At 41.8% G+C, this 72,089-nt stretch overlaps 3 protein-coding genes and 2 long non-coding RNA genes across 5 annotated transcripts in view; 2 read left to right on the forward strand and 3 right to left on the reverse strand.

Annotated features, from left to right (window-relative positions):
- LOC311289234 (uncharacterized protein) overlaps positions 1 to 1,103 on the forward strand; it is a 2,297-nt gene extending 1,194 nt beyond the window's left edge. Inside the window, exons 2-3 of the mRNA XM_084407071.1 lie at positions 1 to 13; positions 646 to 1,103. The exon at positions 1 to 13 is cut by the window's left edge and continues 119 nt beyond it. Coding sequence (XP_084263197.1) covers positions 1 to 13; positions 646 to 926 — 294 coding nt within the window. The 3' untranslated portion in view covers positions 927 to 1,103. The remainder of the gene's footprint in view (positions 14 to 645) is intronic.
- Positions 1,104 to 11,126: 10,023 nt separating this feature from the next.
- LOC311289072 (G2/M phase-specific E3 ubiquitin-protein ligase-like) lies at positions 11,127 to 15,160 on the reverse strand (the record flags this gene model as incomplete). The annotated part of the gene is made up of 6 exons (XM_084406831.1): positions 14,866 to 15,160; positions 14,538 to 14,716; positions 14,138 to 14,310; positions 13,394 to 13,608; positions 13,190 to 13,314; positions 11,127 to 11,219 (listed from the first exon to the last, which is right to left on the reverse strand). The coding sequence occupies exons 1-6, from the start codon at positions 15,023 to 15,025 to the stop codon at positions 11,127 to 11,129; spliced, it is 945 nt and encodes a 314-aa protein (XP_084262957.1). The 5' UTR covers positions 15,026 to 15,160.
- Positions 15,161 to 15,317: 157 nt separating this feature from the next.
- LOC311289886 lies at positions 15,318 to 23,335 on the reverse strand. The gene is made up of 6 exons (XR_014627234.1): positions 23,234 to 23,335; positions 23,061 to 23,146; positions 22,732 to 22,784; positions 15,655 to 15,694; positions 15,510 to 15,577; positions 15,318 to 15,394 (listed from the first exon to the last, which is right to left on the reverse strand). It is a non-coding gene; the product is annotated as an uncharacterized lncRNA (long non-coding RNA).
- LOC311289073 (uncharacterized protein) lies at positions 16,375 to 18,388 on the forward strand (the record flags this gene model as incomplete). The annotated part of the gene is made up of 2 exons (XM_084406832.1): positions 16,375 to 16,438; positions 17,130 to 18,388. The coding sequence occupies exon 2, from the start codon at positions 17,249 to 17,251 to the stop codon at positions 18,386 to 18,388; it is 1,140 nt and encodes a 379-aa protein (XP_084262958.1). The 5' UTR covers positions 16,375 to 16,438; positions 17,130 to 17,248.
- A 172-nt stretch (positions 23,336 to 23,507) lies between the features above and the next one.
- Positions 23,508 to 24,023, reverse strand: LOC311288725. Its single transcript, XR_014626983.1, has 3 exons — positions 23,952 to 24,023; positions 23,713 to 23,838; positions 23,508 to 23,549 (listed from the first exon to the last, which is right to left on the reverse strand). It is a non-coding gene; the product is annotated as an uncharacterized lncRNA (long non-coding RNA).
- Between the last annotated feature and the right edge of the window lie 48,066 nt (positions 24,024 to 72,089).

The following is a 72,089-nucleotide window of genomic DNA, read 5'->3' on the forward strand; positions in this document are numbered from 1 at the left end:
AACCCAATTACAGGTAATTATCAATGAAATGAGTCATAAAACTCAGTTTATAGTAATGAAAACCCTTCTGCTCCATTCAGACCTCTCTGCAGTTGTGTAATGTGTATTAGTGAATTAGGGGCTGTTTACACGACACCGGTTTCAATTAAACACGTAAAAATTTGTATGTGATTCAGGTTTATGCGCTTTGGCCGTTCATTCACACGTTCATTCATTGGGGGACTGAAAACGCAAACGTTTGAAATTGGGCTTCAAAGTGCAAGTTTTTGGAAACAATACCATTATCGTCTCTGTGTAAACAACAAAAACATGAATTTGTGTAAACAGTGATGTCATGCGTAATACGTGATCAGTCTAAAGGTGCGTGGTGTTTCTTTACAAAGTGACGTTGCCACCTACTGGCCAGGCAGCAGAATACAGCGTTTAAAGTAGTTTCCACGAACCCGTGTTAATGGGGATTGTTTTGACAACGTCTGTCCGCGACAAATGTAAAGAAAAAACTTGTCCATTTTTAGTACATTGTTGTCATGTAAACAGCCTGAAATGATCTGCCATCTTTTGAAAATATTACACAGTGTGTTTGATAATTAAAGTAACAATCATACAGGAAACATCTGATTCTGTATCTCTTGTTATTTGATTTAGGTGTTTTCACAGCCCCACTGAAAGGAGCGTACATGTTCAGAATCTCTATACATGGTTATGGCCCAACTACATCAGGTGCATCCATTTATAAGAATGGAGAGCGTATGGTTATAGCATATGCTCATCAGCCTCAGAATGTGTTACACTCCTCGAATGGAGTTGTGTTGATCCTGGAGGTTGGAGATGTTGTCTATGTGAGACTTTGGCCTAACGCGAGGATATTTGATGACCAGTATAACCACAACACTTTCAGTGGTTTCCTACTGTTTCCCTTAAGATAACAGGAGCTTTGCAGAATGTGATTCTGAACCTTCAGCGTATGATTTAAGATGGAAATCATGAAGAATCATTAACATATGAACCTGTATTAATGAGGTATAATGTGTGTGTTTGAAATTTGCAATAGATTACTGTACATTCAAAAAAATGCTGGGTTAAATATATATATATATATATATATATATATATATATATATATCAGTGGGGATTTCTTTAAGACTGTTAGGGAAGCTCGGCTTCCCCTATAATGTCAAAAAATGAATGGTCAAATATGTACTATTGTGTTCAAATTTTGCTAAAAATTGACAAAAAATGCGTTAGAAAATGTTCATCTCAAAGACGAGTTCATTCAGAATCAGCTACATATAGCAGGTCGGCTGACTCGATTTCCTTCTCATACAGTCCCCTAGAGTCACAGTGCATTTCCCTGTTGAAGCCCAGCGTCCATTGACTTCAGTGGGGCTGCTTTGAACAGTTTTTTCAGTGCTTCGAAACTAGACGGTCATTGGATAAATGCTGCGATTATGTCCCGCCCACGGACGCTCAGCGTCTCTGGGGTTAATGAGGAGTGGGCTGGGCTGGACTCTGGGCTTCTGCGTGATGATTGGAGGGTCTGTCGAAAGACTGCGTCTCCTCTTGATTGACAGCGATTTCATACAATAAAAAGTCGCTGACACTGAAGCTATTCGAGCTCAGTCCCATCACGGATTTTTCAAGTGTAGTCGAAAGACAAACTACTGCAAACTATTTCTTGGTATTTGCTTGTTGAAATTGCTAGCCAATTTTCATAATACATTTCAAACAATTATACATTTATACCTTTATTATATTATTACTTATTATATCTTTTTATTATTAGTAGTAATAATTAAAAAAATAATTATAAAAATAATAAAGAATATATATTATTAGTAGTAGTAGTATTATACTATATTATATTATATTATTATTTATACCTTTATTATATTATTACATTTATACAATTATATTTAACTCTGCTGGCCATTGAGAGGACACTGGTCAAGTCACTGGAAAAGACGCCTAGTTGGTACGACAGGGTCACAGAGCATTTTCTTGAAAAGGAACGTAGAATTTACGTTTAAATAAATAGACAATTTTTATGATGTAGGCCGAAAATTAGCTTCCCCTCTTTGAAAGACCAGCAGCCGCCACTGATATATATATATATATATATACATACATACAGTATATACTGTATATATATACAATAATAATAACAATAATAATAGTACTGTTTTTAGATTAAATTAAAGTGTTTAATGCAGGAAATTAATAATCATAAATACATTCATCATGTTTAATCAACAATTAGTCCTCTGGAGGGCCACAAAAATCATATGTAAAATGTTGGTATGGTACGTTAAAAGATTATAAAATGGCAGGTGTAAACGTGTAAATTGTGTTTCACGCTAACGACATAAACATACATTTAAATTTAATTTACAATCTTACATACACTTCCACAAATTTTACCCTGCACATGCAAATCTTTTTGGCATCATCATCAACTTTTCCATCAACAAGAGGAAGAGGAGTCTGAGCGCTATAAAATATGACTACTTTGCCCATTTACCCCCCGCAGAAATGTAGGCTATTCAGAGACTGATTTAATAAACATTTTTAAGTAAAAATATATTTGAAAGAGTATTTTTTTTATTTGGATTTATTATATGGAATAGGCTAAAAATGGCTGGGTCGTCTCGGAGAGAAAGGCGGATTCTTCCACGTTTTGACCACAAGATGTCATGACTCGTTAGTATCTAATGTGTTGATTACATTAGTAATGATACTTATGATACAGCTGAGGGGAAAGTCGTTTCTTCGTAAAGCTTTAATTCACTATCATTACCATAATCCAATTTTAATTAAAATACAGGTAAAATATTTGTCAAATATAAATACCGAAAATTATTTTAAATTAATATGGTATATTTAAGTTTTTTTTTCTTAAGGTGTGACTGTAGCCCATTGTACATTAAAATAGTATATGTCTAGAAAAAATAAGTAGTCTATAATGTGTTAATAAAAAGTCAGCACGAGATAAGAGTTGTATAAAGAACAGTTTATTAAAAAATAAGTAACAATACAAAGAGAGTAACATAATGCACAGTAATTACATTGAAACATAAAGAACAAAAACTACTGAGAATTATGCTATTTTAAATACAACAACAGAAAAGAACTTGAAGTAGCCTATTTATAGGCAATGTAGATATTTTAGTTGTCAACTTTATTTTTAATGTGAACGTTATTTGGGCCAATTTGAAATTGTTAAAGGGGTCATATAATGCCATTTTTGTACAAGCTAATATGATTCTTTAGGGTCTAAATTAAAAGTTCGTAATATACTTTAATTAAAAATTCTCATTAGTATTGTAAGAAAACACTCATTTTACCTGGTCAAAAACAGCTCTGTTTTGTCGCTGAGGATGAAGAGGTGGCCGTTGATTGAAGCTGCTAGGAAGGAAGGAAAGCGTGCGTTCTTTGTCGGTGTGCGCGTATTCATCGATGGGAAAGAGGTGCAGTCACCCACGTGAAATCAAGTGGTTTTCATTGTGCGTCATATGAACACTTTCCTACGGTGGCCGGGAAGTGCAAAGCAACATTACAAAGAATTAAACACTTTTACGAAGAATGAAACACTTTTACAAAGCTCGAGACAAATTTACATTTTGGAAAACATTTTTACCTACCATAAAACACAATTACATGGGCTAAACACTTTTACCAAGGACAAAACAAATTAACATTTTAGAAAACAAATTAACAAGACGCAAAACACTTTTACCAGTCCCGAAACAAATTTACAAATGATAGATTCTTCACGGAAAGGGAATGTACCACATACCGGAAGTGACACGGAACGGAAGTGATGAGGTGAAAGCGGGTGATAGTCTATGAGTATATGGCGTGAATGAAGTTTATGGTGACCGAACATGGACTGCGGCCGAGGGATGTTTTGCCCATTTTGTGGCAAACACATGAACAGCTTAACGCGGTTTTGCTTTACGTGTGGTCGGTGTTTGGAGTTTTTAAAGGATGCGGACCAGACGGAAACACCAGACATACTGCATCATTGCGTTCAATATTTTAACGAGGGCCACTCGTACGCTGTTATCGTGGACATGATGTCAAGTCTACACGGTGTAAACATCAGCTTGAGGACTCTTAAAAGTAAACTGAACGAAGCCGGGTTGTACCGCAGAAAGGAATATTCCTCTCCAAACGCCGTGAGTAACGCCATCAGATCTGAACTTCGTGGACCTGGACAACTATTTGGCTACCGCACGATGTGGCAGGTACTTAAACAAAAGTACAATCTTCGAGTGAAGAGAGATGATGTGATGAATTTCCTCCGGGAGCTTAATCCTCGAGGGTGTGAGAGCAGAGCACGCAGAAGGTTTACAAGAAGAACCTATCACTCAATGGGACCTAACTATATGTGGCATGCAGATGGTTATGACAAACTTAAGCCATTCGGTTTGGCCATTTCGGGATGCATAGATGGATTTTCACGTAAAGTATTGTGGCTTGAATGTGGACCAACAAATAATAACTCAACAGTGATTGCTCACTATTTCATGTCATGTGTGCGAAACCTCGGTGTCATCCCCATGAGACTGAGGACTGATTGTGGCACTGAGAACGGCATAATGGCTGCAATTCAATGTACCCTACGCCACCATCACAGAGACAACTACTCTGGAGCGTCCAGCCACATGTACGGCTCATCTATAAATAACCAGCGTATTGAGTCCTGGTGGTCTATATTTAGAAAGGGAAGGTGAGTTGTCTTCATAAAGGGTCATTGCATCTTTAGTCATTCGATTTTCTTCTCGGGAACGAGCATTGAAAAACGATCAATAAAAAATGTAAAACAAATCCTGCCCGTCAGGAAAAGTAGTTGTTCCTGAAAAGAAATTCGAATGACCAAAAGATGCACAGACCATAAATTTCATTACAGCTAACCTTTGATTTTATTATTCAAACATATGTGTTTATACTTGAAAGTATAACTAAACATTTTTATCCATTCCTATAGGTCTCAGTTCTGGATGGAGTTATTTGCAGACCTTAGAGATGCTGGATACTTCAACGGGAGTCATGAGCATCAGTGCCTATTGAGATATTGCTTTGGTGATGTTATTCAGAAGGACTTGGATGAGTGTGTGAGACTGTGGAACAGTCACAGGATTCGCCCTTCCAGGACAGCAGCATGTCCAGGAGGGGTGCCCAATGAACTCAACTACTTACCACACAGGTGATACATTGGTGATAAACAGATCAGAGTATTAATATAACGTTTTAACTTAAATGAAAAGAAATGCAATTATGTTTTCTATTTAACATAGGTTTGGCTCCAGAGACTGCGGATTTCAAATTGAACAGGCTGAACTGGATGCCCTTCCTGAGGCTAGCCTGTCAATGACTCCTTGTGGGGACCCAAACATGCAGGAGTACTTGAACTTTGCCATGGAACACAATCAGTTACAGAAGCCAGAGAACTGGGAGTCTGCATCAGGACTGTACATGAAACTAAAAGAAATGGCTCAGCTATGAAATTATCAAAAAGGGAGTTTTTTTTGTAGTGGTGAAACACTGCTGCCTGTCTGAACACAATATTTATGAATCTGTCACCCAAAGCTTAATTGTGTTTAAGTAAATGAATCAAAAATAGTACTGAGTATTTATTGTTTCTTTATCTAAAACAGTGAATCACAAAGGGATCCCAGTTTGAGAGTCATGGGTCTAAAACATTTTCAAAATGTTAACTGAGAAAAGAACATGCTCACATACTGTAACATTATAACTTTGGCAACGGCACTTTAAAGGGATACTCAACCGTTTTTTCATATTAAACTATGTTATTCCCTTAAAGGGATAGTTCACCCAAAAATGAAAATTCTATCATTGTTTACTCACCCTCAAGTTGTCCCAAACCTGTATGAGTTTCTTTGTTCTGCTGAACACAAAGGAAGATATTTGGAAGAATGTTTGTAACCAAACAGATCTCGGTCCCCATTGACTACCATAGTATATTTTTTTCCTACTATGGAAGTCAATGGGGACCGAGATCTATTGATTACAAACATTCTTCCAAATATCATCTTTTGTGTTAAGCAGAACAAAGAAACTCATACAGGTTTGGAACAACTTGAGGGTGAGTAAATGATGACAGAATTTTCATTTTTGGGTGAACTATCCCTAAGACGAGTTGATACATACCATTCTCTCATCTCAGTGCATGCACTCAATCGTTCTGGCGCGTGGTGACACTTTGATAGCACTTAGCTTAGCCCAGTTCATTCATTAGGGACCAAACAGAGATGAAGTTAGAAGCGACCAAACACCTCCACGTTTTCCCTATTTAAATACAGTTACACGAGTAGTTACACGACCAAGTATGGTGACACAAAATAAAACGTGGCGCTTTTCTAAGCGGGTTAAAATGGATAACTATAATGTATGGCGGAATAGCACTTTTGGGAGTACTTCGACTCGGTGCAGTAAAAAGACACGTTTGTTCTATTGACAGAAGTGAGAGGAACAGGATCAGGCGTGACTTTTTACTGCGCCGAGTCGAAGTACTCCCAAAAGTGCTATTCCGCCATACATTATAGTTATCCTTTTTAACCCGCTTAGAAAAGCGCCACGTTTCATTTTGTCACCATACTTGGTCGTGTAACTACTCGTGTAACTGTATTTAAATAGGGAAAACGTCTCGGTTACGGATGTAACCCTCGTTCCCTGAGTGGGAACGGAGACGTTACGTCGGATGACGACGATTGGGGTTTCGCTTAGAAGCCTATCACCTTCGAGTATATAAAACGAGCCAATGGCAATGAAATGCCATGGGTCTGCGGAATTTGCATAGCGTAACTCCGCCCGCCGCAGGGGGTATATAAGGAAGTACGCTGCACAATGCAGACATGCCTTCGCTGAGGAGCCGAGACTGGCCCCAGGCGTTTTTCAGCGGTACAGCGGAAGTGGCAGGAAGACGTAACGTCTCCGTTCCCACTCAGGGAACGAGGGTTACATCCGTAACCGAGACGTTCCCTTTCGTGGTCACTCCGAGTTACGTCGGATGACGACGATTGGGGTTCCAGTCTAATCACGCCACCTCGGCTGTCTTCCAGTGCCCTGCGTAAGTCTGAGCTCCCTGTTGTGAGACTAGCACGAACGAAGGAGTCCTACTTAACACAGGGATACCAAGGTACACTGGGAAGCATATCTCCAGAGAGAAATATGCAATCATGCCCAGCCATTGAGGGGGGGACTTAGAATACACATATGACCCAGAGGGATGCATATGGAGAATCACTGGGGTGTCCAGCCGCAGGTGGAATTTTAAACCCCAGGGGTGGCAAGGTGGCTTGCCAAGGGAAAGACACACGCTCACAAGGAGACTTACAGTGGAATACACATGTGGGGGTCGCCCAGAGGGGGAACCATGCACATGGAGGCACCTAGTCAAGCGCAAAAGCTGCGTTATGGCAGATTGGCATAACTCAGGCGTTGACGTCACCAGTGCTGGAGGAACTCAGAGCTTATCAGACTCACCTGAGAAGAAAATCGCACGTATCCCGTCCGTGGAGAGGAATGGCGAGCAAGCGAAGACACCTGAGCAGAATCTAGCACCGGCTGGTTGAAGCGAGTACATGAGAAGAAACTGGCTCTACGCGGAGATTATAGAATCTCGCGAATGTGTTGGGTGTCGCCCAGCCTGCAGCTCTACAAATGTCTGTTAGCGAGGCGCCATGCGCTAGAGCCCAAGAGGAAGCCACACTACGTGTGGAGTGGGCTTTCACACCAAGGGGGCACGGACGACCTTGCTGCTGGTATGCCAAAGCAATGGTATCCACTATCCAGTGAGATAACCTTTGCTTTGAGAGAGCCTTTCCCTTCAGCTTCCCACCATGACAGACAAAGAGCTGGTCTGAGGTCCTGAAACACCGCGTTCTGTCTACGTAAGCACGGAGGGCGCGTACTGGACAGAGCAGTGCCAAGGCTGGGTCTGCCTCCTCCAAGGGCAGCGCTTGCAGGTTCACTACCTGGTCTCGAAAGGGTGTGGTAGGAACCTTGGGCACATATCCAAGCCGGGGTCTCAGGATCACGTGAGAGTCAGCCGGCCCGAATTCCAGGCACGCTTCGTCAACCGAAAATGCCTGCAGGTCCCCTACCCTCTTGATGGAGGCCAATGCAACCAGGAGCGCTGTCTTCATTGACAGGAACTTAAGCTCCACTGATTGCAAAGGCTCAAAGGGAGCACTCTGCAGGGCAGTTAGAACCACTGAGAGGTCCCAAGAGGGAACGAGGGGAGGACGAGGAGGATTTAGTCTCCTCGCTCCCCTCAGGAACCTGACGATCAGGTCGTGCTTTCCCAGAGACTTACCATCAACTGCTTCGTGATGTGCGGCAATGGCGGCAACATACACTTTCAGGGTGGAGGGAGACAGCCTTCGCTCCAACCCTTCTTGCAGGAAGGAAAGCACGACACTGATCGAGCATTTCGTGGGTTCTTGATGTTTAGAAGAACACCAGTTGACAAAGAGGTTCCACTTCAACGCATAGGCATGTCTCGTGGACGATGCTCTAGCGGAAGTGATGGTAGCCACCACCGCAGGTGGTAGGGTACTCAAACCTGCCTCGTCCCGTCCAGGAGCCACACGTGGAGGCTCCAAAGATCGGGACGAGGGTGCCATAAGGTGCCCCGTCCCTGAGAAAGGAGGTCCTTCCTCAGAGGAATTGGCCAGGGAGGTGCTGTCGCGAGGAGTACTAGTTCGGAGAACCAGGTCCGGTTGGGCCAATACGGGGCAACCAAAATGACCTGCTCCTCGTCCTCCCTGATCTTGCGCAAGGTCTGCGCAAGAAGGCTCACTGGGGGAAACGCATACTTGCGTAGGCCCCGCGGCCAGCTGTGCGCCAGTGCATCCGTGCCGAGCGTGCCCTCGGTCAGGGAATAAAACAGGTCGCAATGGGACGAGTCGTGGGAGGCAAACAGGTCTACCTGTGCGTCGCCGAACTGATCCCAAATCAGCTGAACCGTCCGGGGATGGAGTCGCCATTCTCCAGCGAGAGGCCGAACTCGAGACAGCTCGTCGGCCGCCTGGTTCAGGTGTCCCGGGATATAAATGGCTCGAAGCGACCTCAGATGCTTCTGACTCCATATGAGGAGGTGGCGAGCGAGTTGCGACATACGGCGGGAGCGTAGACCACCTTGATGGTTGATGTACGCTACTGTTGCGGTATTGTCTGATCGGACTAGTACGTGCTGACCCCTGAGCAGCGCATGGAAGCGGTGCAGGGCGAGACGTACAGCCAGCAACTCGAGGCAATTGACATGCCAAAGGCGCTGGGGTCCTGTCCAGGAGCCCGCGGCAGCATGACCATTGCACATGGCGCCCCAGCCCGTGTTGGAGGCATCTGTTGATACAACAACATGCCGGGAAACTCGTTCTAAGGGCACTCCGGCCCGTAGAAAACTGAGGTTCGCCCACGGGGTGAAGGTCCGACGGCAGGCTGGAGTCACTGGGACTTGGAGCGTGCCGTGTTGCCATGCCCACCTCGGGACTCGATCGTGAAGCCAAAGCTGAAGCGGTCTCATATGAAGCAATCCCAGCGGCGTTACTGCGGCTGCGGATGCCATATGCCCCAGGAGCCTCTGAAAAAGTTTCAGTGGAACCGCACTCTTGCCCTCGAACTGACGAAGACAAGTCAGCAGTGACTGCGCGCGCTCGCTCGTAAGCTGCGCGCACATGGCGACCGAGTCGATCTCCATACCGAGAAAAGAGATCCTCTGCACGGGGCAGAGTTTGCTCTTCTCCCAGTTGACCCGAAGGCCCAGACGAGCTAGGTGCCGGAGCACTAGGTCCCTGTGTTCGCAAACCTGGTCTCGAGAGTGAGCTAGGATCAGCCAGTCGTCGAGATAGTTCAGGATGCGAACCCCGTGTTCCCGGAGGGGAACAAGGGCTGCCTCGACGACCTTCGTAAAGACGCGAGGAGACAGGGCTAGCCCGAAAGGGAGAACCGCATACTGGTATGCCTGCCCCTCGAAAGCAAACCGTAGAAACGGTCTGTGTCGAGGTAAAATGGAGACATGGAAGTAGGCGTCCTTCAGGTCGATCGCTGCAAACCAATCCTGCGGCCGTACACACTGGAGGATGTGTTTGGCCGTTAGCATCTTGAACGGCAGCCTGTGAAGGGAGCGGTTCAAGACGCGCAGGTCGAGGATTGGTCGTAACCCACCGGACTTCTTGGGTACAATGAAGTAAGGGCTGTAGAAGCCGGACTTCATTTCGGCTGGACGGACAATCTCGATCGCACCCTTCGCCAGTAGGGTGGCGACCTCCGCTCTCATGACAGGGGCATTGCCACCGATCATAGTGAAGCGGACTCCCCTGAAGCGAGGAGGAGATCTCGCGAACTGAATCGCGTAGCCGAGCCTGATGGTTCTCGCGACCCAGCGGGACAGTCTGGGAAGCTCTAGCCAGGCCTCCAGAAAGTGCACCAGCGGGGTCATACGAACCACAGACGTACCGTCGGTGGGGCAGCGAGGCGGAATGACCGGCACCGGCGAGGGTGGCATAGCGGCCCTGTGCGGGGGCACGGTCATTAACCGCGTCCTGCCAGAGGAGGCCAGGGGAGGGCGCGCGTCCCACGGGGGCGTGCTCTGGCAGGGGTCTGGCGACAGAGGGGGATGAGAGGAGCGTGGCCCGTGGGCGGCGCGTGCTGTCATCCCCCTCTGGGACAGAGGAGGGCGGCAGTGGCGGGACCCGAGGGTGGCGCGCACTGCGGCCCTCGGACTCTGTCGGCTCAGGATTGGGGAATTCAATTCTGTCTTCAACCACATCAAAGTACTGCTCGTCGTTGGACGAGCAGCGGGGAGTGGAGAACAAAAGATTCTCCCCCGGCCCTCCACCGGGGGAAGGAGTGGCCCTGCTACCAGCTCCTGGGACAGAATTGAAGCCAACCCTGAGCAGCCCGTCTCAGGAGCGCCGCTCGGCCTGGCGTTTAGCGGGCGGCGGGGCTGGAGAGGGCTGTGGCGCCTGCCTGCGGCTCCCTCCACAACGCGGCCCGGGTGAAGGTTGCTGCTGGGGCCGTGCGGGAGGGGCGGCCGCGGGAGGGCGCCCTCGGCGGCGAGCAGGCTGAGGATTCTGTGCCGACGGCAGAGCAGCGGAGCGTCAGGGCAGAATGTGCTTGATAGCCTCAGTCTGCTTCTGGGCGGTCGAGAACTCTTGGGCAAAATCCTCGACCGCACCGCCGAAAAGGCCGGCCTGGGAAATGGGAGCATCAAGCAGACGAGTCCGCTCGGGCTCACACATATCAGCCAGGTTCAGCCAGAGATGTCTCTCCTGGACCACAGCTGTGGACATCACCAAACCCAGGGAGCGCGCGGTCACCTTCGTCGCTCGGAGAGCGAGGTCGGTGGCGGCGCGCAGCTCATCAACGAGCCCTGGGTCTGTCCTGCCCTCGTGCATGTCACGAAGCATCTGGGCCTGGTAGACCTGCAGAATGGCCATGGCATGCAAAGAGGCAGCTGCCTGTCCCGCCGCACTGTAAGACTTCGCCACGAGAGTGGACGAGAATCCACAGGCTTTGGACGGGTGCTTAGGATCACCACGTGATGAAGCGCCTGCCGGACACAGCTGCATCGCGACAGAACGTTCAACCGTGGGAATCCCAGTGTACCCACAAGCATCAGCTCTATCGAGGGGAGGAAAGGCGGAGAAAGCCGACGAACGATCGCGGGAAGACATGGGAGCCTTCCAGGACCGCGTGACTTCCTCATGCACTTCCGGGAAGAATGGTATTGGGGTTGGGCGGCGACGAATGTCAGCGGCCGCTCCCAAAAACCAATCATCCAGCCGCGAGCGCACTGGATCGGGCGGCGGGGACCACTCGAGCCCAATGGCCGCGGCTGCCCGGGAAAGCATGGCAGTCAGCTCGGGATCAGACTCGGGCAATGCTGGCACGCCCGAGGGCGGCAACACAGCCGAATCCTCACTTCCCGAGGACTCATGCCCACCTTGTGATGCAGTGATCGACATTGCATCCTCCTGTGGAACGCCAAACGAAACGCGCGGGGCCTCCGTAGAGGGACCGGCGGTTTCGGTTTGCACGCTCGCGGGAACCAATGCTGAAGAGGGGTGTGTGGACCGTGGACGTATCGGCGGTTTGTCCCACACAGATACCCTCAGGTCACCCTGGCCACCAGCCGAAGTACAGCCTCTCGGGGAGACCGTAGATCGGGTGTGGATGAGGGGACTCTCGCTCTGATGAGCTCATTGAGTCTCGACCGCAGCATGGAGATGGTCATGTTCCCGCAATGAGAACATGAATCATCCACAAACGCTGCTTCAGCGTGATCAACGCCCAAACACGCTAAGCAGAGATTGTGCCCATCAGGAGAAAATACATCGCGACCACAACCAGAAGTGCACGGGCGAGACATCTTTAAAAAGACGTGCCACATGCAATGCTCTTTTTGTGAGAGGAAAACTCCGCGGATGTTGAAGCGAACAGGGAGAAATCACACTAACTGTCAGATCACTGACAAGATCAGCAGGGAAGTGTGCACTCGCTGAAATCGCCGTCACACCAACACCGGAGAGCTCGCTCGTCTCGAAGGTAAGAGAAGACTAACTCAGAATCTTTGGCTTGCAGGAGTGGAGAAGTTCTCGGCTCCGAAGCGAAAGCATGTCTGCATTGTGCAGCGTACTTCCTTATATACCCCCTGCGGCGGGCGGAGTTACGCTATGCAAATTCCGCAGACCCATGGCATTTCATTGCCATTGGCTCGTTTTATATACTCGAAGGTGATAGGCTTCTAAGCGAAACCCCAATCGTCGTCATCCGACGTAACTCGGAGTGACCACGAAAGGGAACGTGGAGGTGTTTGGTCGCTTCTAACTTCATCTCTGTTTGGTCCCTAATGAATGAACTGGGCTAAGCTAAGTGCTATCAAAGTGTCGCCGCGCGTCTGAGCGATTAAGTGCACGCACTGAGATGAGAGAGGTATGTATCAACTCGTCTTAGTTAAGGGAATAACATAGTTTAATATGAAAAAACGGTGGAGTATCCCTTTAACAACAACTTTTTCAGTCTTAACTCTAGGGGTCATCCATCATATAGCTTAGAAACAGCCAAAACCTGGACTATTTTGAATTCCAAAGTCCATTTGTGACTTAAACAAAGGGTATGAGTCTAGGAGTGGTAATCTCAAGGAGTTTGAACATGTATTTGCCATTGGGAACGCAGAGTCATCCAGGAACTCTATTTGTGACAGTGGTTCCAAGCCAGATGGGGGAAGTGAAGACAGCCCAGTAGCAAACATCAAAACATCTTCCACAGACACAGCAGCCTGGCCTTCTGCAAAGAAAAACAATTCAGATACATCATTGCCATGTGTTTTCTTAACTAGTTATAAAAAACAAATGAACTAACAAACCTTCACAATCAAGGAGATAGTCTGCCCAGTAGGCCATGGTTTGACTTTCTTTAAGTCTTCGATTACTCCCCGAAGGACTGAGGTCAGGTTTGAAGAGACTCTCAAGTTCAAAAGCAGTGAGTCGCCTTTCAGAGTGGCACAGGACAGGGGCCAGCAAAGTAGGGTGTTGCTGTAGTGCATTCAAAAACTCAAGGGTTGAAAGACCGTCTCTGAATCTACATTGAACACAAACATTGTTTCACTGCTGTGTAGTGCCAATTGAATTTAAATTATCTAAAGAAAACTATTAAATATTCTCTTCTCTACAATTTCTATCCACCTTAACAAACATACATTTTGGGGGAAAAATGGTTGTGTTGAAAATTGATCTAAGAAACCCTATTTTTGCGTTGCACATTAAATGTTAATTGTTACAGACTGTAAGAATAACACAGAAACAAAAGACAGGAATGACACAGACGACTGGGTGGCTTGAGCACTCAAACAATGCCTTCAGAAAGTCTACACACCCCATGTACTTTGTGTGAAAACTTAATTAAGGCACTGTAGTTTGACAAAGAATGAAGCAACATCACATATCAGTTGAAATGCACTAAGGTACAAATTCTGTCACAGTGACAAATTGATAACAGATATACATGCTTGCATAAACCAAAGATGGGGACCATGAGGCATTTCAAACTAAAAATTCATGCTTAAATACATAAAAAAAGAAGAAAATCATCACCACAAATATCATCTTACCTGTCAATAACAGATGAGTTGCGGTCAATAATATACCATTGGAGGTAGTCTGACACGATTTCTTTCTTTTCTTCCACAGTAGCCACATGTCTCAGACAACCTGCTGTCTGTAACATTGTGCTGTGTCTCATCATACATTCTTGCAGAGCATCCAATGAAGCAGCATTCTCAATCTGAAAGACATGAAAATGGGCATAAACACCCGTCAATAACTGTGTGCACTGTATCTCCTTGCCTATTTATTAATGACATACATAGCATGGTGTAATCTTACACTATCGAAAACTAATAAATTAATTAAATAAATTCTGCACGTAATATAAGTAAACATTGTCTCAAAACACTGCAGGAACTATGTAAACTTCTGCCCTACCATACCGTAGCCTAATGCTATTCTCACCTCTTGCAAAGCTTTCCCTATTTCTTCATCAGTTATTAAATTATTTGTTGCTTTGAATGAAGGCTGGCCTGCAAGATAATGTACAAGATCTTCCGACAGGAAATGGGGTCCTGGACCTCCATGCACAACTGACACAGCAATCATCTTTCCTGCCAGGTAGTATTCATCCTCCCTAACAGCTGTGAATTAATTCACATTGCAAAATAAAACAAACAATGCATTACTGTATAAACTGTAATATACAAGCATATGTCATGTGATATATGTGGTCAATGAGCATTAACCAACCATTAGTAGCCTATAGTACACATCTAACCAATATGCATACCATTTGCATTGTAGACCAAGAACCGATGTCCTTCTGGTCCATCAAAAATGGGCCGGTCTTTTAGGTGTTTCATTAGTAGAGTTAAAAACTCTCGTCTTGGACCACCAGTGTCAATTCCCTCTTCCAGAACACCAGTATCATCAGTAAATTTCACCAGCATGTCACAGGTTTCAGAATATGTTGTACGCTTGAAACCTCTGACTGCCCCATCCCAAACATTAGCCCTTGAGATGTTGAACCGGCTGACTTTTTTATGATCAATAGGAAGTGACAGGTTTGCTACGATGTCAGGTAATGTAATGTCCATCTCCTCTCTGTAATGACAAAAAGTGACTTCATTTGTGGATATTCCAGATATACCAGAACTATTGTACAGTGAAAAAACTACTAGCTACTACGAGTAACTACGAGTGCTAATAGTCAAAAGCTGTCATATTACATTGCTGTGTGTTGGAAATTCTTCACATTGACAGCAACCGGCTCTTCATCCTCTTGCTCAACATTTGGTGAATACAGGTCTGTGTATTTACTGTTGGGAAATTACCATTTCCATGTAAAAACATCTTACAAACAAATGTCTTCCCCATGTAATCAGTTAAATAAATCAAAATTATGTCAGTCTTTATCCTTTTTTTTTTACTTACCTGTAGCAAGAAGTTTTTTCTGGATTTGTTTCAGGTGGATCCAGATCCTCAGCATCAGATATTACTATCTGAAAACAGATTAAAATGTCTGAAACGACAACACTGAAAGCAAGAAATGTCATGCTGCCACAGTCTGCCTTATTACCTGTCCTGGCTGAATTGTTGATGATTGTCCTGGTGCATCTCTGAAACATGATACAACATATTAAAATGATTAGCTCCATGATAAAAGCTATAAGGTAGTTTTGAGTAACATGTAGTAGTAAAAACATTATTTTGTTATAAATCACACTATACATATGGTATTTTCTGTTTCAAGTTCATCCGAGCAAATTCTCTGATCACATCAACAACTTAAAGATAAATTATTTCTTAAGAACATGTGGATAGGAGCGCATCCTGGACTCAAATCTGAGTTTGTTTGAGTTTCTTTTTGAATGGAAAAGGTATAAAATAAGAGAAAGCTCAAACTACTAATTTGTAACTATTAAAATGCTTGTATTGCAAGTGGCCAAGTCATACAGAACCAATTTAAAAGAACTCTGATGCGTTTTGGCATCTAGCCTTCGTCAGCGAGTCAAATGGATGAAATGAGACAATGGGTCTTTTCTAGTGTCCAAAGCTTTCTGGGCTAGAGTGGGTGTTGTAAACATCTTAAAACCAGCAGGTGTCCTTCAGGCCTGCAATTCATTCGATTCACATGACGTCACTGTAGCTTTGCGCCGCCATCTTTGCGACCGACGGTCTGAATATGCCTGCAATATGTTGTGCGGTTGGCTGCAACAACAGCCGAAAGAGGAACCCCGAATTGTTATTCTATTATATACCTAAAGAAAAGGATAGAAGAAAGAAGTGGTTAGCTGCCATTCGAAGAGATCACTGGACACCCACATCTCACTCCTTACTATGCAATGAACACTTCGTGTCAGGTAAGTTAAGCCTTCAGCCCATGTGATCCGTTTGTGTTGTATTATTTGCTATTTGTATTTAGGTATGTATGTCCCTACATGCACACCGAAGCATTGAGAACTTTGTAAGTGTACAGAAAGTTTATTAAAAAGATAGCTAGATTATAAAGACTGCGTCCGATTGAGTCTGCATGTAAACATGTAACTTAACGTTACGCTACAGTCTTTATAATCTTTTTAATAAACTGTCGGTACACTTATAAAGTTCTCAATGCTTCGGTTTGCATGTAGGAACCCCCATTATGCTACCGATGAAGTGTTGTGCTATTTTGAGCCTTTTTAGTGGTATAAAATAGTGATTTACCAAATGCCCCGAAAGCTAGCGTTAGCAGCTAATCTCCGGTTTGCATGAAAACAAACATGTCCCAGAGAATGGTCGACTCGGTACACATTATTAACTCCTAGGTTCATTTGGCGTCAGAATTGTCCTTTAAATCTATATTTCACATTTAACACAAATCCTGGAAGTAGGACAAAGTTATTTTTTTCAGTCTACCTATGCAAGTCCCTTTGTTTAGCCTATGTAGTAACTTCATGAAAAGATTAAAATGAACTAATTATCTACATAGGTTCTAAGAGAGAGAGAGACTTAGGTTGGACAATATCTCACACATGTAATCTTTTTTTTTTTTACTATGCTCTGAATTTCTAGGAGCAAAACAGGACAATCCTTTGAGCCCCGATTTTGTGCCCAGTCTTTTTGCACACACCTCGGCGAGGGAGAGGGATAAGCAACATTATGCCTGCAAAAAGTTTCAAAAGACTCAGCTGATGAAGCGCAAGATACGTGAGACCTGCAGCAGTCGTGCTGACCCTTCAACCTCCGATGTGGCTGACGTGGAGGAGCATGAGGTCACTACTTCCACTGACCACAACTACACAAACAACACAGGCCCTGGCATCGTAGAACAATGCGTGAATCCATCCTGCCAGGCTAAGATGTCAGCACTGGGAAGTGAGTGTGCACGGCTCCGAGACGAGATCCGTGAGTTAAGGGCCAGGGCAGAGGAGCGGTCCTTGAATGAGGAGGCATTCAGGGATAATGACACCATGGTGCTGGAACTCACAGGTCTTCCGTCCTTTGCCAAATTATTTGTTTTGTTTAATTTTCTATCAGAATTTCTTAGAGTTGGACAATTAATCACCCCATTCCAATGTTTGATCCTAACATTAATGAGACTGAGGCTTAATGTGCCGCTTTACTTTTTTGCTTACTTTTTTGGAATATCTAAGTCAACTGTCGTCAGAGTGTTCAATAGCACATTAGATTTAATGTATTTCAGATTATCAGATCTAATCTTATGGCCACCAAAAGAGCAAATTCAAAATAGTCTCCCAATGTGTTTCAAAAATAACTTTAAGAACTGCACCTCCATCATTGATTGTTTTGAAATATTTATAGAAAAGCCAAGTAACCTGAGATGCCGTGCACAGACATACTCACAGTACAAGCACCACAACACTGCAAAATACCTGATCTCAATAACACCACAAGGTGTTATATCTTATGTGTCAAAAGGATGGGGTGGTCGCACAAGTGACAAGCACATTGTGGAAAATTGTGGCTTTCTTGATAAATTGTCACCAGGAGATGTCATTCTAGCTGATAGAGGTTTCAATGTGAAAGAGACAGTGGGTCTGTATTGTGCTCAATTGAAAATACCAGCGTTTACCAAAGGCAAGCAACAGATGCATCCACTGGAGCTAGAGGCAACAAGGGGACTCGCAGCCGTCAGGATCCACGTGGAGCGAGTCATTGGCCTGGTGAGGAATAAATACACTATTCTTCAGACCACCATCCCTCTGTCCCTCTGCCAAGCTGACGCGCAAGGACAGCTCTCCATTGACAAAATGGTAACAGTTTGCTGTGCTCTTTGCAACATTTGCCCATCTGTCGTCCCTAAAGATTAGAGAGGTAATACAATTGCTTTCCTTGTAAATTTTACTGTATATAGTATCTCTTTAGTATTTGCGTGGACTCTGAACTACAATGAATATTCATGCATTTATTAATCATTTGTTTATTGTCCATTTGTGGATGTATGGATCAAATGTATTTGATACATGCCTACAAACACATATGCACACAATACAACATACAATATATACAATTTCAAAACAAACAAGTAATATATCAATTAATTCATTTATAAATTCATTCACTGTAACTAATCGTATTTTATCTGTTTTAACCACTCTTTAATGTTGCTGATATGTGCTATACAAATAAAACTACCTTGCTTTGCCAACTTCATTTCTTGATTGTTTGCTTTTTGCATTCTACACACTTCCAACTCTTTGGCACCCTGCTCAGCTTCAGACATGACTTGTGGAAGCACTTTCGTTTGCATTGCTCGGATGTGCAAGAGAGGATGTCTGTGTCATCAACAGGGTTTCCACAGTAACATCCCTCAGGTGCCTTCTCAAGGTTAGCACTTGAGGAGAGGTGTGGCACAGTAAACCATTTACCCAACAGCTCAGGTAATACCCCTGTTCTAATGAATTCTTCCACCCTAGTGTAGGCCTCATCAAAAAAGTATTGATCAAATTGTACTCGTTGCTTAAAAACTTCTTGTGGTGTCCACACAACAAAATCTCCGTACATTACCTCAGCTACACGCATTTGGGCCTGCAGTTGATACATGTAACTATGATCTTGCTTGAGGTTCATACCTTCTGCAGACACAGTAAGGCAGAAATGTGGGTCGCTGACACATTCCTTGAGAGCACGGCCATTAGCATTAAAAGGACATTTTATTTCAAGCACACCACTTCCATGGCAATCACAGGTCACCACACCATCTGGCGATGCTCCTAGCCATGGTAGGTCCGGGTTGATAATGAGCCCTGATGCTGTAATGCTGAAGTTCACATGGAGATCTTGCATGGCCTTCAGGTACGACTCCCTGGCAGTGTCTTCATTTTGCAGACCCCATCTGATGAAAACATGTAAGTCTGTCAGCAATATTTTAAACTTTATGTAAAACCAACTAACCTTCCTTTGGAGCACAGTCTCTGTCTCGCATGCGCACTCGCTCTAGATTCCGGGAGATTTTAATTCATTTGCGGCATAACTAGTTGATCATGAGTGGCTCAACAGGTAGATCTATAGATAAACTAATCTTTCAGGCATTTGACCGACACGGTTACATAAAATATAATTCCTGGAGTGTATTCATGATGGAATTGCAAGAAAAAAGCCATGGTTAATATGTCTTACTTTCTAAACCGTATACCTGGTTGCTGCTGTTGAAAAGCGGGAAGACTGGGGATAGCAAACTCTCTTTATCAGCGATGAAGAATTCTTTGTCCTGGCTGCCTCATGAAATGCTGATGCGGTAACTCTCCCTGCTCTCTGATCAAACCATACCCTGGACTTTCTCTGCTCTCTTGTCTTCTCCTCAACTAACAAACACTCCAAAAATAACCTAATCATCAAAATGGTGTAATGGTAATTATTACAAAAAGCATGATGTGGTACAAGTGGAGCTTGACAATTACCACCCTTCATGGTGGGGAATGACAAGAAAAAGTTTGAGAACCACTGTTAAAGAAGTCTTTTTCATATCTTACCTGCTCAGGAGTGAGATGCAGCTCCTCAAAAATCCTAGCAGCCTCCTCCAGCAGTGCGGGCAAATCCAATTCAAGCCTGGTGCTTGAGTACAGAGTAGGAAGAGGTGGTGGCATGTCCAACTGTACAGTCTTGGGCATGTATCTGATAGAATGGCCTTCAACAACTGACAAAATGGCACTTTTCTTAGGGATGGCCTCCTGTTTTTCACTGTGGTGGAGCTGTTCAAAAAATAGCTTGAGCTCATCAGTGGATGCTTTCAAGTGATGGTGCTTGTCTTGTTTTTTATCTTTCTCCTTATTTTGAAAGATGTTTGATAGTTCATCATATTTCACAAGTTTTTGCCTTGGCTCTTCCCATGCACATGCTTTATCTGTGCATGCCTGTCCCTCTTTGCGCTCAACAGCAGCTAGAAGTGAGAACATTAGTGCTGCGGCGTGGGAGCACACCTCTCCCAGTCCTGCCATACAAGTGCAGTGTGCTGTGATGACAGTCCCTGCCTCCTGCACCACTACCCATGGCCATGTTGGCTTAGTATTAAGAGCCTGTGAATGATGGACCTGTTAAGTGAAGAACAAACTGTTAAATAATAAATATTATTATTTCATACTTCCTGTACTATCATAAAGGGATGATGTTGTATGTTTCTGAATGAATGGATGAATTGTATACTTTTGGTATGTTCTCTTTGGAGGCTTTATGCGGCTGTGCGTTAATGAGCTCAAGTGTTTGAGTGAGATTATCTGATGTTGTTTCAATTAATCAAACATGGTTCAGGAAAAGTAAGGGATATGTTAATGGGAATGAATTTCAGTGTTCATGTTTTGCCTAAATGACTGCAATCATATTACTGTTAGAATGGCCATTGACACTCCACAAAAATCTGCAATTTACAATGCAGCACTGCACATTGCTTCTATGTTTATTGGCATTTAAATGTCAGCTGTGACACTTTAGGACTTTGTTAAATTTCATACCCAAGCACAAATAAGGACATTAGAGCTTTCTGCGGTCTTTCAGATTAGCTACATTAATGGTTGCTGTGCCTAATTTTCATTTTAGTCACATATACACACTACACATGCAGTTATCTTTACAATATCTAATCATTAATCATGCCTTTGTACAGTAAACTGATTTTGAAATATAATCATATTTATTCTGATAAATAGCATGTTTATTAATGATATTCGTGATATTTAGCTCAAGCTGTTAAAATTCTGTGAACGTAAAGTCCGCCTACTTTGATTTGATTGGTCATTTAAAATATTCTGACATATAGACCAATGAGGCTGAGATGAACACACACACATACTCTCTGTTTGCCGCTGCGGATGGAACGCGCTGATTATAAGCCGAAGCCGGTTTCATATGTTTTGTGTGCAAAGGCAAGCGTGTATTTAAAATAATGAAAACCAGGACATTTTCATCACTTTTTTAAAAAACAGCCAGGACGGCCAGGACAGGGCGTGAAAACAGGACATGTCCTGGGAAAACAGGACGTTTGGTCACCCTAGATTGATGACAGCTAACGTTAGCCGTGTGCCGGCCCGTGGCTACCAGCTGTTAGCCACTTAGCTAGCTAACAACTCGCTACCTAGTCAGAGCAAACTACCACCAAAATCATACATTTGAAATTGTTTTTATAAAACCTACATTTCCCATGATTAAATATAAATCCTTGGTGGCCAGGTGCCGCACTGTCACGTTTTTCACCCATCCAGCCACAGCATATTGATACGCATCTGTACTCTTGAAAGCCTTCAAGCGATCCCCACTGTATGGGGAGGGGTTATGTACAAGATATATATATATATCATGGAAGGCCAATTTGGGCAAGTCTGGGGCAGATAATAATGGACAAAAGAAAACTGGGGGTAACAAATAAGGATCGGAGCCTAAAATAGAAATTTTCTCCAGGTATCTCTGTCTCTCTCTCTCATTCAAATGGGCAGTTTGGGCGGCCATACCGGGCGAGTCGGTCGCAAATATGGCGGCGTTCTATTTGTAGTGACGTAGGTGGCATCTATGAATAGTCAAATCATGTAAACATTATGTATAACGCAAATTGGTTGATTACCACTTGAAAAAAACCATTGTCTCTCATTACATCTATTTGACTCCCTGTCAAAGGCTAGATGCTGAAACGTGTTGGAGTTATTTTAGTTGGTTCTGGATGACCGTGCCACTTCAATAAAGGCCTATAGTACCTATGTAGGATCGACAATGATGTGGGACAGTGGAGACCCCCCACTTCATTCTCATGTGTTTTTTTTAATGGTTTGGTTAATTTATGTTTATTCACCTGCAAGAGCAACTGTATTTCAGTAGATTTATTCTGTGATGTTAAGTAAAGCTCACACAGACAGCTGTGGGTCCTTTAGGTAGGGAGCGAGGGGGCACCTCAGTCAGTTACAGAAACAGCCGATAGCATGTAGCAACGTTGAGCTTATGTGCAGCAATATACATGCATGTATAATGTGTATGTGAATAAGTAGTGAAATATCTGCTAGTAGTTTTATCAGTTTTGTGAGTTAAATGAAAAAAAACTTTTCTGGTAGTGAAAGCACTGTAGGCCAATAAAATATGAATTATTATTATCATTTCCAGTCAAGAAGTAAAGAAATAATTTCAACCCATGCACACCTGAAAGTTCCTTTGTGTCCATTTGCGCAACACCTACCTTTCATCTTCCAGTTTGTATTTGGGAGTACTTCGATTTTGTGGTTCAAAAACCTGAGAGGAAACTGATAAAATGATCAACAACTTTCAACAGCTTCTATTATTTTTCCATTACCACATACAGTATATATCAATGCTGAATGGTTGCCTGTGTTACTGTATAATAGTAACTGCAAAATAATCAAAACAAGCCTTTTTTCCACTAAAATATTGACCAGGACATTGATGTTATGCTTAAAATTCAATGTACATCTAATAAATTATATGAAAATGAATAAATACAAACATACATACATAAATGTTTTAAAAAAAGAGAAATAACTGATGTACCAAAGTGTCAGCTCGATTGAATTCAGCTGTGCTCCTTGTTGTGATGGCAATTTCAGAATCAGAATCAGAGTCTGAGGTATCGTACTCTGAAAAAAATAAATCAAACAACCATTATTTATCCTCCAGCAAAGTATCTAAATATGTAAAAATATTGAATTATGAGATCCACTAACCTCTTTTATAGTGTTTTTCTAGGCAAATGAAAAAAGTAATCCTGGAATATGCCTTTCCTATTTCCTTTTTATATTCTGCCAATTTAAATGACCTTTCTGACCCAGGCACATGGACCACCTCTGAGCAGTCTGGATACAAAAGGACATAAGGTCCTTCGTGCATGTGCTTGTTAAATGTTCTCATTTTCTGGACAGCTTGTTTCAGTAGATCAGGTGCTGCTACCTCTGGGTCAGTAAATAACGGAAGTGTTTTTCCTCTTAGAAGTTTTAAATCAGTTCCATCAGTTCCATGTGGCCCCATCAATCCTACGTTTATCTAGTAAAATAAAGATATAATTAATGTATGGGTAAAATAAATACACACACGCACGCACGCACACACACACACACACACACACACACACACACACACACACACACACACACACACAAATACATAGAACATTGCACAATTGTATAGGACGGTCATTACAACTTACCTGGACTTGCTTTCTTTCTTTAGGCCTAGATCTTCCTTTTGGCCCATAGTTAAAAGACTGTCGTTCTTTTGACTTCGAGCTTCTGTACTCCATGAACTGTTTGTATGATGGGCATGGGTTGTTCTGCTGAAATGGACAGAGTTACGTTTCAAAATAGAAAGTTCGCTCGAAAAATCATTAGCATTACTACTGACTTTTATTCACATGTCCTCAGATAGCTAGGGTTTTGCTACACTTACTTTGCTTAGCACTGTGTCCAGCTGTCGAGAAGTCCCCTGTGTTTCCAATGTTTCCGTCTGGTCCGCATCCTTTAAAAACTCCAAACACCGACCACACATAAAGCAAAACCACGTTAAGCTGTTCATGTGTTTGCCACAAAACGGGCAAAACATCCCTCGGCCGCAGTCCATGTTCGGTCACCATAAACTTCATTCACGCCATATACTCCACATTGACAACACAAATTGACAGCGCTCACCAACAACACCTATCACCCGCTTTCACCTCATCACTTCCGTTCCGTGTCACTTCCGGTATGTGGTACATTCCCTTTCCGTGAAGAATCTATCATTTGTAAATTTGTTTCGGGACTGGTAATAGTGTTTTGCGTCTTGTTAATTTGTTTTCTAAAATGTTAATTTGTTTTGTCCTTGGTAAAAGTGTTTAGCCCATGTAATTGTGTTTTATGGTAGGTAAAAATGTTTTCCAAAATGTAAATTTGTCTCGAGCTTTGTAAAAGTGTTTCATTCTTTGTAAAAGTGTTTAATTCTTTGTAATGTTGCTTTGCACTTCCCAGCCACCGTACTTTCCCTTCTGACCTGCTCTAAGCCAACTTGTAAGCTTGCGCTAAGGTTTATTACTTGCCTAATGCAAGTTAATTGCGGGTGAATGTTTTCTATAGTTTTATAACCGGGTTTATTCTTATTTTATTTAATTTCAAAGGGTATGTCTCTTTCTGTTTCTTTTGCTCATCATATTCATGTCATTTTCGTTAGTTACACTTAATGTCAGGGGTTTAAGGTTTAATGTTAAGCGTAAAGCTTTGTTTTTATTTGCTAAACAGCACAAATGTGATATTTGTTTTTTTCAAGAAGTTCATTCAACTCCTAAAGATGTACACTTCTGGAAAGCTCAATGGGGTAATGATGTTTGGTTTGCTCATGGGTCTGAGCTTACAGCTGGTGTTGCAATTTTAAAAAACAAATTTTCTGGGGACATTTTATTTTCTGAGGGGGATCCCCTTGGTCGTTTCATTATTTTAGTTATTAAACTTGATCTGGTGACTATAATTAATGTACATTTTTATGGGTACAATTCTAAAATTGAAAATAATTTTCTTCTCAATAAGTTAGAGAGTTGTATTACACACAACCTAAATTCCCAAATTCACTTGTTATTATTGGAGGAGATTTTAATATCACCTTAGACAATTCCCTTGACCGATGGCCACCTCGCAGTGTATATTATCATAACTCCACACTAAAGGCCTTTATGCAGAAATTTAGGGTATTAGATATTTGGAGAGAGAAATTCCCTGATATTAGTTCTTTCACGTGGAATAATAAGGCATGTACAGTTATGTCTCGTATTGACTACTGGTTAACTCCGTGCAATTTACATTAAGAAGATATTTCTGTTAATATTCTTCCCACGCCATTAACAGATCATAAGGCAGTGTCTATCAACATTTCTTTACATTCCTCTCCTTCCTCCAACTATCATAACTTTTTATTGGAAGCTCAATAAGTCATTATTGGAACATGAATTTGTTAAGATGACCATTCGCAGTTCGATTGCACAATACTGGAATATTGCTAAGATTAGTAATAACTATTACACCAATTGGGAGTTATTTATTTGAAGCTTGTAAATTTCTTAGAAAATTTTGTAGTTTATTATCCAAAGCTAAAAAACTTGAAGAGGAGATGATAATTTCTAAAATTACGTCTTTTACTTATACATCTCCTCCAAATTTGTCAGATAGTGAATATCTTGAGTTATACACCCTTCAAAGCCAATTAGATGATATTTATAAAAGGAAGGCAGAGGGGGCTTTCATTAGATCTAGACAGAGATGGTTGGAAAAAGGTGAACAGAATTCGGCATATTTCTTTCAATTAGAAAAATTCCATGCAAAAACAAATACAATTTTGCATTTGAATATTAATGGTACGATAACACATGATTCAAAGCTGATTGCAGATTACTGTTCAACCTTTTATAGCACTCTTTAGAAATCAGGATTTAATGAAACTTATTCCTCTGTTTTTATAGATAGTCTTACTAATTCGAAAACTATAAATGAAAATCAAAAAGAACATTGTGATAGTTCTATATGTATAAAAGAAGTCCTTAAAGCTATTACAGAGCTTAAATTAAATAAATCCCCTGCTGTAGATGGGTTAAACTCTGAATTCTATAAAACCTTTTCAGAAGAACTCGCTACTTTTCTTTTAAATCTTTTGTTACAGTCTATTGAGTATGGTAAACTCCCGCCTACCCAGACTCAAGGCCTAATTATCTTAATTCCCAAACCAAAAAATATTCGTAAATAGACTTTATTGATTACCCACATCTATACCCAGACAAGAGTTTCTTTTTTTTTTTAAGACTTCCATAAGGCCTTCGACACTGTTAAACATCATTTCATATATTCGGCCCTAAACATATTTGGTTTTGGTGATTTCTTTATTAATTCTATTAAAACTTTATACTCTAATGCAAATTGTTCAATCAAACTGCGTAATGGCACCTCACCCAGATTTAATCTCAGTCGTGGTATCAGACAGCGATGCCCTATTTCCCCATATTTATTTTTACTTTGCTCACAACTTCTTGCCGACCATATTAAACAGAGCCCTTTAAGAGGTATAATTATTAGTCAATTAGCCGACGATACTACACTTTTTTTAAAAGATGCAGGGGAAATACCGTTAGCCCTAAAGATTATTCATACATTCTCAAAAGCTTCAGGGCTTTACCTGAATATAAATAAGTGTGAATTAATGTCTCTTAAAAACAGTAATCTTCTGTCAATTTGTAATATTCCCATTAAAGATGAAATCACATATTTAGGTATTAAGATTGTAAAGAATGAAGAGGAACGATGTAAACTTAATTTTTCACCAGTCATTGACAAAACAAAACAAAAATTAAATCAGTGGTTAATGAGAGACCTATCCTGAGGGGGAGAGTACTGATCACAAAGGCAGAGCCCAGATAGCAGACCGATGTCGATTCAACGTTGATTTTTAGTTGTAAAGGTTAGTATCAGTCGTCGATCAAATTTCAACGTTGAATCAACGTTCACTATTTGGTCGGTATATCAGAACGTTATTACGTCTAAAATAAAACATCGATTCAACGTTGAAATGAGGTTGATTTGTCAACATATACTGCGCCGATGCATTTGGTCGAAATCATTACGTCTAATATATTTTTGAAAACTTGGTTAGAGGTATCAGAGATCAACTGAATAAAGCATGAGATCATGTTTTGAAAGAATGACTAACTGTGTTACCAGTGTGATCATTTTGGTTTTTGTAGGCTAAGAGATTTGAAAATGTAGGCTATACCAAAAAAAAAAAAAAAAAAAAAAAAAACATGTTTTTTACTGTATGTAAACATCACTGCTCTCGCTGATATTCGTGTTTGTGTGTCACATCTGCAATATGATGGCAATATGGATGATATCCAAGATCTTTTAAAGTCAATTAGATTTACTATCCACATGTGCAAAATCATGTTGTGATTAATCAGTATTTAACCACTGATACTTTACAATTCTCTTGAAAAAAACACTTTTCCCCCATCATCTAATAATTGTAAAATGAGTGGAATTGGTTGCAAGATTGTAGTACCACACACGGTGTCTGAAAGGCAATCTCTTTGCAAGGTCTCTCAAAAGCAAACCAAAAACTGCATATGGTATAAGACGAGACATAGCCTATCCCAGCTGGCATTTTAACGTCGAGTCACTGTCGAATCAACGTCAGGTGCCAGTGTTGGATAACCATTGAATTTTGTTTAGATTTTGCAAATCTAATCAACGTTGAAATAGCAACGTCATTCCAATGTCACATTTCTCAACATAGGTGAATTTGCCAACATTGAATCAATATTGATTTTAGTTTGGATTTTGCAAATCCAATCAACGTTGAAATTTCTGGTAGTAACCAGTACTGCCGGTAGAGAAGTTAGTCTAGAGCCCAGAATGGAGTACCATATATAATATTAGAGCATGCTCTGTAGAGTGCTCCAACTAAAATGATTTTTCTAATGAATTATTATTCTGCTTACTATATTCAATTATTTAAAACATTGTTACAAAACTACTATGTTAAAGCAAACTCACCAGATTATCTTGTAGAGACGGGTCTTCATGAAGGCAACCATTCCACTCCTTCCTCTGAGGCTCATTATGGCCATCATTTTATTTGTCATAGTTCTGCCATGGTAAAACAGATTTATATTAGAATATTATATTGCAATTGAGTTCATTATGAAAATGTAGCAGAGAGCGAGTAAGTGGGTGTGTGGGGAGAGTGCATCGTGAAGTCTTCCTTCCTCAATTTGTTTGAGTGTGCATGCGTCGACGTCGCCTTGGCTGCATTTGGGGGATCCCTTTCAGGTCTCATAGACTTCTCAGGAGGCTGCCTAAGGCTTCGGTCAGTAGTCGTTCTTGGGGTGTCACTGATGTAGAAAATGCTCATGTACAAGCACACCCAAGACAAATACAAGTATCTTAAAGAGCTCCAGTATTTTTTTTCCCATATGCCAGAATATGGTCCTAATAACACCCTAACCTCTTACTGCTCCTTGTGGGTTCAGAAGCATTAATCTGACGCCGTGAGAAGGACTCTGAGGAACTCTGCCTCAGTTTCTGCAAAAGTGACTTGAAAGGACTCCTTCGGCTAAGGCTAAATTATATGGTTAAAAAAATACATAAATTAAAAAGGACTTGCTATGACTGTTATTGAAAATTAAGTCTAATTCTCAAATTTGTGTGAATGATCATTTTGCATTGCAGTTTTTATTTTTTAAAAATCTATCATTTGTTGAGGTCTGTGCCAAACATTTTCTTACTTCTGGAAGATTTGTAGTTCAGACTGCAGCTTTACAGTGCTTCATTTATACTGACAGTATTGTACTTTTGATCATATTTAAATGAAATACCTCCGTCCATGATTGGAAGACCCTGAGAAACCCTCATGCTGTCTCTGAGAAAGGGATCTGGACAGACTCTCTTGGCCAGGGCTGAATGATCTGGTTTAAAAAATAAAATAAAGAAGGGAATTTGCTACAGCAGGTATTGCAAATGAAGTATAATTCTCTAAGTAGTGGGAATGATCAAGAGTTTTGCTGAGTTCTCCAATTTGCCTTGAGGACAGCCTACACCCTCTAAGTCCCTGTTTTAGATTGTTCCCAGCAATCGTCTGACAACCCCTAGGCAGACAACATGCATATAGTCCAGCACAAACGTTTGTATGCAAAGGGCTTTGTGTTTCATTTATTTGGCTATAGTCTACTGTCATCTGTCAATAATGAAAGAAAAAAAGAATGAACGAATTAATTAAAACGAATTGAATTAATAAATAAATAATAATATTGACGCACATGCTTTTCTGTCTCATTATTGCAACATATCTCTCTAATAACTGCATTAATAACTGCATAAAGCCGGGGACACACTTTAAGGCCGGTTATGAATGTAATTTGATACTTATGACTGATCATGTCCAAACGCGTGTTCAGCGCGTTCAGTCTGTGTTCAAAGTCGGTGTTTAAAATCTGCTGCAGTCGATGAAAACAGTCAGAGAATGCGTCAGCTAGTCGTGTGTCCCCAGCATTAGTCTGCATGGCTCAAACCTCCGTTATAACTCTAAAATTATGTTTTGGAATGAGCAACGGAGGCATGGGATTACATGCGTAAGAAATTAGTCCTACATACAAGAGCGTTTTAATGACAAAAACTTTACAAACGTCTTGAAATACATAATCTGAACAATGTTTCGAGGTGTGGTAACGTACTTGGTTACTTACGTAACCTCGGTTCCCTTAGAGATAAGGGAACGAGTACTGCGTTGCAAACGCTGTGGGAAAACTCCTTTTCTCGAGAATATTGAAGCCTTTATTTTAAAACGCATTGCTGCAGCATAAGCGAGAGCATCAGGCTCGCGCGAGCTAGCTGATAGGCTATGCTGCATGCAACTGCACGAACCAATGGCGAGAGAGCAGAGGCGCACGAACCAATCAGAGAGCTTGGCGCCCTGCCATACTCGAGCGCGCCAAATAGGGCGTGGCAGAAGAGTATAAATACAGAGAAATCTCGCCATAAAACAGGTCTAATCGACTGAACGAAAATACCTGATGTTCGAGGATAGCACGGCAGGGCAACGCAGTACTCGTTCCCTTATCTCTAAGGGAACCGAGGTTACGTAAGTAACCAAGTACGTTCCCTTACGAGAACGTTCTCTCGTACTGCGTTGCAAACGCTGTGGGAACACTTTTTAAAACGCCGTGCTAAGTCTCGTGGCTACTCTAATCCAGGAATTTCCGGGATAGAAAGTAGCCAGAATACCACAGACCAGAACATCGGGTCTAAAGATACTTGGTGTGTACATAGGCTAGGGCGAAAGGGGCCAGCCCATGTAAAGTTCCCATACAACTTAGAAATTTAACCCGGATCGGAGAGCCGAGGTTAGATTGAGAGAACCCGTGCTTGTAAAGCAGGGACCTCTAAGTTATAAAATCTCGCAAATGTGGACGGAGCTGACCAGCCTGCCGCCGCACAAATGTCTTCAATAGAGACACCACTAGTCCAAGCCCACGAGGAGGCGATGCCTCTCGTGGAGTGAGCTCTGACACCCATGGGGCAAGGAAGGCCCAGTGAGGTGTATGCTAAAGCAATAGCATCAACTATCCATCTGGATAGCGTGAGTTTCGTGACCGGCAACCCTTTGGTTCGGCCCCCGAAACAGACAAAGAGCTGTTCGGACTGCCTAAACGAGGCCGAACGCTCCAAGTATAATCTCAACGCTCTAACAGGGCAGAGCGTATGAGCATCACTGTCTTCTCCCGAAACTGGGAGGGCCGACAGCGAAATTACCTGCGCTCTGAACGGAGTAGAGAGCACCTTAGGCACGTAACCGTGTTTTGGCTTCAAAAGGACTTTAGAGTCGTTGGGGCCAAACTCAAGACAGGAAGCGCTTATGGAAAGCGCATGTAAGTCCCCTACTCTTTTGACTGACGCCAGTGCCAGTAACAGAGCAGTTTTCAGGGAAAGGGACTTTAGGTCCGTGGACCCCAAGGGTTCAAAGGGGGGTCCCTTGAGGGCCCGTAGAACCAGAGAAAGATCCCAGGCCGGCACTGAGGGAGGCCGAGGCGGGTTGAGCCTCCTGGCTCCTTTAAGGAAGCGAACAATAAGGTCGCATTTTCCCAGAGAAGAGCCAGCCACCAAAACGTGAAAAGCCGCGATGGCTGCCACGTAAACTTTGAGTGTGGACGGGGAACGTCCCGCGTCCAACAGCTCCTGGAGAAAGGAAAGAACCAACGGTACTTCACAAGAGTGAGGGTCGAGGTTTCGAGCCTGACACCAGCTGGAAAACACTGACCATTTAAGGTGGTAGAGACGTCTAGTAGACGGAGCTCTAGCCTCCAGAATAGTATTCAGGACGCCCTCTGGGAGGTCCTGGGGTAGCCGTTGAGCGGCCAGGCATGAAGGGCCCACAAGTCGGGACGGGGGTGCCATATCCTTCTGTTCGCTTGAGCCAATAAGTCGCTCCTCAGAGGAATTGGCCAAGGGTCTGAAACTGACAGCTGCATCAGCTCTGGGAACCAAGATTGGGACCGCCAGAGAGGAGCTATCAAGAGGATCGCACACCCCGTGTTCCTGATCCGTTCGATGACCTGAGGCAGCATCGAGACCGGAGGAAACGCGTAAAGGGGACGATTGGGCCAGTCGTGGGCCAGCGCGTCCTTTTTCTTCGAAAAGAAGATTGGGCAGTGACAGTTGTCTTCTGAGGCGAAGAGGTCTACCTCTGCCTGTCCGAAGATTTCCCATAATAGGAGAACTGTCTGGGGGTGGAGAGACCATTCCTCTGGGGGAACGTTGCCCCGAGAGAGCATGTCTGCTCCTGTATTCAACGTGCCCGGCACGTGAGCTGCTCTGAGCGAGCGCAGATTGGTTTGAGCCCAAAGTAGCAGCTGGGTAGCTATGGCGAGCAGATTGCGGGATCTGAGACCGCCCTGGCGATTTATGTAGGACACCACTGACATGTTGTCCGTCCGGACCAAGACATGGTGTCCTGCCAGGTGTGGAAGGAAGGTTTTTAGGGCCAGAAAAACTGCTCTCATCTCGAGGCAGTTTATGTGTAGGCGTTTCTCCGAGCTCGACCAGAGGCCGGAGGCAGGCCTGCCCTCGTACAGGGCTCCCCAACCTGAGTTGGAGGCATCTGTCGAAATGACCCTCCTTTCTGAGACCACTCCCATGCTCACGCCCTGCTGATACCAGCTGGCGTTCATCCAAGGGGCCAGTGCTAGAATGCAATGCTGGTCCACCCTGATGTTCAGGATACCTGTACGCCAAGCGTGAGGGGGTACCCGAGGTGCTAGCCACAGCTGAAGAGGACGCATGCGCAGTAGACCTAGTTGGAGTACTGAAGCTGCCGAAGCCATAAGGCCCAAAATCCTCTGATACGTTCGAAGGGGTACATGAGTGCCCTTCGTGAACGACGCGGCGAGCTGTTGGATTGAGAGAGCGCGGGTAGAAGTGGGCCACGCTCTCATAAGTACGGAGTCTAGTACTGTTCCCAGGAACGTAATACGCTGACTGGGGGACAGAATACTCTTGGAGAAGTTCACCCTGAGCCCCAGGCATTCTAAATGACTGAGAAGCCAGGCTTTGTGAGTATTGGACTCCGCCTCTGACTGAGTCAAAATGAGCCAGTCGTCGAGGTAGTTCAGGATGCGCATTCCCCGCTGTCTCAGGGGGGAGAGAGCTGCATCCATGCATTTCGTGAACGTACGAGGTGCCAGTGCCAGTCCAAAAGGTAGAACTGTGTACTGGTATGTCTGCCCCTCGAAGGCGAATCTCAAGAATGGCCTGTGGTGGGGGTTCACTTGGATGTGAAAGTACGCGTCTTTTAGATCCACTGAAAAGAACCAATCGCCTGGGCGAATTTGCGCCAGGATGTGTTTGGTTGTAAGCATTCTGAACGGCCGTGTCATGAGGGCTTTGTTCAGATGCCTGAGATCTAAAATGGGTCTTAAGCCGCCGTCCTTCTTCGGAACGAGGAAGTAACGGCTGTAAAACCCTGACTCGCTTAGTGCAGCGGGAACTCTCTCGATAGCCCCCTTTGCCAGCAGACCCTGTACTTCGGTGCGGAGGACATGAACTAGTGTGCTCCTTACTGAAGTTTGAATAACCGCTCGAAAGCGTGGTGGTCTGCGGGAGAACTGAAGCGAGTAACCGCGCTTTATGATGTTCATTACCCACTCTGAGACTCCGGGTATGGCCTGCCATGCCAGAGCCCGATGAACCAGAGGTATGATCATATCTGAAGACTGAGCGCCCGGAGACGGGGGCTCGAATAGACATGAAAGTGAAATTTTGCTCGATTTGTGCTTTTTGTGGGTCGCTGTTAAAACAGCGTTTGTGTGCAGAGGTGCATGACAGATAGCAGGCCCTATTTCTGCATTTAAAACTACTCCAGCCGCCTGAACTGAAGAGGGGGCTGTGAGCAGTGTTCGAGCGATCTTCGGGGCTGGTCCGGCCGCGGCGGGACATGAACCCCTCTTTCTGCCGGTTAGGACGGCTTCTTCGGCTCGAGGTCGAGCGTGAGCTTCGGTCTGGGTCCCTGGCGCTTAGGGAAAGGGTAACGTTTCGCTGGCTTTAAGCGCTGACCGGTCTCAGCCGCTGGGCGGGGCTGATGAACCTGAGGAACTGACTTCTCTGGCCGCGGCGCGCTCTTGGGACGCCGTGAAGCCGAGCTGGAGCGTTTGGGGAGAAAGTGCTTCATAGCACTAGAAGCCTTCTGTGCTTCGGTGAAGCGCTCCGCGAAGCCATTGACAGATGGGCCGAAGAGACCAGATGTGGAGATCGGAGAGTCTAAGAAGGCGGTTGTATCTGCGTCCTTGATCTCCGTCAAGTTAAGCCACAGGTGGCGCTCAAGCACAATCAAACTGGCCATGCTGCGGCCGAGAGCTTGAGCGGTGGTCTTCGTGGCCCGAAGCGCCAAGTCTGAAGCGCTACGGAGGTCTTTCAGGGTGTCCGGGAAAGGGCCTGACTCATCCATGGAGCGGAGGAGTTTGGCCTGGAACGCCTGAAGTGTGGCCATGGCGTGAATCCCCGAGGCAGCTTGGCCAGCGGTGGCGTAGGCACGGGCGGCCAAAGCTGAAGTGGCCCTGCAGGGCTTAGACGGCAGCGTCATCTTAGACCTCCAACTGCCTGCAGTGGGAGGACATAAATGGACGGCGACCGCTTCTTCGATGGGGGGAAGAGACACGTAGCCCTTCTCTTCAGCGCCGTCGACAGAGGAGAGCGTGTGAGAAGCGGAAGCGCGCGTTCGCGCTGAAAAGGGCGCGCGCCAGCTTTTAGTGAGCTCCTCGTGGACCTCCGGCAGAAAAGGAGCGGCGCGCTGACGGGGGGCCTGTTGGCGGCCCGGCAGGTACCACTCGTCGAGGCGGCCTCTTGCAGGTTCAGCTGGGGAAAGCCAGTTGAGTCCTAGTTCGTCGACAGCGCGAGACATGACACGGAAAAGTTCGGCGTCGATGTTCGCACGTGTGTCAGGACGATCGCTCAGAGAAGAGGGGGCGGGGTCCACAGAGCCCGACCATTCCTCGCTCTCGGATGCCGCCACAGAAACAGCGTCATCCTCATCCGCCGATCCGCCAAAAGAAACGAGTCCCGCCGCTTCGAGAGAGGGGCGTTGGTCGCTTCTCGCGAACAGAACCGGGGATTGGGAGGCGGGTGAAGCACGCGGGGAGAGACCCGGCGTGAGCTCTTCAACCTCACCGCTTTCGGGGATCCTCTGATCTCGTCGCTTCTTCCTACGGGGCTCGTGGGGCGCCGAAGACGGAAGTGAAGCGGGTTCGCCCTCTGAAGTAGCGAGGGCGAGACGTGACCGGAGAACCGCCATGGTCATGCTGTCGCAGTGTGGACAGCCGCCTTTAGTGAGCGCTGCCTCGGTGTGCTCAGGACCGAGACAGACCGCGCACAGTGTGTGTCTGTCAGACACATGCAGGGAAACCCCGCAGGACTCGCAAACAGACATTTGAAACAACGCTGTTCGCGCGCTGTGAAAACAGCGGTATGCTCTTTTAGATAGTGCAAAAAGGATACTCGTCGGATGCCACAGGGAAACGCTCAGCCGGCGATCTGCGAGGATGATCTGCCAAAACCTGAAGCTGTTCCGCTGAAGGGCTTCTCAACGACGAGCGGCTTCTCTCTGGAGATTTCAGCGAAGAGGTGAGTCTCGAAGCTGAAGGAGATTAGATCTGTTTTATGGCGAGATTTCTCTGTATTTATACTCTTCTGCCACGCCCTATTTGGCGCGCTCGAGTATGGCAGGGCGCCAAGCTCTCTGATTGGTTCGTGCGCCTCTGCTCTCTCGCCATTGGTTCGTGCAGTTGCATGCAGCATAGCCTATCAGCTAGCTCGCGCGAGCCTGATGCTCTCGCTTATGCTGCAGCAATGCGTTTTAAAATAAAGGCTTCAATATTCTCGAGAAAAGGAGTTTTCCCACAGCGTTTGCAACGCAGTACGAGAGAACGTTCTCGTAAGGGAACTGTAGTATAAGCGGAATAATTGACTTCAGGCCGTTGAATTATTAGAAAAATAATACACACCCGAGGTAACGACCACTCCGTTTCGCGTCGTGACCGCATTACCACCTCCGGTGTGCATTATTTTTCTAATAATTCAACGGCCTGTCGTCAATTATTCTTTACATATCGCCTAGCCCTACTTTCCTTATTGTTTGTATATAACTGCTGACTCAAAACGTGATTTTAGTTGGATCTGATTGTCAGTCTTTAATTTTGCAGTGTTACTGTGATACATGTATGAATTAATACTGTACTGTAAATCAAAGATTTGATCATGGATTATGTGGGGAAGCCTTAGTAGGCTACCTCTGACTGTGCCGATTATATATATATAAAAAAACGTACTCTCAGCAATGGTGAGATCTTGCCAGATCCCTACACTATACATGACTATCTGTGGATTGTGGACAATGAGAAATGGCCAGCAAGGGAATGGCCTGATATATACAACTATGGTTTCGGCAAAATGATCACATGCAAAGACTGTTGCCAACAGTTCCACTACAAATGTGTGAACATTGTCAGACAGACCAAAAGTTGGAAATGTGGATGTAAAGTACTGCAGATACTGTACTGCACATGATGCCCCCAAAAAAGTCACCTCAAGTCATACATCTGGAATTTGGACTTCTTCAGTTTCTCTTTCAGCTGCCGGTTTTCCTCTTGTACAGCCTCCAGCTCTCTTTTCAGTGAGGAGTAGTTCTCACTCAGCTCTCTATATTGTAGAGAGAGAGAGAGAGAGAGAGAGAGAGAGAGAGAGACACACTTTACTAAGGAAAAGCAAACACATTGTGTAACAAACTAACAGTGTCAGTTTATGAATTAATCAAAATTAGGAGTTTGGCAACTTACAGTAGGTAAAGTTGGTCTTATATTCGCACATTCGGACTTCCGCTTTTAAACACTTTTTCAATAGTATGTGCAATAAAGCTACTTTTTGCAAATTCTAAGCAGCTACATGATCTTGACAACAAAGATGGTCAACCACTACATTTTCCACAATCGATAAAAATGGGCAAGTATTGTTTTAATGGCACACTTACTTGCGAATGTCCACTGAATGTCCAATGTAGTGTGGTGAACAAGATAGGGACCGTCTAAAACATTTTTTTCATTGTGTGCAAACAAACAACTACATTTTAGCCAACTACAGATGTACCAGCAAATATCTCTAACATTATGTGTTCTAATGCTATAGAATGTCCTTTAGCAACAATAAAAACTGCATTATAATGATGGTGTTTAAAAAGGTGTTTAGGAAATAAGAAAGAATGAACATGTACATGAACTGTAATTTGGTAACAATCCAGACTGTAGAAAGTACAAAATCATGTGTAATCTCCTGAACATAGTTAATCACTTCATTTTACAACTGTTTTTATAAATTTATTTGAAATCAAAATGAACAAGAACCGTGTTGGTGTTGGTTTTAATAATGAAATATGATTTATTTCAATAGGTTTTGCAAGCATGGGCCGACTGTTCCAAAGCAAGTTATCTGGACCCTACAGAACGTACTACAGCCCATGTCTTGCTGTTTTATGCACCTCTGTTTTTCTGTTTTTAAGTGTAATAAAGACTTTACAGTGTAACAGTGTTCTCCAGGGGCCTGTTTCAGAAAGGAGGTTCAACCAACTCTGAGTTTTCGGTTACAGAACAGCTGAAATTAGTTAGTTCAATCAACTCTGAGTTAACCTACTCTGAGTTAAGCGTGTGCACCACAACTATAAAACGCCATTATCAATGGAGCGCAGATATTATGAGTCACCATGGCAACAGCGCCAGACAAAAAGAGGTCTGCATTTTCTCACCTTTACATTTTAATTAGTTATACAGTGTTGGGTGTAATTAATTACCAAGTAATCTAAATACTGCAATTTAATTAAAGGGATTACTCTTAATTCTTCTGTAATTTAAAGTAAAATCTGATGTAATTGCATTAGACTATAGAACAATTCTGTATATTTAACATACATTTTTAAAAGGTATATTTTTTTATGTAACCTTCTCCCTCTACACACTTTGGTCAATTCAAGAATAATTCATGCAATTGTATATTGTTTATTTGAAAGCATTAAAAGTGCAGTTTCTTGTCTCTCCTTGTATTGTTGAAATGGTTGAGGTTGATATGGGATTTAGTAATTAGTAATAAGTAGACATTAATCTAACTACACTGTTGAAGATGTCATTTGTAGTTAGTAATACAAGTAACTTACCCAACTGTTATAATATCAGAGGTGAAAGAACAGTATGTTATTCAACCTAATTTTAATTTTCATGTAGGTGCACTCCTGCAGGCATTAAAAGAGCATGGCAGCAGCTGAAAATTAAATATGAAAACATAATTCAATCAAGTAAGGCTTGAGCATATCATGGTTGTAGGCTACCTGACTTTACATTTGACATAAATAACTAAATAGCATCCAGTGTCTAGCAGTGCAGCAGCATTTTTGGCTGAGGGAATTCCTGGAGGGACTTCAGAGCCAGTCACTCCCGAAGGTCCAAGGGCCTTCATAAAATGTAAGAGGTGTGTTATTTTTTATATAGGCTATTTTTGATATTTCCATTTATTTTACTTTGGTTTGGGTTTTTGTTGGTCCCAACAGATTCTGATGGTAATATCTGTCTGTTGGAGCCTCCTGTCCCAACAGAACCCCAGGCAGTTGAATTCTGTAGAATTTGTTTACAACTACATTATGTAACTCTAATCTACTACTGTATTTTCAATTGCCAGGTAAGGAGTTATATAGACTTCATCTTATTTACAAAAAAAAAACCCCAGTAAAAATAGCAATATTTAATTTATTAATAAAAGATAAATTTTATTAATAAAAATGTACTGAAAGAATGAATGAGGTGTTTAAACACTACTTCCTCTTTAAAAAAGGGGAGGAGACCAATAGAAACTCTGGGTTTACCGAAGAAAACCTGCTCCCGACCAGGTTAGGTTCACAGAGTAAGTTACCATGGTAACTGACTCTGAGTATAAGATTAGATTAGATTAGATTAGATTCAATTTATTGTCATTACACAAGTACAGGTACAAGGCAACGAAATGCAATTTAGGACCGACCTGAAGTTAGTAAGAATACAGCATAACATGAGGAGAGTTGAGGAGAAAAAAAGGCAACCCCCAGACTATGCTCCAATAGGGAGTACAGTTTGGGGACAGTAAAACACCTCAGCAATTTGCACATAATCAGTACACAACATGAACACACAAGACTTGCAACAGGGGAGGGGGGAGAGGGGAGGGGGGGAGGGGGGAGGGGAGATGGGGTTGGAGGTAATCCAGCAAAGGCAAGCAGCCATCCGGTCCTGCAGCCATTTCGGCGCTGGTCACAGACCCGCCTGACAAACTGGTGGTAAAAAGCGTCGAAGGCGTGGGATGGGGGGTGGGGTAGGGTGATTGCATATCTGTATCTATGTAAGAGTTCGTGTATGTGTAGGCCTGAAGAGTCGCTACGCCTGGCATCCCAATCTAGGTGCCTCAGTCCGCAGGATGTCATAGCGAAACACAGCAGTTGCCATGGAGACAACCTTGATCAGGTCCCAGACAGAGTCAACAAACAGCAGGTGTCAGTGTGGAGTCGGGGAAGGAACGAGAGCGTCTCGCTGCAGTGCTCTCTCCAGAGGGAGTTGTTGTTCCAGCAGCGGCCTCGGCCAAGGCCAGTGCTGATAGAGGGGGGCCAAAAGCAGATAAGATTGTGGTTGTTTGGTCTTGGGACGAGTAGCCGCATTCCAATTTACACAGCTCCTGGTCCGTTTGGGTCTCCGAAACGATCCATTTGCCTTTGCAAAGCTGTGAGCTTCTCCATGATGTTATCCATATTGTGGTTCATAGTCACAGTCTGAGTGCCAACAGCTCTGCCCACTGCTTCAATCATAACGGGCAGCCTTGTGGGGCTTTGGACAGCTGTCACCGTCTTCTTAATTCCTCGATAAACCAGGGCAATGCCTAATCCAAACAGCAGAAAACCTGTTATCATGGTTCCGAATAGGTAGATATCTTCAACGTCCTCCACGGAAAGAGCCGCCAGACACACGACCCGCCACCTCTCCCATGCGTCCATCGTGTAGCCAGCTGCGAACGTTCCGGCAGGGCAGTCAGGTTCCCCCGAACCCAAGCTTCTCGTCGAGAAGATGGTGTCAATTGCGTTGAGAGACCAGTTGATCAAATCCATAATTTCTTAATTTGTAGAGTAGTGCGGAGAGAGTCTCTCAAAGTACAAGACAGTAGACGAGACGAGAGGAGCAAAGCAGGGAAGATAAGGGAGAGGAGGGTAGGAAAATGCGACCGCCTTCGTTGAGAGCCAAAGCAAGAAAGTTACCTCTCTTTCAGAAACGGGCTTGACTTACTCTGCTTTCTCAGGTTTGACATACCTCCCATTCTGAAACCGAAAACTCAGAGTTTCCCTCATTTCAGGGTTAACATACTCAGAGTTTTCATTTAACCTCCTTTCTGAAACAGGCCCCAGGTGTTGAATAAAAAGAATGGCTAAACTCTCTTTTATGTTTTCCTGTTGTATAGCATCTTCGTTTAACATTAAACTCTCACGTCACAATAACACAAATCATGTGCATTAATTGATGTTTTCAGTCCTGCAGAAATATCACTGTCCGTGGTATTGAATCCATCAGATTATTGACAAGTACTCAGAAAGCATGACAGCAAACATGATGTTTATTTTGGGTGTGAAGGGTGTGGATTTTGGAATAAACTGCTGCTTCAATGTATATGTAATGAGTGATTATAATCAAGGTTTTCTTTCTAAATATTACATGAGTTAATACTTGTGAGATTTTACTTTGTATAAATGGTATAACTGCTGTGATCTTTGTAACTAAGCAGGGCGGCTTACGAACTCCTGTGTGAGTCAGTCTTGAAGCTGACTTCTGCTGATGAAACTGAAAACTATCTTCAGTAAATCTTTTCTTTAATTTATTATAATTCTGACTCCTGGTCTTCATTCATCATATCTGGTTCTGGGTCTTTGACTGTGCACCCGTAACAGGTGAACATTTAAAAACTAGCAAAACTCCTGATGATGCAGATGGTCCCTTCTTAGCAGCCTGCGCATAGAGATCATGTATTTTGTCCAGTGCGAAGGAAAGATCGTTTTGAGGAAAATTATGTTGTAGCTTCTGGTGTTTTATCTGTAGTTATATGTGATAGGTGTTTTGTGTAGCAACAACGTTTAGTTCACGAGTTATTGAACGCGGAAGTGCGCGAATGTGCGAATATAAAACCAACTTTACCTAAATAGTTTGGCATACCTGCAGCTGATTTCAGATCAGGCATGATACTAGATCTCTCAGCACGATCCTTTGATTCCTCCCATCTTCTCTGTCGTTCATACCTACGACAAACAGCTGAGGAAGGCATATCAACATAAAAATATCAGCAAACTACTACAATCTAGGCTGTTTTCGAGAGAAAACAAAATATACAGACAGGACAGAAACTGGCAGAAAAAAAAAAAACTTGTCAAACAAATGAGGTCAAAATATTTATGGTAAAAAAATAATGGTAATGGTAAAAACAAAACAAAAAAACATACAGACCTTGACACCTTTCCAGTACTGTCTCTGGTGATGCTGATATGAGGTAAAATGGAGGTGTGCACAAGTGTGCTGGATGTCCTTGCATGTTTCTGTTGTACTGGGTTTCATTCTAAAACCTGTAGAAATTTCTCACACATATTGTTAATGTATAAAAAAAAAACAAAAAAAAAAAACTGCAGGATTCCTGTAGGTTATTTTTCTAAGGAAAACAGTTTCATTCACACCTAATTAACATATATGGATGCACCTTGCACTTCTCTTACATGTTTGATTTACTTTCAATTCTTAAGATAGATTTCAACACTGCATTTTCAAAATTATAAAGCTCCTTTAACAAAACAAATGTGCAAACGTGCAAAACGCGTTAGTCAGCTCTGGGGAAAACGCTCACAATCCCACAAATTATCATACTATGATAAAACCATACATTTCCACATATTATTCCATATCATACTACTTACCTCTCTCAACCATTTGTACATCAAAGCTGAATGCTGACACCATAAAGGCTGCCACGCATTGATGCCATAGACAGTGGCTGCGTTCCAAACCGCATACTTCCCTACTATTTAGTATGGGAAAAAGAGTAGGCGAGCGAAAAAGTATGTATGAATCCAAAAGAGTAGGCGAGAATTACCTGGGTGACATACTAATTATCGCTAGATTCGGACTTAAGTGCGTTCGAATATGCCTACTTTCCTACTATATAGTAGGCGAAAACAGTACGTGAAGGAAGCAGTACGTTCGAAACATCAGTATTCATAAAAGAGTAGGCGAGAAGTTCCCGGATGGCTTACTGCTTTCGGCCAGATTTTCGAGTGCTCAACCGATGGATACTCTTCTATCCCAGGAGGCCACGCGAGAGGATACGTCATAAAAAAGAAGAAGAAGGATAGGTCATACTCGAACGTGACGGAAAGGATGACGGACGAGACTGTTTTCAAATGTGAGTATTAAAACAAATGATCGCATGTGTTGAACTACTGTAGGCCTACAGTAAACTGTTGAATTGTTGAAGATGTAAAGACGCTATATTTGTGATTTTGCTGTAAATCACATTTATTATGTAGCTAACAGAGGAGCTCCAGTAAGGACACATACGTCACCAAAGTGGATTTGCATACATTTTAAACCGTATACATCTTAAATACAATTACTAAATGTCTATTAAATATCTGGCAAGAAAATCTTCTATAAGAATTGCAGATGACTACGTCTAATAGATATGAAATAGGCATCTGAGTGATGTATGTGTGCTATTATGTAGAACAAATCTATAAAGTAACTAAACATAAGTTATCTATTTTATTTGTCCATTACTGTTGATAAATTGAGGAACATTTATGTTGGATAAAAAGTTAAAACAACCTCAACATGTAAATGTAGTGTTGAGTTCATAAATCACAGAGGTTTTGTGAATCTGGTCTGGATGTTACAGGGACAGATGAACAGATGTGTGTTTATCCGGTGGAGAGTGGCTCATGAAGCTGAATGCTGCCATCAAAGGCTTTGTGACATTACAGAAATGAATAAATATTTAAATCTTAAGTTGTAGTTTATTTTAATTATTGTAATTTCAAACAGAGCTATTACAGCACCTTTCTGATTCTTGATTTCTGTGCATTTGCTGCAGATCTTTTGTGGTGGAGCAGGACCTGCAAGGGAAGATGATGGCGGCATTTGTGAAAAAAAGCGTTTTTGTCTTCTAATTAATACTGAAATCAAATGACATTGTGCGGTTAAATGACTGCTTTTGTGTTATGTTTGTGCATTTTTGTAGGATCTGAAATGTCAGCAGGCTGGTGTGAGCACTGAGGATGAAGAGCCCAGAGCTGAATCCTGGAGATGATGCCATGGACAAGAGCCTCCATCACTCCACCAGCCCTTACGAGACCCTCCATCACTCCACCTGCCCTTACGAGACCCTCCATCACTCCACCAGCCCTTACGAGACCCTCCATCACTCCACCTGCCCTTACGAGTCCCTCCATCACTCCACCAGCCCTTACGAGACCCTCCATCACTCCACCTGCCCTTACGAGACCCTCCATCACTCCACCAGCCCTTACGAGACCCTCCATCACTCCACCAGCCCTTACGAGACCCTCCATCACTCCACCAGCCCTTACGAGACCCTCCATCACTCCACCAGCCCTTACGAGACCCTCCATCACTCCACCAGCCCTTACGAGACCCTCCATCACTCCACCAGCCCTTACGAGACCCTCCATCACTCCACCTGCCCTTACGAGTCCCTCCATCACTCCACCAGCCCTTACGAGACCCTCCATCACTCCACCTGCCCTTACGAGACCCTCCATCACTCCACCAGCCCTTACGAGACCCTCCATCACTCCACCAGCCCTTACGAGACCCTCCATCACTCCACCAGCCCTTACGAGACCCTCCATCACTCCACCAGCCCTCATGAGACCCTCCATCACTCCACCTGCCCTTACGAGACCCTCCATCACTCCACCGGCCTTTATTGCCTCAGATTATGAAGCACAACACATCACGCAACAACCTCCGACACGAAGGAACGGCTCACCTCTGGCGGTCAGCTGATTCATCAGAATAAAGCCGCAGAATGGGAACCCCTGTGTTGAGATGGCAGAAGGATGTGGGGTTCAGTGCCTGTAGCCTACATACATACATGATTGTAGTTTGAATAAAGCTTTGTTTCATGTGTTGACTTGTATATGCATTTGTTTATTGTGTGATGGTGACTTTGATTCATTCTTTGACTAATTTATTACGGTAATATTTCTCATTGTTGTCAGTAAATAAAATACAATTATTTAATTAATGCTTTATTTATTGTTTGAATGAAAATGTAGATATGTTCACATACACATCTAGAGTGTATTCATACATAGCTATTTCAAATGACATACATTACATTTTGTTTGTTTTATTGAATTATATAATTTTCAGTAAAAAGTAATATAATTAATTGGTCAGCACAAGTTGTTATTATTGTATGTTTTGGGGTGGGATAGCAATGCAATTCATTCTGGGGTAAAATTAATTTTTAATAATGATACTTACATTTTTCGAGTATAAAATCAACAGTTTTCTCCAAAGGCAAATCTTCACACAGCTGCCCAACGTCTCCTTTGTGCAGACATTACAAACGCTGAGGAAAACCGTCCTAGGTAGGGCTGTCCAGTTACTGATGTTATGAGGTACATACACATATATATATATATATATATATATATCATGGGTTTGCAAACATAATATGAGATTTTATACACAAGAAAAAAGGTTGAATATCTTAATATATATTTTCTTAATTAATGATATAATACATTTAAAAAATGCATTTTTTTGTTATTTATAAGCCTGAGGGATGAAACGAGAGTTAAATTTAACAAGAAAAAGAGGAAAACAAAGCAGTAAGCCACTTTTGCTTATGGATGAAAATGTTTGGATATAAAATAAAGAAATCAACAAAATATTCAAGAGATGACAATTTGGGGATTTCGTTATAAAAATAAATATCGTTAAGGATAAAACGGTGGGTCACATTAGTAGGGTAGGGTTAAATATAAGAACTTAAATCAACCCTAAATGTACTCACAAAATAAATGGGCAGCAGTTTCTTAAAAAAGACCACAAAATGAGCAAGTTTAATCAATATATTTACAGATAGATGAATTAAACGTGTCGTTCAAATCTTTTAAGTTGTTGCGCTTGTGATAACGCGTCGTAGGTCACATGATAACGTCAACATGGCAGATGTCCGGTTCACATTCATACTCAACGAGATCTGGCTATAAAGTACCTACTCTTTTAGCGCTCGTTAAGTAAGTACTTTTTGAAATTGAGTACCTACTCATTGAGTATGCGGTTTGGAACGCAGCCAGTATAAGAAGGTTGATGCGGGCTAGCATGGTTCTTCGCTTGCATGCATGCTTATTGGTATTGGTAACTCGCATATATCGCCACCTATGGGTTGTTGAATATGTATTATATATGTTATGTTTGTTTCTCATCCCTTCCAGGTACCCAACACTGAGTGAGCATCCGATTCATTTTAATTGTTAATTAATTGTGTAAATCTAGCCAATTTATTTAACATATTTATATTCTAAAGTTTATAACTTATATTTACTAAATTATTGTGGTAAATCTCTTTTTTAAGGTAACGCAAGGTATCATTATATAAATGTACATTTAAAAAATAAAATAAAATAAAATAATATACATTTGTGCGCGTGCCATGCCCGCGAAACCAGTCATAGTCATAGTCATTGGGCCAGAGAAAAATTGTATTCAAATTTAATTTAAAAATTAATTGTATTATATCCACAAATCCTGTAATATCCTTTTAGAAATTTCTATCTGGATACTTTAGATCGGTTGTGGACCCTGTGTCTCACCTGGTTGCCCATTGACAGCAACATTACCCTGAAACATTGCTGAAAAGTTACTCATTCCCCTGTGTATCATAACATTTAGTGTCTTTTGCTCATATTTATTTCAGAGAGACACATGAACTACCCCACCTCTAGTCTAACTACATCAGATATCACTTCAGCTGGTATATATTTCTGAAATATTTCTAGTCTACTAAACATTGGTTGTCTTGTCAGTTTAACGCATGCATTTTATGTCTAAATAAACTGCACACTTTTCTCAGAAAATCCACACAGAGTACACCAGGGCGGACACCAGGGATCACACCAAAACGCAAACAACGGAGCACACCTGGACACACACTACGGCGGACACCAGGGATCACACCAAAACGCAAACAATGGAGGACACCTGGACACACACTACGGCGAACACCAGGGATCACACCAAAACGCAAACAATGGAGGACACCTGGGCACACAATACGGCGCACACCAAGACGCAAACCATGGAGCACACCAGGGATCACACTACAGAGCACACCGGGGCACACTGACTGAACTGGTCAATGGTAATGACCAAAGCTATTTTTTCTATTTTGAAAACAGTTATTTGAAACTTTTTATTTGACCACGAAGTTTCCTATGGGGGGAAAACATCTAGACTGTACCTTTATGTTGATTTTATGTCCTTCTTTTCTTAATTTTGGAAGACATTATTCTTTTAGGTGGGACTTACAGGCTAAAAGTACTTATTCACTATAAATGTTGACATCCATCCTAACTTATCCTGCTGGTATTTACTGTTATGTCACTTTTTTTTAAAGAGAGATACATGAACCACAACTCCATTCCGACTGTCTCAGACATCTTTTCAGGTGATTCTTCAAACTGCTAACCTCTTTAAGACTAATTGTTTTACAGGTGAGTTTTAAAGGACAAGTTCGGTATTTTACACTTAAAGCCCTGTTTACAGATCGTTTCTGATGAAATACAACGGTTAAGATTAAAATGTGGACACATGCTCCTGTCCCGAGAATTTTAGGTTTATTTCGCTTCCCCCCCCACCTCCACAATGGTTGTATAGGTGCACTGGAACATTCCTTCTAAAACGCATCGTTTACAAAGACGTGAAACTCACCGAGTGGTCAGGGGTGTTCACTGGTATGCTCACACAAAAATCGCTGAAAAAGATGCTTTCCAACAGGTTTTATCGTAGTTTTTGTCCAACTCCATTGAGTTGTATTGAATGTGCTGTGAGGTGCAGTATTACTCCGCCGCGGGAAACGGAAATGGGGTTGTTTGTATGCTTTTTGTAGTCTTATGCAGTCGCGGTATCGTAGGCTAAGCTATCTAAACATTTTTATAAGATCGAAGCTATCTGTGTCAACTTGGAAATGGATTCCGAGACATTTGTATGGCAGGATGACGGTTTTGAGATCGATTTTGATGGACAGGGTTACAGGTTTGAACCTGAATATTCAGAGTAGGAATTCCTGCAAAGAAAGGCAGAGTTTGAGCTGCAGTTGACAACGGAGTCCAGTGTTACGCCTGTTGCCGAAGCTGCTGCTGTCTCAAGGCTTACAGGCACTTGGTGGTGTTCCTGTCGAAAGTGTAGACAGATGTCTACAGAAGAGGAGAGTTTGTGCTGCACCGAATGGGACCTCCTGGTTACAGAGGGGATGGAGAATCTAAACGTCTCCGTTGACGAAACCGAGGTCTCGCCGACTTGTGTCACAGATCGTGATGTTCGGGATTTCCTCAGGAGACCTGTTATCGAGACATTCTTCTACGTCCCAAACATAATTGGAAAAAGCGTCCTAGGCCAGAGGGGTTGAATGGCCAGTTATCAGATCGGTAAGTAATCTTAGAGTAATTGGCTACTTCATGATCGGTAAATCTGTTATCTAGAGTAACTTGGCCTAGCTCATTTTTGATGGTAACCTCGTCATACACATTTTATAATGGATTTTTTATTGCTATTGTATTTTCTCATTACGATTTGCTGATGAATTACGTAATTTCCATGTTACTTTTAGACAGTTACGACTGGTGTCATACAGAGTGGTTCTTGAGTGGGCCCTCAAAGGTCAACAACTCGGACGTGGAAATCGAGTCGTTCTGCCCAGCTGTGTTGTGTGGGCCATCAGAAATGTGTTCCCATCCCCCACTGGACAGTACACAGGATTCAAAGAAGGGGAGATAGAGGCTGTGTTCTGAACAACTCAACAAGGTATTTGAGTGCACTAGCCTACTCCAAGTTCACGGTGTCAAAATAGTTAGCCTATCTAATTACTTTCTAATTGCATTTTTTTCTCTTCAGCAGTTGTACTATTCAGGTCCTTGCTACCCCCTGTTCTGCATCTGCTTCATGAACATCGCAAGAGTTTACTCAAGGCAAAGGTCTTTCAAAGAAGGGGAGTTAAGTGTGTCCTGAACACCACAGTAAGGTATGTGAGAGCATGTTCAACCCTTCTAATGATGTTTTATGAAATTGTTTATTTACTAAACACACATTTATTGTCTTCAACAGATTTATCATCCAGTTTCCACCTACCCTTCTGAGTCCTGTTCTGCATCTAGTGTATAAACCACAAAACACAGTATGCTGAAGTAAAAGTTCTTGTTTTATATAGAAAAAGTTTTGCATTTCTTATGCCACACAGAATGTTAAAATAAACTTCTTTTTTTTTCTATACAACACTTGTGCAGTATTTCTTATAAAAAATATGAACACTTCACAATTAGCCAACTCTATAACTATTTACATCATTTTTATGACAATTGCAAGTGCCCTGCACAATTGCCCACAGTGTAGATTTTGCTGATTTTAACTGTCAGACTGTTCAGGAAATCTACTTTGGTGCTTCTGGATGGCATCCTCTTTAAGGGGTCTTGGCTTAGAAGCAATATTTGGAGGCTGCTGAAAATGTGGTCGGTCATCAGATGTTTGGTTCTGCCTTCTCTCCAACACACGTTCCACAAGGCCAGTGGTGAAGGTCTGACTGGTTGGCTCATAGATTTTCCTCAATATCCAGTCCTTGCTTTGTTTTTTAAATGAAAGACTGTATCTTGGAGTTCCTATAGTGTCAAACATTACACCTAGTTATTATTACAGAAACGCGTTCACCAAAATGTTCAAATAAGCTGTGCATTATCCTACTATACCTTGTGCAGTCACTGCCTGCTCTCTGCCAACGTTGAAGTTGTTGTCCACGATGGCCAGTTTTGTTCGAGCAACCATCGTCCCGTATGCAAAATGCAGTCTTTTGGGCAAGTACTTCAGCATGGCGTTGTGATACACCTCCAGAGCCCCTGTAAAGAAATGCCATCATGGTAATCTTATAGACCTCTGTATTACCCAGGACAGACCTATCAAAAAACCCATAATGACATACGTGTGCATTTTTACATACCAGTATGGCTAAACTGCGTCAACTGCTATAGATCTTTCAAAAGTCCTCGACGATTGCCTGTAGACCCTTGAAGACCTGGGACTGTGGTTGGAGCCAGCGTTTCCTCAGTTGGTCATCTAGGCTTAGAGGGGCGTGGAAACATGTCTTCTTTTCACCATCTTCTTCCCATTCATGCTCCCCACAGTCGTGATGGAGAAGTGAAGTCCACCGTTGTGTCAGTTGCTACAAAACAAATTACATTGTAACACAGGTCATGCAATGCTAGTCTATGTCATAACAGCATGTTCGCACTTGTATATAATCATTACATGTCTGCCTTGTAATCAAGAAGTTTGGTGGATTACCTCTGCACTCCCGCCGCAACTGGCGCATGAAAACCAAAAATGGTTTATTATCGAGCGTATCCAACCCTGTAGATCACGGTTGTCCTTTTTGTTTGAAAGCGGCACAAGTTTTTTCTTTATGCCTGTGTGTGTGCAATTAGAAGAAAGAATAGATTGTAGATGCATATTCATTCACAGTATAACGTGGTGGCAGTGGCAAAGTATTCAGCAGCTGTATGTGAAAGATACACTGAAAATAAATGTTATTAGTCTTGTACTGAAGATGCTACTTGTGTCAGCCTCAATAGACAATGTTTTATGAGAAGAACTACCTTAAGCTACATGCCAAGGATCAAACTCATGGTGGATTTGCTGAAATTCCTCTCGCATAATTTTTCTTATTGATGGGGACCGGTCTGTGGCGATGAGGTCAATGTCCAGTCCCTCCTTATACAGCAGCTCATTGAGACTCCTCCTAAAACCTTCTGACTCCATGGCAACCGAACTGCTGGCTTCAGTCACCTGCACAGTGACAAGAGAGATACAGATGAATAAATTAATGAGTCATTATTAGATTTACGCAACACTTTGTGTACATGACAATGCTCCGTCAATGCCCTATGGGTAAAATATGTATAAGCCAATCTTTTTTTTTTCCCCACTGAATCCTTGATTAGATTGTGAAACCTACCTGTAGTAATTCAAAATGAATAATCTCATCAGTGGAGAGAAGCTGGAACAAGTATGTGGAGTATTTGCAACTGTGGCATGTGAAATTCAACAATATTCTGTGTAAGCCAACCAGCAGTAACAGTAACATAAAAAAATAACGTGCTTTTGTGCCATTACATTTAATTTCAAATACACACGTAATATGTTACCAGGTGAGTCAGATCTGGCATCTCCACACAGTTCGACCGGTTTGCCTTCCGCCATCACTTGCATGTTCCGCTGTATTAGGTTCTGTTGATGTTCCTTGTAAGCCTGATGTATCACTGGAAATAAGTAATTTGACTGGACAGTCACTTTCTTCTCAGTGATGGCTACACCACACTTGTGACAGGTCCTGAATAGCCTCATGAGATGTGACTCATTGACTATCCATTTTCTATCATCCCATTCAGATTGCGTTTCTGAAGGACTTGATATTGAACTAGATGCAGTACTGGAGGTGGATTGTTTGCTGGATAGACTAAAAGTCATGTCTTTCTCGTCATCGCTGTAGACTGAAGTCATGCTGGTGTCCAATATTGCCATCTCAGTCTGAAATTCGTCTGACTGTTGAGAAGAGTAATAATAGAGCTTTAGATTTTCAAGCAGATATTGACAAATTAGTGTAAGTAAATAATGGTATATAGCAGGGCTATTCAATTAGTTTCATTCGAGTGCTGGATTATAAAATCAAAAAGTTGAGGAGGGCTGGTGGGTTTAGCTGATTTATTGAAACATTATTTATTCCTTATTGAAACATAACCGTATTAATAAATAAGCTAAAGTAAACCTTAAAAAAAGTATTGTATTTACTTGGAAATGTGGTACCTAACAGTATGCACATTTATAAGACCATAATAAATAACTTATTTACAGTTGTGTACAAATATAAATTATACATGCTCATAGCTATTGGTAAGAATTATTTTATTCATAATTGTTAGGCTTAAATTAAAATTTCTGACAGTGAGACTTGGTAACCACAGGTAAAACCATGCATGGCTACTCATTCACTACCACTATAGAGAAATGCCTAAACACAGGTAAAAACTATACACACAGCGAATTATATATTCCTCTACCCACCTAATAAATCTAATGCAATATAATTTACTATTAGGGTTGGGTATCGTTTCATTTTTAGCGATTCCGATTCTGCTTATCAAATCCGGTTCTTATCGATTCTTGTTTCCGATTCCAATATTTTTTGGAGAAAGAAAAAAGGGCAAATACTTGAAGAATAAATATTTCTACCTTTTATTCTTGCCAATTTTAAGCAATAACCAATAAAATGGCTAAAGTGAAAGGAGTCTCTTCATATAAAGGTGTTGATTACATTATTGCTCCAGTAGGTGGCAAAAATCGACTGTTTTTTTTCTCCATTTAATTATTTATTCAAGAAGACTCGAGAGATTCGTTCAAAAACGGTGAATCATTCATTCATTAAACAAGTATTTATGAGACACTGACTTAATTAGTGTTTGAATTAATTATTCAAACTAGTTAAAAAAAATAGATTATTAGACTAAACATGTTATTCTGAGTAGTTGTCTGATGTATGTAATCGTGATCTCCATTTTAAACTAAACAAAAATGATTTTAAGCCACATAGATTCCTGAATTAGGGACCGTTCACATATCGCATCTAAAAATGCATGGAAAAGCACGGCCGCACCGCTTTCTCCTCCTTTCCACAAGCGCTTGCTCTCCCATGGCGTCTGTCGTTGCTATGCAACCATGAACTGCGCTCTCCATGATGACGACGAGGAAGTATCAGCAAAGGGTTAATTGATTTATAGCCCTTGCATTAGCTTTACTAGGCTACTAGATATATTTATGGAGATGAGAAATAAAAACCCGCCCTGTTCAGCTATGATCAGCTGTTCGGCCGAGCTTTCCTACAGAAAGGTAGGTTGTGTTTTGTCACATGACCTGCGCACCGCTTGCGGCATTCAGAAAATTTGAGATGTTTTCATCTCGCCGAGGCGCCCACGGCCCACGTCGCTTCTATTATGAACGTGCTTGCAGCGCGCCTACATTTGAAATAACGAATTTGAAAGTCAGGATTCGATAAGAGGACTCGTATGCGTGCGTCTTATCGAATACACGGTTTTTGGAAATTTGTTACCGGTTCTAAAATGGAACCGGTTCTCGATACCCAACCCTATTTACTATAACATAGTATTCAATATTTAAATATTCCACATTTCTGTCCAAAGTCAAACCATGGTAAATTACTACAGTACATACATTCAATGTTTGTAAGGCTGGTGATTACGGGATTTAGAGTCTTCTAACTTCATTCATGGCACAATGTTTCTGTTGTTTACCTCATCAGTCGTGTTGGAATGTTGAGGCTGTTTCATCCGATTTAAAACTGTTAAATCATGTGATTTGTGGCTTGCAACAAGTGTGTCGAAATGAACCGCTTCTCACTATTAATATCAACGATGTTTAATAATAGTGTCCGGGACCAAGTTCACGAAGTTCAAAGTAATCTTGTGAAACTGAAAACGTTTCTCAGTTCAGTCTGAGCGTTCATGGTACGCAGAGTACATATATCCGTATAGCTGCATGCGCCACTGCGGCCACGCGCATATCTAAACAAATTTAACCGCACCACCAGAATAAGAGGAGGGAGTTTGGGGGCCGGATGGAGATGATTGGCGGGCCGCATGTGGCCCATGGGCCGCCAATTGAATAGCCCGGGTATATAGCCTAGTTAGGCAAAAAACAGAAATAGCTTACAGCCAGAGTTGATCTCTCCCCAAAAGCAGTGTAGGCAAGATACGTGCCAGACAGGGACATCCTTGACTTCTGAGAACCTTGTGGGCTGGTAAGAAGCAAAGGCATCCCAACACTGCGGAAGGATAAAGGCCTGCCAGTGGTTGGTTCCTTCACGGGAGTTGACTGTGGCACTTTGAAAATGTGAGGTTCAGCTTCAACACCACCAACAGCCTGCAATACAGTACAAATCACAAATATTCAATGTAACACCATTATTCATTGTCTTCAGATTTATGCCAAACACTAACAAAACCAAAAAGAAAAAGAGGAGCAACATTCCAGCAACTACTCAATTGAAACCTTACTATCAGGAGACTGGCAGAAGGTATAAAGTATATGCTATTCTGGGCCAACACATCGGATCTGACTTCATATGACATAATAGAGTATGGCAATTCCTTATTGTCACGTCCATGGCTAATGCTAAAATGTCTTGGAACTTGCACGATGTGAATGATAGCCTACGTGAGTCATTACGTTTTCATCATGAAAGTTCCACAGCCAAAAAAATAGTAAACGCACAAAATCATGTAGACAAATTATTCATGTAGGCTAGGGTTAGTGTTAGGCTTATGATGTTATGAACATGACAGGTTATGGACATAACAAATAAGTTCATTTTCCGCCTGTTACAAACATTACGTTACAAAAATATCAAGCTTACCCCAAGTTCTTCCAACTCTGTCGTCTCAGGACGTAATGTGGGAACCGCTGTATTTCTCAGGCGAAATAGCTTTTTGGGCGATTTCTTTCGACCTCCAGCGAAGTCCTCATTACTAAAATGTAAACCGCAGACACGGTGATCAGCTTTCTGCAGAACCTCAACAGGTGTGCTCACATCCAACCCCAGAAATTCCAGCCACAACTTTAGCCTTTCTGGATTGTTGAAAGGAAGTCTGTGACAACTTGTTTTGCCACAAATTTTCCCGCAATTCGGAACTGCACATAATCGCACCATTATTAGCTGTCTGTTTCAAATGCTTTCAATTTAGACAGCGATCTTCTGCTTCTTCTGTGTATTCAATGAAATGCCAGTGGTTTGCTTGCAAAGGTGCATTATCGCCACCAACTGGGGCCTGTACCATGAAGCTGGTTTAGGTGGCTAGCCAGCTATGTTTCAGTTTAGTTTCCGCCAACCCTGGGTTTTAGGTACTATGAAAGTAGCTTGGCTTTAATCGGTGTTCGTTGCCATGGTATCTTACGCTGCATGGCTACCCTGCTCCGGGGCAGGTTATGTTCTGGGGCCGTATTCACAAAGAATTTTAAGGCTAAAAGTAGCTCCTAACTGGCGAATTTAGGAGCAACTCCTAAAAATAATGGGCGTGTCACTCGTAACTTTAGGACTCCTAATTTTTTTGACTAAGAGTAATTCACAAAGCATTTTAGCCCTAAAAGTAGCACCTAAGCCTGGGACAGCTTAAAAGAAGTCGAGAGGACTCCTAACTCACTAAGACCTATTCACAAACCGCTTTTTGTGGCATTTCACGTTGCGATGTTTTGAAATGCGTATGCGACGGCTACAGGAGCTTCCAATCGCGAGGGAACAATTTTGCATTGTAGGCATAACTAGGGATGCAATAACGCCACCAACAACAACCAAAACTAGGCTACTCATTGCATGTAAACTAATTGTAACGTTTGATTGTGAATCAAATTAAAATGTTCTTCTCTTTGCAAACGTAGGCAGAGGCATATAGTGACAGATTAATTCAATAATGTTGCAAAGATATTGCATCAATCCATATGTTTCATTAGGCTACTAGGCTATTTGTTTTTCCTTACTCTTTATTTATTTAGGCTATTTATTCAGTTATTCATCATCTTCCGTCCTTCGCACTACTTGTGTAGCGCACGCATTCTCAGACCTGTCACCTGTCAATCATCATCGTAGGGGAGGGGTTTGGAATCATTCCCGCGTTACAATCATCAGCCAATCAAGGTGGTCACTTCAGTCAAGCTCGTGCATGAGTAATGACGTCATCCATAGCAACAAAGACTCACTCTTAGTTTAGGAGTTGTCATTTTTCTTTACTAAGAGTAGGTCTGAAAGGCGTTGTGAATAACTTTTAAGAGAAAACTCCTAGCTAAAATCTTTTAGTGCGATTTAGGAGTACTCCTAGTGGTAAGATAAAATGCTTTGTGAATACGGCCCCTGGATTCAAGATCTCAGACCTAAATTCATTACATTTTTATATAGCGCTTTTCTCAGCACTCAAAGCGCTTTACATAGAAGGGGGGGATCTCCTCAACCACCACCAATGTGCAGCATCCACTTGGATGATGCGACGGCAGCCATATTGCGCCAGAACGCTCACCACACACCAGCTTACTGGTGGAGAGGAGACAGTGATGAAGCCAATCAGTATATGAGGATGATTAGGAGGCCATGATGGACAGAGGCCAAGGGGCAAATTTGGCCAGGATGCCGGGGTTACACCCCTACTCTTTCGAAAGACATCCTGGGATTTTTAATGACCACAGAGAGTCAGGACCTCGGTTTTACATCTCATCCGAAGGACGGTGCTCTTTGACAGTATAGTGTCCCCGTCACTATACTGGGGCATTAGGACCCACACAGACCACAGGGTGAGCACCCCCTGCTGGCCTCACTAACACCTCTTCCAGCAGCAACCTGGTTCTCTCAGGAGGTCTCCCATCCAGGTACTAACCAGGCTCAGCCCTGCTTAGCTTCAGTGGGCAACCAGTCTTGGGCTACAGGGTGACATGGCTGCTGACCTAAGTTTGACCAATCAGCTGAGAGCAAAGAAACATCAAGCGTAGCGTTAGTTCTGGCAGGTCACGTTAGTCAAGGTTGCATCAGCTGATCCACATCTACCTATAGGAATACGACACCTATCACCGTATACATATATATAAGCTCCTTCAGTATTATCAGCAGCTATCGCGTTCTCAGGAGCTAATTACCCTCCTCCATCCCCAGCTCCTCCTCTCGCCCAGTCAGGATTTGACATTCTGATTCCCCTTGAATCAGAACAATTATCGAATATATTGTACTTTTAAAATCTTGAATTAAATATATTTGCAATTTTCATGTTGGTTCGGTTCTGTTTACCCCAAGGGGGATTATTGCTGCTCTCCCTGCTCTTATCCATGCTGCGCAGGGAGTTCTCGCCCAGAACGGAACCATACCGCCAATCCAAACTGTATGCAAATTGTCAATCATATCCTGACAGAAATATAGGTGACGTAACTTATTCCCAGTGTCTGTTGCAATGACTTCACCTTTTCTTCCAAATCCGGTGGACATCTCAGCGCAAATTGTTTGACGAGTACTTCGTAGAGAGAGAGTTTTTAGCCAGACAAAATCCCCTTGCCTTTCTTGATAGTTACTTGTATGAAAGATACAGATTTTCCGCGGAAGGAAGAAAAGAGTTCTAAACATTCTTATCTTTGCGAACTTCTTGAGCCGCACATAAAGAATTTAACACGTTGAATTCATGCACTTACTGTACCGCAAATGGTATTGCGTTGCGTTTTTTTGCAAGTGGTATATACTTGCACGTTGGGTGATGCACAGAAGCTGGGGGAAAACACGGTTTGTCGAACCATTCTCAAGGTGGTCCTCGCTCTGCAGGAGTACATGAATAGTTTCATTAATAGTGTTCCCCGGACATTTATCGACCATGTCCATTAAAGAGGGCTTTTATAAAATTGCCGGTAAGATATATTGATTTTTTTTTTTTTCAAAAAGCAAATTTCACAAATGTACTATACAATATAATACATGTTAAGAATTATTTTAAATCTTTATTATTATTCTGTTAATCTTATGACAGGAGTCATTGCAACATGTATGCAGTCTATTGCTCCAATCTCCACTGCTCTTGGGGAACATGAGGCAGATTATGTTAATAGGAAATCCTATCACAGCCTTAATGTTCAGGTAGAGATGATGTGATGTGAATTTGTGAGATGATTATTTTCTGTGAGATGGATCTTTAAATTAATAGTAACATTAACAGATATAATAATGATCTACTAAACATTTCATCTGCTGACGACTTGTGGTCACATGAACGTATGATCACATTAAGTTTGGATGCCAAATGGCCTGGCTCCAGTGCTTGTCTCACGAATTTTCCGTGAGTCTGTGTTGTGTCAGCGCTTTGAGGAAAGCAAGTTAAATTTGGTACAGTACAAAACACTTAATTTGAACTGAGATAGAAAAACCTACACAATAACCCCTATCATGACCCTCAGACAGGGCCACAGCACCGCTTCAATGTGGCCCTCAGTAAAACCAGAGTGAAGATAGAGATGACCTTTGGCATCCTAAAGGCACATTTCAACTGTGTTCGGCGCTTGAGAGTCACCAGAGCGGGCATCATAGATATGCATGTGCCATTCTGCACAATATAGCCACCAGTAGTACACACACAGGACTGACTGTAATATTTATGTCAAGGGTTTTAAATCCTTACCTTGTTCACATTTCTTCTGAAGCCCATTGAGGTAGAGGCCTCAGTTTCTGGGGCAGGTTGTGAAAAATCCTACAATAAAAGAGATGTGTAAGGGCCAGTCCATTTTTTATGCCACACATTCAAATGTTTGCCATAATAAAAAGCCCAGTGCATTCACATCAGCAACTGTCTCAGAACACACAGACAGAGTGTCATCATTTCCTCCACCCTAATAAATAAAAACAGGCCAATGTAAAGCATAACTGTTGTAAAGCAGGTTATGTTTGGTGTTTTGTCTGCTGCATACTGACCTCTGTGTGGGAGACTGTGTGTATGTGTGCTGGCTTCAACAGGGACACTGTATCCTCTACTGCAGAACATACAGTCAGTCATATTTAAAACTTAAAAAAGTAGTAATGTATTGCACACGTACCCAGTGTTACTTGCTTAGAGGAGCCAGCACCAGGGTCAGTTTGTACAGCACCTGTAATCCCATCCATAATCGGCCGTCCCTTATTGCCTACTCAGAGCCAACTCCTCCACCAGTGTGTTCTGGTTTTCTGAATTTAACTCTTTATTTCTGTTTGCTGCAAACAAGTGTTTGTGATAAAATGTTCACAAAAGTAATAAAAGGTTGTGGTAAATTACTCACCACTTTGAATTATATTTTTATATTTTGTCTTTATCTGCTGCCAAGAACATTTGGAGTTGCGGTTGCATCTAAAAATCAATGAATATTAATCTTTCTTAGTACATGCACATTTTTATATATTATAAAAATAGGCTATAGGCTATATTACACATATAGGCTACACATACATATATACATAATTTTACATAAATATAGAACGTATTTGTTTAACTTACACATTAACAATCAGCAATCTTTCTCCAACAGTCTTCTCTTGCTTTGGCAGCAGAGACCGTATTGTTTCGAGCTTGAAATACATACTTAAAGTCATCGTAATTCTGAATGATTATCTCTTGCTCCTCTGCGGAAAAATATATCGCTCTCGCTCTACCCGCGATTGGTTGTTCAGTGTCGACGTCACTCTTTTATGTGCACGCGCGTGGAGTAATCATAGCTTGAGGATCAAAGCCTGAGTTGACAGAGAAAGTTGATGAGCTGCATCATGGTACCAATAAAGCCTGATTGCATCGGTTTGGTTTTGTCGACTCAAAACTAATCCTGTGGGGGAAGCGAAAGAAACCTAAAATTCTCGGGCCAGCTGCATGTGTCCAAATTTTTAATCTTAACTGTTCTATTTCATCAGAAACGATCTGTAAACAGGGCTTTAAGTGTAAAATACCGAACTTGTCCTTTAAGACTTTGCTTTCTCAGTTTACTCACAATTTTCCTAAGACGGTAAACTTCTTTGTCTGCAAAAAGCACCTTCTTTCATTAGAATTTTTGCATCATTAATGAAAGTTGAGTGATCAGGGAAGTAATCTTCAACCTGAACTCCAGGTAAGCCTTTAGTTTCTTTCAAAAATTTGCTAATGTCCTCAACTTTATATACTGTGGTCTGATTATCATTTTCGTTTTGCGATGAAAGATAAGAACAATCAGAAATATTGGAATCTGAAGAATCACTGTCATTATCTGGGACTACACTTTCAACCTCATTTTTGTCTTTTTTTGTTTGTTTAAAGACTTTGCTCTGGTGAACTGTGGGGGGTCGTGTCTGAGTCTGATTATAATTTCACCAACAGTAATTCTGGATTGCTTCCTCCAAACAAACAAATCGGAAATAAGCGAATCGGGACACTGCGCGCCAAAACAACAGAATGCGCAAATGAACGGAATGAACCACTATAGTGTTTAATCTTGCTGCGTAGTGTCTGCCACTGCAAAAATTTCTCCCTGAGACCAGAGTTCGGTGCCGCCTGTGCCTTCCCGTCTTAATACTGGCAACTGGTGAGATCACTGGAGGTAAGGATATTTTGGGTTTATAATTTTATATAATCTACTAGTCATGTCATTTATTAAACATTTCAACTAGCCCTATTTCAATTGGGTTACGTTATAGGTAATGGTGTGTGTGTGTGTGTGTGTGTGTGTGTGTGTGTGTGTGTAACGTTAACTTCCATATCATTACGTTTTAGCTAACGTAACTTTACATCAAGTTTAACTTACCTGTAAAAAGACCTAGTGCTTCAATATACATTTAGTTTTACATTTATTCACAAAAATGAGTTGACTGAATGAAAATTGCTGATGTTATCGGATTTATAGGTGAGATTCTAAATTCATTCAGTTAACGGACGCTCTGAGGTAAAGTGTTCAGACTGCAGATTTAGCAACGATTGTATTTAATTGTACAGTACAATCAGAACATAGTACAGGCATTATCTTAATTCCATAATGTCCTTAAACATAACAATATTGCTGGCCATAAACTGAGAAAGTGCGCCTCTGGTGTGCGATACCTCAAGTTGTCCTAGACTCGACGCTGCGTGTTGTGTTGACATACAGGGGATTATAATCAGAGTTATGTTTAAAATAAAAAATGTTTAAATGTAATATATTTGTCTCCTGGTCCTTTAAATAGATCATAAAAAATATCAATAATTGTTGATATTGACCGATATGAAACACTTATATCGTGATACAGTTTTCAGCCATATCGCCCAGCCTTAGCTGTAACGTTAGTTTCACTGATGCCACCGAGAAGCTTTTAAACGAAAGTGAAGGCGGGCATACACTGCGATTTTCGTCCGATTTTGAGCCGAATTCTGACTCGTGCTAACGTTACTCATTTTCGGGTCGGGCCAATTTACAGCTTTGTCGTGCAGTGTATAGGGGCAAACGAGAGGCCATTAACTTCACCCGACGGGCAAACGGATGGTCGGATGAATTTTGTTCGCTCCTCGTGACTAAGTTACCGGTATATTGCATAGTTGAAGCAGAGCTACGAACCGATTGCCCTAAACTCAGTGTTTTTTCCCTCACTACGCCTTGCGCGAAAACAGAAGATTAATCTGCTGCAAAAAAGAGGGAGATCTTTAGGTTATGTAGTTCAAACTATCTACAAATTTACTGTTGATTAAGTTACCTCTAGTTCGTTTTGCAAAATGGATTAACCATTACCTACGTCTTCAAGGCCACCTGCGATGTACTATCTACACTTTGCCTCTTTTATTAATTTGTTAAACAATGTTTTTGAAATAAAGCTGTTTTTAATTTTCATTGATGAATTATTGCAGTGTTCTGACATGTTAATAATTAATTATATGCCTATAATTTATTGTAATCGACCTAAATGTTTTAGACAATTTTCAATGAGGAGAATTGATAGGAGGTAATGATTTACCATGTAAATCGACGCAAATAGACTGCTGAAGATGATTTTTAAGTAGCGCAGGGCACTGGTGGACCCATAAACATTCTACATTTTATGGCAACCCCAAATAAATATTATTTCAATATTGTTAAGTATTGTTTTGCTAAAATATTATATTAATATTATATTATTAATATATATATATGTCACGGATCGCACAAGGAAGAGGGCAAAGCGGATCCAAAGTGCAGTGATGAGTTTATTATATAGGGCAATCCAAAATCATAGTCAAAACAGGCAGGGTTCAAAGTCCAGACAGGCAATACAAAACAATAAACAGGCTACAGGCAAGAAACACGGGAACACAAGCGAGGTGACATAAAACAACGATCCACACAGAACATGAGACAAACAGGGCATTAAATACAAGAACAACGAGGGAACAACGAGAGACAGCTGGGTGATTAAAAATACCAACACCTGGGTGTAATCACGCAGACAGGGATAGTGGGACATGTAGTTCCTGTGAATGACACCGTGGGGAAAAGGAGGACATCTAGTGGATACCCGGGGAAACACAACCAGACACTGTGACAATATACCAGTATACTCTGTATTCATTTGCAGAATGAGGGAAATTGAGGAAAGTGAGGCACTTCTTGTGCAACAGATGGATAGAGGCTGTAAAAGCAGTTGGAACTGGTCTTGGCTGAAACTTGAGACTACAATTAAGGTCCATGCAGTCACACACACATTCAAACTGTCTTACTTTTTTAAGAAAATTGAAAAAAAGGGTCATGCTAAATGCACTCTCTGCATGAAGGAAATTAACTACAGTAGCAGAGGGGTGCATGCCCTGTATGCACACTGTCAGACATCCATACACACAAACAGAGTGACCTCAATCTTATCAACTCAAAGTGTGGCACAACTCCTCCGTAAGGAAGATACTTTACCAGCTACTCAGAACCAGGCCTCAGCAGCAGAAAAGATCAGGGAAAGTGTTAAGCTTCCAGTGCCTATGTGTAATCGCATTGCTAATGGAGAGGTGTGTGTGTGTGTGTGTGTGTGTGTGTGTGTGTGTGTGTGTGTTGAAGACTAGTTAAACAAAAATCATTTTTGTTGAAATGAGTACATAATGGGGACAAAGTTTAAAATGAATCACTAAATGAGTAATTTATGTTTTTTCTTTCTCTATTTACTAGGCAATGGTCCTGGCAGTTATTGCTGAGCACTCACTACCTCTGACAATGGCACCTGTGTTGGTGGAGTTAAGCCAGTGTCTAGCAGACAAGGCAGCCCTTAGCCAAATTAAACTGTCCCGCACTGCAGCTTCTTACAAAATGGTGTATGGTATGGGCCATACATTTGCAGAGAAAACATACTCCAACTTACGACGATACCCCTTTTCTCTGAATGTGGATGAGAGTACCTCCACTAGTAATAAGAAGGTCCTTTCTATGATCGTCAGCTACTTCAACGAAGAGCTGAATGATGTTGTGGTTGAACACCTGGGCTCCCTTGAAGTTACAAAAGTCAATTCAGCAAGTTTGGAGAGGTTAATGTGTGACTTTTTTCAGAAAAAGAACATTCCTTGGTCGAACCTAATCAGCATAATGCTAGACTCATGCAATGTGATGTGCGGGAGCAAATCCGGGCTGGAGACAAGGATCCGAGAGAGGCATTGTCCCACTCTGCTTGATGTGGATGGTGACTCTTGCCATCACGTCCACAACGCTGCAAAAAAAAAAATTGCAGAACCTTTTGAAAACTACTTGGAGCAGCTCTTTGCAGACATCCACACAGACCATCAATGGGCATCAGATCAGGTATCTGAACATGCATTTAATTTTGTATGAAAAATCAGTTTCTAACTAGTTTATTAACTTTTTTCAGCTAGTTGTGTAAGATATGTTTTGTCTTTACTTGCAGTTGGCCTACCTGAAAGAAATAGCAGAGTTCCTGGACATAACTGCCACCATTCCCCAGCGATTTATCTCCCATCGCCAAGAAAAGCTAAGATTTACAGCTAAGAGCAATTTTCCTAATGGGAGAGACTATCTTACCAAAGGAAGACAATTCTTGCATCAGAAACAAAAGGAGGAACATTCGACACAATAATCTTTCTAGAAGGGCTACTAAGCGGCAGAACATGCGTAAGCGCATCATTAATTACGACTCCCGTTTGAACAAGCTCATTAGCTTTTTCGATCGCGTTTAAAAATAAAACAACTGCGTTGTTCATTTTAGATGCAGAAACAATAACGTTGTAACCAACTACATTGCCAACCGCTAAAGCACATTCCTCTACACTGAACTTCAGAACTGGCAGTGGAATCCCAATAATGTGCCTTGGCAGTCTCGAAATCCTCATTGAAAATAGCCAGGCGGGAGCGCAGCACTCGGATCGGTAATGAATCACAATCCACGCAAGCAGCCCCCTCGAATACTGCCCGCGCATGCTGCACTCCTAAACAATGCACGCACATTTGGTGTGTGTCCCCACCCGTGATGTAACGAGGGCAGGGATGCACACACCGCCTGTAACTTGCACTCGCCATTTTTATATATATATATATTGTTTGTGATTGTGTACTGATAGACAACACCAAATAAGACACACAAGACAGAGAGCGCTTGCTGAAGAACAGAAAGCTGACGCTGTTGTGTGCGGGCGTCCTTTTGTAGCTTTCGTGTATGCTGTTACACGTTATGTCATGACGCAACACCAATCAAGATTGGCTTAGTTTCATTCATGCTTCAGAGGCGTGGCACTGCGCTGAGGGGCGTTCCCCCCAAAGTGTCATTCGACGCAGTTCGAATTCCCTCGAAAGGGAACTGCACATTTTAGAGTGGCCTTTAATTGTGGCCAGCCTAAGGCACACCTGTGCAATAATCATGCTTTCTAATCAGCATCTAGACATTTTTTTTTTGTATTAGATAGGTTAGTTGAAATTAGTTAGAAAGATTTGTTTTGTTTTATTCTTTTCTTTGTGTTGGCACAGTCCAACACAATTTCCCTTCTTCCTCTCCAGGTCTGGCAAAATATTATTTGCTGGTTTCCTGTGATTTTGTTTTGTTTTGATTGTAAATAATAATTCTTTGTTTAAATTGTTTTTTTCTTTGCTCTTTATATATAAAAGGGGGGTGGTAAAAAAGAAATGGGCGGACTAAAGGTCACAGGTGGTGGATAACGTCTATCATTTTTTTTATACATTTGTCGAGAAGATTCTGTCAATCATCGGAGATACAGCGGTGACAGGCGTCAGATCCGGTGTGGATACAGAGGAAGGTAAGCAGTCAGCTGTCTTCCTCTTATCTTATCTATATCGCTTGTCACTTAATTGCTTTTGTTAGTCATCTATATGGTTAAATGAAACATAGTTACATAGCTATTAAAACTACAGGGTTTAATGTTCGTTTATGCATCAGTATCAATTCATTATAGCCTAGCTTAATCAATGAGGAGTGTCACAGGAAAAAGTTGAACTTAGTTTTAACTCAAATATATAACGTTAATATTTAATTTACTTTGCATAACGCAGAGACCGTGACTTTGGAGCTCCTGACTATAGTTTCGCCTTGTACAGCATTTATTAAAACATGTTTATGTCCTATTATACCAACAGAATATGCCAAGAGTGAGCGTCAGAAAGACAGACAGAGGTCTTATTCGGAAAGACAGAGGTCTGATTCAGCCAGACATTTAGGAGAGGGCGTTTCTGTCAGGAACATCAGTCTTATGGAACATGCCATGTCACCTTGCCCTGATACTGCAGGAGGAGGGCAGAGAACAGTAGGAAGAAGACTAGACCCCCAGGGTACAGGTCACACACCAAAGTCTTCTCTGTGGGCTGAGAGATGAAGCTGGAGTATGGCGTTTATTTAGTCTCAAAACTTGCGCACATAATATCTAAGCGCGTGCACAGGATACGAGGGCAAAGAACAGTATCCGCTCGCAGAATGCCATCCTCACGCGGGCATGTTTCTGCACCGCTAGCACTCAGAAAGTATCCGCATGCACAAATACTGTCCCGCGAGCACAGGGCTGTGACGCACTCTCGCTCGACCCTCTCTATGTGCTCGCTTCTTCAAGATGACTTTTGAGACTTTGGAGGCAGGAACAGTGGCTAAGGGGTAGCTAGCTTTAGAAATGTAGTAATTTGTTAATTGGTCAAATTATTAGCATACAAACCTGTGTATGCTAATTGGGAAAAATGCATACATTATTTTGTGATTGACAACTTTTAAACGGTGGTTTGTGTGTGTGAGACCATGAGACATTATTAGCTATACTTTGTTCTGACTCGTAACAGCTAAGACATCACATTCTTCAAAGGCTTTTGCATAAAATAGAACTGGGATTCAACACAACACCACTGAATTTGGATTACTTAGAATTAGGGTTGGGAATCGTAAAGAATTTTCTGGTTCCAGTTCCGCCTAACGATTCTGGTTCCGATTCTGGTTCCATTAAAATTATTTAACAACTAATAAATAAATAGGGGTAAGGAAAAATGCACAATACTCAACTCAAACAATCCTTTTTGTGTTTATTACTTACTGTCAAATGAATTTACAGGTTGGTTTTTACAATTTTTCTGAAGGAAAATCAACGTCTGCTTTCTCTGAGAGAATTCAGGACCTCTCCTGGCTTATTGTGTCTCCAGCAGTGGAGAATACCCTCTCTGAAGGAGCAGAAGATGCTTGGACAGACATGTATGATTCAGACAGGTGAAACAGAACAGGCAATGCCTCTCTCTTCTCCCACCACCAAAACAGCAGGGTCTTCATAGGTGGGGATTGAGGACATGTCTTTGTTGAAAAGAAGTTCTCTGTCAACTCTCTCATCAACTGACAAGCCACTGCCAGTAGCATTTGGAAGCACAATCCCCTGCAGAGCTTTATCCTCCTTTTCAAACAGAACTGCTAATGGACACTTTTTTACTTTTTTTACTTCCTAAAAAGCAAGAAAATTAGTGTTAGTTAGTTAGTAATATGAACAATCTATATCCTTGTTAACAACACCAGACAATGTATCTTTATCATTGTGAGTTTGCATTCACCTTTGAAGTGTTGTCCTGTTCTTGCTCATGGCCTTTTCCCCTTTCCTGCTCTTCTGACACCTCCTTTAGAGAGAGCTTTGCATGTGTGTATGTGTGTTTGTGTGAAAGAAAACAACAATACCTTGTTTTGTGCCATTACTGCAGCCAGTTTCACCCTCTCCCAAATGTTGTCTGCAAGTAGCTTATTTTTGAAGCGTGGATCCATAACTGTAGCCTCTTCAAGGAAGTGCCTGATATCCTCATTCTTTAAGATAAAGATAAAAAATTCAAAACAAGTAATCTGTAAACGGTACTGAAGCACTAAGCAGTAATCTGTACTTGGTATTTCATGATTATCATCATCATGAAATAACAAGTGGTAGCTGTGTAGTGTATTTTACTGTCTGCTGTACCTGGTACTGCTTGGACAGATCTTCCCAAAACTTTTTCTTGATTCCAGCCACAAAGAGTGTCATTCTCTTGAACTTGAAAGTGTTCTTCAAGTTTCTGGAGGATAGGAAGGACTTGGCCACAGGTTGGAGTACTGTCATTCGATACACATCAAGTGGAAGTGTACATTACACTCATGAGCTTTTTGAGGTCTTCGTCAGTGATGCGTTGCAATCTGAAATTTGCAAACATTAAATCTTGCATCTAATAAATTGTCTATTATACAATTAATCAGATTCATCACATTCACCTCTACCTGTCCCTCTCCATTAAGCCTCTCAGCCTTGGGTCCATGGAAGCTGCTTGGATGGCAGGATATTGCTCAAGAAATCTGTCTATCATTAGATAGAGTGAATTCCAGCGAGTTCTGACGTCCAGGATTACTGTATGCTGCGGCAGGTCTGAAAAACAATTAATAAAACTTAATTAATAAAATAAAATAATACTAAAATAAAATTATTTAATAATATTAAATGACTTACTAAGAAGATGTTGCTTCTCTTGCAAAACAGTTTTGGCCTTTGAAGATCTCTTCAGCCATACAATGACACTTTTGATACGTGCAATTGAATAGAGTTTCTGTGTAGCAATGTTCAGTGTATGTGCAAAGCATGCCATTTTTTTTAAGCTGGAGTCTACTGACAGCTACATTCATGTTTGCAGCATTGTCCACTGTGACTGCAACTATTTTCTCCCTAACTCCAAATTCTTCCAAAATTATCTCTATTTCTTGGGCAACATTAGGACCTGTCTGAACGTCATAGACTGCCTTACTTTTTAGGACTGTTTGTTTCATTTTCCCCTCACTGACAAAATGTAGTGTGACTGTAATGTAGTGGTCCTGTGTAATGCTGGTCCATCCATCACTTGCAATTGCTGCACTGTGGATGTTTTTCAGAGCATCAATTACATTCTGCTTTTCAGTGTCATACCAAGCAGGAATAAGCTGATTGGCTAAACAGTCCCTAGAGGAGGGTGGGTGGTATTTGGGGTTAAGACACTTGGTCATCTCCCTAAAATGAAGAAAAAATGGAAATTAAATATTATGTTTAAATGAACACCTCTGAAACTGTCTTATACATTTTCTCTCTCTGTCTCTGCATAAAACCTAGTTATTTTTATAGTTTATAAATTTACAAGTTATAAATAGTAATTCAGTTAACTTTATAATAAATGGTAGTTCCATGAGCGGGTGTGGGTGTGGCGCATTGCGTCGTATCCGCGCTTGGTGCGCTATGTTTAACATCTGAAAAAAAAAACGTAAATAATATTGATATGTTATAGTTTATTACTACTGAAATAATACATTTACCCATGTATGAATTCCTACCTGGCGATGGGGACATGCAAGGTGCAGTTGTCTTCCTTAAACAGTCGAAAACATTGCATGTTTTGAGGTTGATTTCGTGGCGCTGTTGCAAATGTTTAGTCATATTGCTAGTACAGCCTCCTTTGCATGTTATTAGCTTGTCACATGTGTTACATTTTGCTTCATCATTTAATCTTTCGAAATGAATCCACACTTTTGACTTGCTCTTCGCCACGCTGGTCAACAAGAAAATATCTCGCGCAAGGCGTAGATGAGTAGCGTCGTGTCGTGTGTGAGTGAACGTTGAGAGTGTGTGTATGAGAGAGTGTGTTAATTGGTTGCGCTGCTGGAAGTTGCGGACAACGTAATTGATATTCATGAGGTGAGATATCGCTATTAAAGGATACTCTCCCAGCACTTCGCAGTTCGCATACACATTGCACAAGAACCGTTTTCGAAACGTAGGAATTTCGCACGGTTCCGGTATTTTTCAAAAAACAGAATCGGTTCTGCATAAGAACCAGTTTTCGGTTCCCAACCCTACTTAGAATTCATTTGTCATCAGGAGTTGTATCTCCTGCAGGCCCTATCCAATCATGTAGAAGTACCTCCTGCTATCACCCAGGCTTTGCAAGAGCTCTTTGACCTTGTGAAGACACAACTGGAACGTCCAGCCCCGTGTTTCACGGTGGAAGTTACTGGTGGTACCACAGGGCGACCCAAAATTTTGATTGGAGAACAACGCTTGAAAGAAATGCTCCATACTCGACTTCCTGTGTCTTGCATAGCTAAACTGATGGGTGTTTAAAGTTGTCAATGGATGGCATAATGTCAATGGCAAGACTGGTTGATGGCAGGTCCTCATTATCTGGTGACCCCGGGAAATGTTCAGTCTGCAAGAAAAACAAAAAGAAAAAAACAAAACAAAAATATTAGCCAAAGGACAAAAAAAAATAAAAAAAATCTGATTAATTCATTTATTTAGAGCAATTATTATGGGTAAAATATTCATGCCTGTTCATCGGAGTCAGTTGAGACCTTCACTGTCTCACAAGACAGTAATAACCTAATAACTGGACTGGCATGTTTTCTAAACAGGAATCGCATGTTGCTTTTGGCATTTTTTCGAACTCCTTTGAATAGTAAGGAAGTGGTGTTAAATCAAGTGCTCCTTGCACTCGTACTATGAATAGAGTAGACTTTCCACGTGCGAACATAAAGATAGGAAGATTAATCATCTTACCAACAGCCTTGTACAACATCCATGTCCTTTTCAAATCAGCCATTTTAGTGTATGTCTCCTCAAGTTTTGTGGACAGTTGTGTATAATTAATATAAGTTTTTTGTTAAAGAAAAGCCTGTGTAATATGTCCAGTTGTCCACCCACCACAGATAATATGTGGGAAACACTGATTCTAAACATCAAGTTCTTGGAAATAGATTATATTACATTTTAAAATACTTGTAATCAGACTACAGTTACTTTTTTGATTACAGGATTACATATAATTTACACAATGACAGAAAATTATTCATAATTTATCACCCTAATTTTTCTTTTTAAATTTTAAAAAGCAGTCACACTTTATATTAGGGTCCAATTCTCACTATTAACTAACCATTAACTACGACTTTTGCCTCAATAAACTTAATCAATAAGGTAGATGTTAAGTTTAGGTATTATCGTTCCCCATCTTCAAGAAATGGCTAAAGACCAAGCGGCAACCTCCCCGTCTCTCTCTTGAAACCAACACGGAAGTGAGTTAAACTGCAATTCATTGACTGGCCGCTTGAGGCTGGTGTCAAAAGTGAGTCAAATCAAAAGGAAGATATTTGGAAGAATGTTTGTGACCAAACAGATCTGTTGATTACAAACGTTCTTCCAAATATCTTCCTTTGTGTTCAGCAGAACAAAGAAACTCATACAGGTTTGGAACAACTTGAGGGTGAGTAAATGATGACAGAAGTTTCATTTTTGGGTGAACTATCCCTTTAACATATATATATATATATATATATATATATATATATATATATATATATAACAATTGCAAAGCATCTAATTTGTAAACAAAATGATTTGCGCACTAAATCCAGCATAAACTCCGGCACAATTTGCATATTTTTTAACTCTAAAGACAGACGTCATATCCCGAACCTCACAGCAATTGGTTGCCGACCGCGTTTTTCGCTTGATATTTGCATAAAGCGGAGAACTGCCTAACCTTTTGACGTTCTCAACTCTTTCTCCGGTCCGCTGTCAATCCCAAAATACACTGTGTGAGCGTCAAGCTCGATTTAGGAATGAATTGAAAATGGTCGCTTATGGGAAGCCGTTCAGGAAATAATACAAGTGTATTTTGTGAATATGGATTAGTTTACTGGTTGAATGTATGGTTTAATGACAAACGCATTGGTTTTATAATACATTGGTATAACCAGACATATATTGGTTTAGATACATCGGTCTGATCAAGTGTACATGGGTTTGCTCCTTTATACACTGGTTTGTTCAAGTAAACTTTGGGCTCCTCAAATATGCATTGATTTCCCCAACTATATTTTGGTTTAGATACATCAGTTTCCTCAAGTATATATTGGTTTCTTCAGTTATACATTGGTTTGTATATATATTGTTTTCTTCAGGTATATTTTGGTTACATACATTGGTTGGCTCGGGTATACATCGGTTTCCTCAACTATATATTGGTTTAGATTAGGGCTGGGAATCGATGAAAAAAAATTAACTAATTAATTGCACAATTTGCTGTAATTAATTGCAATTAATTGCATTTCCCCCAAGCTTGTAATCATCAATATTTAAACTTAGAATAACCTAATTAAATTAAACAATACAGGGGGGAAAAAAGGAACAGAAAATAGCCCTGTATTAAAATAATATTAAACATCAATATATCAATATATTATTCTTTTTCAATAATCAATCAACATAATCAATTTAACATATTATTATAATTTTTTTTTACTAATTATCAAAATAAAATATAGTCCTACAAAGCTATTATTACCAGAGCATGTGATCAGAGCAGGTCATTTTACCACCACACGGAAAAGACCCGCTCATGAAAGCTGTGCGAGAATGAAACCTGATCTCCGAACACGGAGGGGCGGGATGGTATATTTTCGGCCTTTTCAATAGCAGCCGCAACAGGAAGTCGTTAAAACGAGGCAAAAAAAAGTGCTGCGTTAATTGCGTTATTATTTTTTAACGCATTAAGCATCTCAAATTAATCGCAAAGATTAACGTGTTAATTCCCCCAGCCCTAGTTTAGATACATCCTCAGCTATATATTGGTTTAGATACATTGGTTTCCTCAACTATATATTGGTTTAGATACATTGGTTTCCTCAACTGTATATTGGTTTGTAAACATTGGTTTCCTCAATTATATATTTTAGAGATGCACCGATTACAATTTTCTAGGCCGATTCCGATTTTTCATTGAGTTTTCATTGAGTTTGACCATTCAGATGTGTCGCTTTTATTTCGCTTTTCCTTTTTTATTCAAATTAAAATATTCACAAAATTGTTTACTCATTACTCGTTGCTTATGTGTATTTAAATATCTGAAACCTAAAATAAACATTATGAGGTTGAAAACACTGCTTAGTTGTGATATATGACAGCGCTGAACGCGTCCGACTCTGGCTCAGCGCGCGAAAGCACAGTTTGAATCTTGCAGTTATGCGACGTCACTGAACATCCTAAATGTGGCACCGTACTCTCAGGGGCACTGAAATAAAAATCCCATATGAGACCGTCCCGCTCAAAAAGTTAATCATGCGGCGCCCGAGTGCATTTGACCGGCATACAATCGGCATATGTCAGACTGACCGGCCGGTCGCCGGTCATGGCCGATCACGTGAAAATCGGCCAATTCCGGTCACCAGCCGATCAATCGGTGCATCTCTAATATATTGGTTTGTATACATTGGTTTCCTCAACTATATATTGGTTTAGATACATCGGTTTCAATTATATATTGGTTTGTGTACATTGGTTTCCTCAACTATATATTGGTTTGTATTAGTGCTGTCAAACGATTAAAATATTTAATCGCGATTAATCGCAAATTTTTATCTATTCTAAATAAAGCCTTGAGATGAAAAACCATACAAGTCCATATTTTCACATTTTTAATAATAATTTTTTTTTATTTGGACTGTGAACATTATATTATATATTTTTTATTTTACTTGAAGATAGACAACAAAAGCTTCCCAATTCTACTGAGTTACAATTTTTCAGTGTCAATCTTAAAATTTACATTTCTGGAATGTTGAAGAAAGGTAGGCTATATGTCCAGTTAATGTGGAATAACCGTATAAGTCCAATTCATCATATCACTTTAAACCTCTGGAGATTTGATTTTATCTTAGTTTTAACCCTTTCGCGCATACGATCACACCGGTGTGATCAGTCTAGGCTGGTCCCTGGAGCGTACGATCACACCGGTGTGATTAGAACGGTCAGTGCATCACGTGATCAACTGCTAAATTCAAATGTTGGCTGGCACTGAGCCAGAGACAGGCGTGCTCAGAGCTGTCATATATCACAACTTTTCAGTGTTTTCAACCACATAATGTTTATTTTAGGTTTCAGACATATAAGTACTAAAAAAACAATACATTTAGAGGTTGTAAAATACACACTGATGTCAAAGGAAGAGGCAATAATAATCCTTTCCATTATAATTAGACATGTTTTATTCATATCAGATACACATTGTGTAAGTAACTGTAAAGTTTACTCTATTCTTCTCCCAGTTCACCAGGCACTTACTTTTATGTATTTCGGGAGAAGTGGATGAATTCATTTGTTGTAAATCCAACAGATCCGATTCTCTGAACTGCG

Source organism: Rutilus rutilus (assembly GCF_951802725.1).
Source record: "Rutilus rutilus genome assembly, chromosome: 4".
NCBI classification, from domain to species: Eukaryota; Metazoa; Chordata; class Actinopteri; order Cypriniformes; family Leuciscidae; genus Rutilus; species Rutilus rutilus.